General features: G+C 39.8%; 2 protein-coding genes across 2 annotated transcripts; both read right to left on the bottom strand.

Annotated features, from left to right (window-relative positions):
* Window positions 1-5,203: 5,203 nt before the first annotated feature.
* On the bottom strand, window positions 5,204-31,739 carry cat (catalase). Its single transcript, XM_010903071.3, has 11 exons — window positions 31,615-31,739; window positions 28,196-28,367; window positions 27,101-27,211; window positions 21,884-22,014; window positions 21,317-21,421; window positions 20,389-20,514; window positions 17,702-17,893; window positions 16,362-16,784; window positions 12,532-12,639; window positions 7,464-7,541; window positions 5,204-6,280 (listed from the first exon to the last, which is right to left on the bottom strand). The coding sequence occupies exons 1-11, from the start codon at window positions 31,678-31,680 to the stop codon at window positions 6,218-6,220; spliced, it is 1,575 nt and encodes a 524-aa protein (XP_010901373.2). The 5' UTR covers window positions 31,681-31,739; the 3' UTR covers window positions 5,204-6,217.
* A 154-nt stretch (window positions 31,740-31,893) lies between these two features.
* On the bottom strand, window positions 31,894-49,269 carry syt12 (synaptotagmin XII). The gene is made up of 8 exons (XM_010903072.3): window positions 48,820-49,269; window positions 41,754-41,814; window positions 38,566-38,759; window positions 37,646-38,056; window positions 35,630-35,845; window positions 35,110-35,230; window positions 34,580-34,713; window positions 31,894-33,599 (listed from the first exon to the last, which is right to left on the bottom strand). Exons 2-8 carry the CDS (start codon window positions 41,797-41,799, stop codon window positions 33,426-33,428), a joined length of 1,296 nt encoding a protein of 431 aa, XP_010901374.2. The 5' UTR covers window positions 41,800-41,814; window positions 48,820-49,269; the 3' UTR covers window positions 31,894-33,425.
* Between the last annotated feature and the right edge of the window lie 5,312 nt (window positions 49,270-54,581).

The following is a 54,581-nucleotide window of genomic DNA, read 5'->3' as shown; positions in this document are numbered from 1 at the left end:
TTTTGTTTTATGGTTGTACCCTTCTGATATAACCTATAGTTGAATATGAATTCCATACGAGTGTGTTTTGCCTGCTCACACGTGTTCTTTACAAATGGTACATACAGACCACTGCAAATGTATCAGTTTCTCTGGTTTTACTATTCATAGGTATGTGTTTGAGTAAAATGAAAATTGTTGTTTTATTCTACAAACCTGATTTCAAAAAAGTTGGGATGCTGTACAATTGTGAATAAAAACAGAATGAAATGATGTAGATGATGATGTTTCAAATTTCAACATTTTATTCAGAATACAGCATAGATGACATATCAAATGTTTAAACTGAGAAAATGTATCACTTTAAGGGAAAAATAAGTTGATTTTAAATTTAATGGCATCAAAACATCTCAAAAAAGTTGGGACAAGGCCATGTTTACCACTGTGTGGCATCCCCTCTTCTTTTTATAACAGACTGCAAACGTCTGGGGACTGAGGAGACAAGTTGTTCAAGTTTATGAATAGGAATGTTGTCCCATTCTTGTCTAATACAGGCTTCTAGTTGCTCAACTGTCATGAGAGCTACAATGTGTAGCTCTCATGAAATTCAAAATGAGCCAATATTTGGCATTACAAAGTGTCTCACTTTCAACATTCGATATGTTATCTATATTCTATTGTGAATTAAATATAAGTTTATGACATTTGTAAATTATTCCATTCCTTTTTTACTCACAATTTGTACAGTGTCCCGACTTTTTTGGAATTGGGTTTGTACAAACTACTGACATGACACCCAAATTCCAAGTAAAGATATTGTAATTTAGAGTATTTATTTGTAGAAAACAACAACTGGTCAAAATAACCAAATAATGCAATGGAAGAGTTCACAAATCAATATTTGCTGGAATAACCCTGATTTTTAATCACAGCTTTCATGAGTCTTGGCATGCCCTCCACCAATGTGTCACATTGCTCCTGGCACAAACATTTAAGTAGCTCGGCTTTGTTTGATAGCTTGTGATCATCCATCTTCCCCTTGATCAAATTCCAGAGGTTTTCAATGGGGTTCAGGTCTGGAGATTGGGCTGGCCATGACAGGGTCTTGATCTGGTGGTCCTCCATCCACACCTTGATTGTTCTGGCTGTGTGGCATGGAGCATTATCCTGCTGGAAAAAACAATTCTCAGAGTTGGGGAACATTGTCAGAGCAGAAGGAAGCAGGTGTTCTTCTAAGATAACCTGGTACTTGGCTTGACTCATGCGTCCTTCACAAAGACAAATCTGCCTGATTCCAGCCTTGCTGAAGCATCCCCAGATTATCACCGATCCTCCACCAAATTTCACAGTGGGTGCGAGACACTGTGGCTTGTAAGCCTCTCCAGGTCTCCGTCTAACCATTAGATGACCAGGTGTTTGGCAAGGCTGAACATTTGACTCGTCAGAGAAGATGACCTTACTCCATTCCTCCACGGTCCAATCCTTATGGTCTTTTGCAAACTTTCACATGGCTCTTCTTTGCTTCTCATTGATGAAGGGCTTTTTTTCTAGCATTGCACGACTTCAGCCCTGCCCCTAGGAGCCTGTTTAAAACCGTCCTCACCATTGTACTTCATCCCAGCTGCTGTTTGCCATTCTATTTTTAGGACAATTGTGTAGTGTTTCCACTGGGGCCAAACACTGGTGTTTCACCCAAAAGTCCAGATATTTTTCTGTTTCCACTGACACGGGCCAGTCGGCCACTAGGCCATGGCCGAGTAGGCTCTTACTTGGTGCCAAGCCCCGGACTTTAGGGCGGGGTTTGCGGATTGACACCTTAAGTGGTGTGAAAACGCAGCATGTTGTTCTATTTGAATGGCGATGTGTATCGTTTGCTTTAGGCATCTCATAATGGTATTCATCCGATCTAACAAACAGATCCCTGAAAACATAATGAAAATGAAGCAACAGTACAGAGAAGCAAAGGCTCAGAATGGAAAGAGTTGGATCGAATGTGGTACGGTACCATTGACTCAATAGAAAAACGGAGCGCTTAGACCGAGATGTAACCTGCAGAACCTATTCAATACAAAATGACCTCAGAATTCTTCCAAATCCTTCTATTAAAGGTAGATAGTTTTGACAAAATACTTATTAAACTAAATAATGAATACAGCTTACAGTTGCAGTGTTACAAGTGTAGGTGGAGAAGTATGGCCGGTCACTGGAATTTGAGGAATACATTTGTTTTATTACTCAAGTTCAAATGCCGTATTGTAAACAAACTGAGCATGGTGTTATTGTTACTACCAGAAAAATATTGCCTTTTATTTTTTGTAACCAGAAAACTAAACTGTTGATAGTTTACTCCTCCCTCCCCACCTGAGCCCCTCCTTCAGTCCTTGGTACCAAATGTATAGTGGAAACAGAAAAGTCTGGAGCAATATTTGCATAAAACACCGGTGTGACCCTGGTGCCGGGGTAAAGCACCAGTGGAAATGAGGCATTGATGTCATCCTTCGGTTGTTGAGTGACATTCAAATGAGTTGACGGTCATCTCGGTCAGTGGACAGTCGTTTTTGCCCTCTGCCAGTCCGTAGCTTTGTTGTCCCCAATGTCTGTAGCTTGACGTTGCTTATGAACCACATTTTCAGGATGGAAGCAACCTGACGCTGACTGTATCCCTCTGCCAGTAAAACTAGAATTGAATCCTTCTTTTCCTCACTCAAAGCTTTTCAACTCTTTTGTCATGTTGAATAGTAATTTTTTTATTCAAATAACCATTGACGTGCTAGTTGCACTGTTTTTCCCATCCAGCTGGTCCTATTGCAAGAGGATAGTGATGACCACAGATGTGTTTTTTATACTTTTCCTCGTTAAATTTGATTTGGTTCAGGTAATCACCTAATCTGTACTTCATTAAGTAAAAAGAGGTATGACTGAGTTGGAATTTAACAGACACTGGAATGAAATGGCTGCCATACATGTGGAAATGCTGATTAAAGAAGTGGTCTCTTAATTTTTTCCAGAGCTTTATATTACCAATTATCCAAGGGTATGCAAACTTTTGAGCATAACTGTACCTGAATTGAACTGGAGCCAGTCGAGTAGGTGGGTAAGAAAGTGCTAACCGTCCCATGAAGTGACACTGTAAATGGATTCTTTATACCCTAGTGAGTAATTCCCGAATGCCATGTTCCGCGACACAACGTTTAGTTTCTTTAATAAGGCGATTTGCATAGGCTTAATTCAGGTATTGAGTCTTGTACATTTTATGCTTTAATATTGTGCTTTAAATTCTTTTATTTTATCATCTCATCTTCATCTCATCTTCATCCGTTTATCCGGTATCGGGTTGCGGGGACATCAGCTCCAGCAGGGGACCCCAAACTTTCCTATCCGGAGCCACATTTGCCAGCTCTGACCAGGGGATCCTGAGGCGTTCCCAGACCAGTGTTGAAATATAATCTCTCCACCTAGTCCTGGGCCTACCCCAAAGGTCTCCTCGCAACTGGACATGCCTGGAACACCTCCCTAGGGAGACGTCCTGGGGGCATGCTTACCAGATGCCCGAACCACCTCAACTGGCTCCTTTCGATGCAAAGGAGCAGTGGCTCTACTCCAAGTTCCTCACAGATGGCTGAGCTTCTCAACCTATCCCTTAGGGAGAAGCCAGCCACCCTTCTGAGAAAACCCATTTCAGCCACTCTTACTCGCGATCTAGTTCTTTCGGTCATGACCCAGCCTTCATGACCATAGGTGAGAGTAGGAACAAAAATTGACCGGTATATCGAGAGCTTTGCCTTCCGGCTCAGCTCTCTTTTCGTCACAATGGTGCGGTAAAGCGATTGTCATCTGGTGGGGCTTACATCCACTGTACATACCATTGCAATGTACCGACAGACCCGAAGGGCTGCGACCTCTGCTGTGAAAGAGGCAAAACAGCGGGTGTGGGAGGAGTTTGGGGAAGCCATGGAGAAGGACTTTCGGTCGGCACCAAGGTGCTTCTGGAAAACCGTCCACCACCTCAGGAGGGGAAAACAGGGAACTATCCAAGCTGTGTACAGTAAGGATGGGACACTGTTGACCTCAACTGAGGAGGTAATTGGGCGATGGAAGAAACACTTTGAGGTACTCCTAAATCCCACTAACACACCCTCTATAGTGGAGGCTGAGCTGGAGGCTGATGGGAAGCATCGTCAATCTCCATGGCAGAAGTCACTGAGGTAGTCAAACAACTCCACAGTGGCAAAGCTCCGGGGATTGACGAGATCCATCCAGAAATGTTGAAAGCTTTGGGTGTGGAGGGGATGTCTTGGATGACACGCCTCTTCAACATTGCGTGGGAGTCGGGAAAAGTGCCAAAGGAGTGGCGGACCGGGGTGGTGGTTCCCCTGTTCAAAAAGGGGGACCAGAGGGTGTGTGCCAATTACAGGGGTATCACACTTCTCAGCCTCCCTAGGAAAGGTACCGGAAAGGAGGGTTCGGCAGATAGTCGAACCTCAGATTGAAGAGGAACAAATGCAGATTCCGTCCTGGTCGCGAAACAATTGACCAGCCCTTTACTCTTTCATTTTAAACCTTTATAATTCTTCTGATATTTGCTCTTTGTATTTATCAGAAAACTTATTTAAATTGTCTATCTTTACACATCACCATATTTAGAGCATATTACACACTATGTAATATATTGACATTGGTGCTTTTATTCTGAAGGTTTACTCATTACAATACTATTATAACGTCATCGTTAGTGCTGCTGGTAGAATATTAGTCAGATCATTACTGTCTTGTGAGATTCAGGAGAATGGATAGAGTAATTATATGCTAAAAAATCAAGGGTCACTATGTATTTTCAATTGTTGCTGGTATTTTACTCTGTACATACCATTGGCCACAATGTATCTCAATGGATATGAAATACATATTGGCCTATACAGTTGAATCTTTTGAACAAGAAATGGCTGCATACAATTATAGCTTTTATCGACAACTCTCAGTCAATCACCATTGTAGTTTACTGAATTTGATCAGGTGTTCTAAGCAATTTTCACAGCACTGTATCAACTGAATTGCATCAACTTACTGATGAAAAATATCCCATCTATGGCTTACACAAAAATGTGTGATAACCAATGGTTGATAAATAAAACTCCTGAGCTAGAGCTAAAGCCTGCATACTCTTGAGTTAAAATGGGCCTAAATTAAACCACACAGAAGGGCCTACATTATACCACACAGAATAAAATAATTACATTCCGATTTATTTTAATACATTGAAAAATATCAAAGATCAAGATCTCAAAACTGCATCAAGAAAGGTTTTCTCCACAGGAAACATTGGTGTTTTTGCTAACTCTATACTAACCCAATACAACTACAGTGATTCTGTAATTAACAGAAAAAGTATTTAGACAAATCAACACTAGTAAACAGAAAACACTTTGTATCTGAATATTTTATAAAGTGATTAAAAGTCAATACAATCCCTTTATTGTGCCATGGTGACAAAGTGTTAGGGATTTGTTTTTGACCCAAAATCCATTTGGCTGCGAGAACATTCTTTCTTGACTGAATCATAACACTGATAGTTTGATCTACATTTTTTAAATAAACAAGACATATGGTGAATGCCTAAGCAAAGAAAACATTTGTAACATTTTATCTGATCAATTCTGTACGTTATGAATTCATTATTACTTTTCACACATTGATTTAAAAGCAAAGGGTCGTTTTCATTTAGATTATATCTAAACACATTAACAAAGGCACAGACAAATGTAATAAATGTTCCCTGATCAAGGTGTCTTCGGGGCCCTTGTAGAAAAGAAACCAAGATATTTGAGTGTACAGAGATGCATTTGGCTGGAGCAAGGAGTTTAGGTATCCAGGCAAACTGAATAGATGTTCTAAAGTAGTTCTCAGTTAAAAAAAACATTGGTATTTTTGTTTAGTAGGACAAATTTCATGTGTTGTATATATTTTGTTGCTGGGCTAACTCTTACCTTTTTATGAAGCTAACCATCAGTATAATTATACTATTAACTAAATAAATGCATGGCTCTTTGAATAGCATTGGATTTAAGTACATTGATTTCTAGGTGAACATTTAAAAAATTTAACACCAACAACATGTTAATCATCTGTGCAATATGTAGCTTGAGAAACTATAAAAATAATGATGATTAATATGATTTTGTTACTCTGATTACAGCAGTGGCAAGTGCTACCACAGGAACCTCTGGAAGTAGTGAAGGCATCACATCTTGGAGGAGGCAGCAATGGCAGAGGCACCTCCACGGGTGTACACTCTCACAGCGTCCTGAAAGAGGGGGAGAAGGTAGGAGAGAAATGGGAGAGAAAGAGAGGTGATCAATCAATAAAATATCAATTCTAAAGCAATTTTTAAATAGACAGTTGTCAAAGAATGCTTATAAACCTACCCTTTTTAAAGTGGTGGTTGATAAAAATGTGCGATCCTCTGTTATTTCAGTATTTTGATAGGTACAAAATTGTTATCTAAATTTGCAAGCAATTTTGATAAATGTTGCTCCAAGTATTTCCCACATTTTCAATTTCTGGGATTTTCTAGTCGTGATCAAAATATGTACCCATATACCCTGATCGCCTTTCCTCGCCGATGGAAATGTTTTGCTCATTTAAATAAATTGGGTGGATTTTTTTTTAATGCTTGGAAAAGGACTGTTACTTTGAAGTTCCTAGATCACAATTACAAACGCAGCAGTAGAGATCACATTAGGTTGATTGCCATTTAGCATATTAGTACATTTCAGCTATAAAGGATTGATAATAAGCACTTTGATCTTTGAGTTTTCAAAGCAACATGAGGGAACTAACAGAGTTTCAAAGATGTCACATGATCAGTGCTCGAATTGCAGATGTATTGATCCAGAAACTGCAAGAAAATTCTATCTGTCAAGGTGAACATTCTAAAAATCATGACAGCAAATGCAGAACAAGGACAAATTTTAAAGGCAAAGATGAACAGTGGTCACGAATGGAACTAGACCAACAGTGATAGATGGACAATAAACAGAATAGTTTGGGATTAATGACCAAAAAAAAAACAAAGAATTGAATCGCCACCTCTGTGCCATGGTGGGAGATCTGTAGTGGTATTGGCAGGCATCTTGTGGAGGTTATTGGGTCCGATTATTGCTCTGCATGGTCATATAATGGCCAAGAAATACTAGGCCATTTTACAGAACCAGATGCACCCTATTGTGATTATTGTCTACAGTAGGTGGGTGATTAAGATGATAGTTAACATATCAAGTGAATATTAATAAGATCTGATGTTGAGTTTACAGACACTTTGATTAATGTGTGAAATCGTCTCGAAGGATCTGCGATAAACAAGTCCTTTAATTTATTTAAATATACTATGATATTTTCTCTCCAGATATATAATCAAAATGATTTGTATATGCACCTGCATCAACCTGACTCAGCTTTATCTCTGTTGAAAAACCAAATGGGCTTACCTTGTTGGGCTCAGCACTATTGAGTACTGCCTGCACCCTGTTCCCATAGTCTGGATGCACAGCCATCAAGTTCTGAACCTGGACAAACAGGAAGTTATAAAAGGGAGAGTGCATCAGAACTGGGTTGAAAACTATGGCAGGAAAATATATGCATTATTAGACATTACACTGTAAGATGATGATTATATGGCAGCCACAATATATGGTGTAGGAGAGATTGATTCGTACTAAAAAAAATTATATAAATTACATCTGGAGTATGTTCAATTATTTTGGGGGATCAGAATAACACAGATTCTATAATTGATTTTAGACTTTTTTAACATGATTCTTATTCATTCTTATTAAGATGATTACCCTTAATACCAAGATCACAGCTTTAGACAGGCCAGTTATTAGTCTGTGCCATGATACTGTACTACCTCTAAATGTTCAAAATAAAATAAAAAGTAGTATATAATATGAATATTAAAGAAATCTGAGACTGCATATCCATTAAATAAAGTAGATGCATTTATTTCCCACTTCTCAGTATAAGAACTGTAAAAGGGTAGAACAGGATTTGGTGTCATATAATTATAGCTCTCTACACACAGATTCAGGTCTTCTAAACATTGTGCCATGATAGCAGGGGCCCTGTTTGTCGTACATGTTCTCCTCTTTTACGGAACCAAGATTATAGATATAAACACCATATTGCACATTGCTTCTGGACAGTGGTTTGAATACCTCTACTGTAGACCCTCAGCAATTCCATGTATTAGATGTATTCCAGAAATAGCACACCTGCATAAACCTTTCAAGTAATTATCATGCCTTTTACTGCTTCATTCAGGTGAGCTGGTGCAGGGCTACAACAAAACTTTGAGTAAGGCTTGTGAAGAGAAGCAGGCTACCTATTCACCCACTTCTGCCCCATTACGCCCCTTTGGACCCTAGCATTATGAAACAGTTGTACTTTGCTGCCTTCCACATTTACAATTTAGTTATTTAGCAGACATTCTTATCCAGAGTGACTTACAGTAAGTACATACATTTTAAAACAGCACAGCTTAGCAGTAAGTGCCTTCTAATCAATGAATTAGTTATAGGCAAAGGCAACGTTATAGTCAAAGGTCCTGGAAAGAAGACTATAGAAATAATAAACATAAAACATAAAAAGTTAACAAAAAGACAACAGACAGATGTATTGAAAGTGGAACCAAGTACTCTATAAGAGGCAAGTTTTCAGATGTTTTCTGAAGATAAGTAGAGACCGCAATCCTAGCCTCCAAGGGAAGCTGGTTTCACCATTGAGGCACCAAGGCAGAGCAGAATTCTGACTGTGTGGATTGGGAACTGCATCGAAGGAGTGGCGGGGAAAGCTCAGGGAGGGAAGTGGGGTTAGACTATTAAGTTTAGGTAGGGAGGACAAGCCCCTCTTCAGGCTCCAGGGTAAGAAACATAAGCTTTAGGCGGATTTGAGTTTCAACTGGACGCCATTGTGGTGTGCGAAAAAGCAGGGTGAAATGGGAGAACTTGAGAAGGTTGAACATGAGGTGGGTTGGTGTATTGTCAATGAGTTACAGTGGTATAGAGAGAAGAGCAGAGGGCCATAACCAAGCCTTGGGGAACACCAGCATTAAGAGGCCAGGGGACAGATCAAAGAGGATGAGAGCAGAGGGAGAGAGTTAGCTTGGGCAATGCAAAGGGCTACACAGAGGAGAGCAGTCTCACTGGAGAGGCACAATTTGAATCCAGACTTGTTAAGGTGGAGGAGATCATTCTGAGAAAGGTAAGAGGAGAGTTGGGTGGAGACAGTGTGCACAAGTGTCCTGGAAAGAATAGGCAAGGGGAGATTCTCTGGCCATTTTGAAGTACGCTGGACACTCCTGATATAGCCTGGAGAAGTGAAGAGGGGATATAGTGAAGAGGGCATAATGTTGCTTGGCCAGCCATCACTAACTAGGAGCAGGGAAAAAGCAGTTAATGTGTGCCCAAGTTCTGTGTGTGAGGGACCAGTGGTTCCACAAGGCTGAGTGAACGATGTACGGATATTGTCAACCTAATTTTAAAAGCGTGAAGAGTAGAGTGGAAGGGTAGAGTGGAGACTCAAGACAGAAAGGAGAAGGATTTAGGAGATGGCCAAGACGGTAGTTTTGAGGACGAGAGGCCAGTTTGGGAGGAAAAAGCAGTCTTTTGCCAAGAAGAGCCTACGCAATCCAGCACAATAGCTGCTGCTAAGAGAGTGCCTTACCCAGAGCTGGCATCACAAAGCTGACAGACTTCATCTCAGCTTAACTGGAAGAACTGGGTCTGGTCCATGTTTTTATCTAAAGGTCTGTTTAGGCTTCAGGTTTTTTATTGCTGAATTTGTTTAGGATGTGTGAAAAATAATGTCTTCAAACTGTGTTCAATGAAAAAAGGAAAAATAAATGTATTATTACGAGGGGACAGAGGGCAATGACTGCCAATCCAATCCCAAAGAAAAAGAACTGGTTGCAGTCAAACAGGAAACGATAACACCAAATAAGGAAAAACATTACAGAAATATAAGGGAGAGACATGGGAGAATCAAATAGTCTACACAGGCTGTTGGTATAGACACAGTCACTGTCCATGTTGAATCAGTGAAAACACAATGGCAACCTTTTTAACCAAGATGAAGAAAATCACGTTTTATGCTCTCTGTATATGGAACCCATTGTTACCAAGGAAAACCATGAAGTTGTTTGCTTTGTTCTTGGTTGAAACTTGGTTTTGCTTGGTTGTTCTTGGTTCAGTTTTATCCCTATTTGTTACGCTTAGGAAAGCAATGGCTGTAACTTATTTCTTTCTCTTTTATTTATTGGTACGTCATGTTGGGAAGTACTATATTTCTACAGCTTTGGATTATGATAGCTAGTCATAAGCATACCTTCCTTACCCCAGTGCTATTGTGGTAGCTTACATGAGATAGCAACATGTTGTTTATGTTACGAAAACACCACCCTGCTTATTCACAACTAAAATCATGAGCATGGCAGTTTGTTAGAAAAGGGTCCTACAATCCATAGGCTTCAATGGTTTCCAACCACACTACCAGAGAATGGGCCCCTGCGGTTGTGGTACATCCCATGAACTAAAAAGGTCAGCTCAAGCATAACCCAAACTGAAACACACCCTCATAAATAATTGGTGGGAAACAATTGGTGAAGCTGCATGACAAGGAACCTAGTGTGGACCTAACCTGGTCAAGCATGCAAACGAGATTTGGAATGCTTTGTCTGCTTGCTCTGCTTCTTCTGGGGTTATACCATTGTCATTGTCGACAATCACAATGACAGTAATGATGACTGAGACTCAAGACGTTTGGCATGTCTCAAGAAACTAAAAGTTTGGTATATCTGTAAAACTCTCACTGAATTCTACAGGTGCACCATTAGGAGTATCCTCTCAGGCTGCATTACGGCCTGGTACGGCAGCTGCTCAACTGCAGATTGCAAGTCCCTCCAGGGAGTGGTGAAGTCTGCAGAGCACGTCATAGGCTGCCATCTCCTCTCCATCATGTATGGTAGGCATCTACCATACATGATGCCTTAGGAACATCATCAAAGACTACAGCCACACAGGCTATGGTCTGTTCACACTGCTGCCATCTGGTAGATGCTACCGGAGGATCGAGGCACGACCTTCCAGACTCACAAACAAAAGTTTTTTCCTTCAGGTCATAAGGCTCCTCGACCAGCAACACTGATTTATGATCATACTGATCACATGAACATTCCAAATGCTCTGATGTCTTTCCATGTACATTCAATGTATATTAGAATATTCTTTTGTACTGTATGTACCATTCATAGGCATATTACACTCATATCGTATCTATAATATTCAATACTTCTACCCATATTTTTCATATTCCCCATCCTACTCTTTTAAATGATTGTTTTGTTCCTCAAACCATTCCTGAATAATTTTTGCTTTGTGACAGGGCACAATCCTACAGAAAGAAGCCAGTGCCATCAGGGAATACCGTTGCAACAAAAGGATGCATGTGGTCTGCAACAATGCTCAGGTAGGTGGTACGTGTCAAAGTAACATCCACATGAATGACAGGACCCAAGGTTTCCCAGCAGAACATTGCCCAAAGCATCACACTGCCTCCACCGGCTTGCCTCCTTCCCATAGTGCATCCTGGTGCCATGTGTTCTCCGGGTACAAAATGCACACGCACCTGGCAATCCACGTGACTAGGCCACCTTCTTCCATTGCTCTGTGGTCCAGTTCTGATGCTCACATGACCATTCTATCGGATCACACGGGCCAGCCTTTGCTCCCCACGTACATCAGTGAGTCTTGGCCGCTCATGACCCTGTCGCCAGTTCACTGCTTTTCCGTCCTTTTGATGGGTAATGACCACTGCAGACCGGAAACACCCCACAAGGACTGCAGTTTCTAGCCATCACAATTTGGCCTCATCAAAGTCGCTCAGATCCTTACACTTTTTCCTGCTTCTAACACATCAACTTTGAGGACAGAATGTTCGCTTGCTGCCTAATACATCTCACCCACTGACAGGTGCCATGATAATGAGATTATCAGTGTTATTACCCTTCACCTGTCAGTGGTCATAATATTATGGCTGATTGGTGTATATTTTTGCTGTACTATAATATCTATAATATTCAATTCTTCTACCCATATTGTTCACATTCCCCATCCTACTCTTTTTAAAATTGCTGCTAGTTTACAGTGTTATATATTTTATTGCTATATTTTTGCTATATTATATATAAGATTTTTTGCTTAATTCTTACTACGTACTATGTGCCATGTCACAATAATTTTATTGTGCATGATGATGCAGTGTTATACGGTCATCATCATCATTCATCATCATTCATCATCATTATCTTCCGCTTATCCGGGGCCGGGTCGCGGGGGCAGCAGTCTAAGCAGGGATGCCCAGACTTCCCTCTCCCTAGACACTTCCTCCAGCTCTTCCAGGGGGACACTGAGGCGTTCCCAGGCCAGCCGGGAGACATAGTCCCTCCAGCGTGTCCTAGGTCTTCCCCGGGGGAGTTTTTTGAGTAGGAGGATAACTCACCCAACGTTTCTGGATGAAATCCTGAGCTTCCTTCAGGGCACCAGCCATGTTCTGACAGAGCCTCTGGCGTTCGTCTTCATTCAGCACCTCTGTATAGAAGGTACGCACCTGCAACACACAACACAAATGTGCCAATAGACTTTTTGAAAGGGTTGCAAGAGAAGAAAAGCTATTATTGAGAGCAACTAATGGAAGTGCTGGGAGTTCACTATATGGCGTTGGCACCAGGATTGGAACCTGGGGATATTGGTAGAAATGGAGCTGTATGACAAACCACACAGCAGTGGGTTTGGCCTCAAATTAAGTTTACATATGCATTAAAGAACCACCTATTTATTGGAAAATATGATGATGCCAAAAAATCAGGATGCCAATCATTTTGACAAAATTATAATTGGAGAAATGTGTAATTTTGGTTTATTTCCCTGTAATTAGCAACACACTATATTCCAAATATATTTGTGATCAAAAGTTTGCATACCCTTGGAGAATTGGTATTGTATGTACCATTTGTAAAGAAAGTATGAGTTGGCAGGCAAAAAACGTCTTTTATTTCTTACGGGATTCACATTCAACTGTAGGTCATAACAGAATGGTACAATCATTAAACAAAACATGAACTGACCCCTGTTCAAAAGTTTGCATACCCTTAGTTCTTAATACTGTGTATTGCCCCCTTTAGCATCAATGACAGCATGCAGTCTTTTGTATAGTTGTCCATGAGGCCCGTATTTCATGCAGGTCGTATAGCTACCAATTCATCTAGGCAAAATGCATCCAGGTCTTGCATGAATCACATGTTTGAGATCTCTCGATTGGCTTGATGATAGGTCAGGAGACTGTGATGGCCACTCCAGAACCTTCACCTTTTTCTGCTGTAAAGACTGGAGGGTAACTTGGCCTTGTGCTTAGGGTCATTGTCATGCTGGAAAGTCCAAGAGCGTCCCATGTGCAGCTTTTGAGCAGAAGAATGCAAATTGTCTGCCAGTATTTTCCGATAACATGCTGCATTCATCTTGCCATCAGTTTTCACAAGATTACCTGTGCCTTTAGAACTCACACCCCCCCAAAACATTAGTGAGCAACCACCATGCTTCACAGTGGGGACGGTATTTTGTTGACTATAGGCCTTGTTGACCCCTCTCCAAACATAGCGCTTATGGTTGTGACTATAAAGCTTTATTTTGGTCTCGTCACTCCAAATTACAGTGTGCAAAAAGCTGCGAGGCATGTCAAGGTGTTGTAAGGCATATTGTAACTGGCATGTGCGAAGTAAAGAATTATTTCTGGCAACACCATGCAGCTCATTTTTGTTCAAGTATCAATGTATTGTGCTCCTTGAAACAACCACACCGTCTTTTTCCAGAGCAACCTGTTTTTCTCCTGAGGTTACCTGTGGGTTTTTCTTTGCATCACCAACAATTGTTCTGGCAGTTTTGGCTGAAATCTTTCTTAGAATACCTGCACTGCAAAACATTTGCCAATGAAACAAGTCAATTTAACTATATTTGAGGAGATATTTCCTTGAAATAAGTGAAGTAATCTGTCAATGGAACAACAAAAGTTACACGATATTCAAAGCATATATTCTAAAAACAAGCAGTATAATCTAACTTGTTAAACAGAATATACCACATTTTAAGCATGGTAGGGTTTTTAACCTGAAAAAAAGATAAAAATACTTGATAAGCCATATACACTCACCTAAAGGATTATTAGGAACACCTGTTCAATTTCTCATTAATGCAATTATCTAATCAACCAATCACATGGCAGTTGCTTCAATGCATTTAGGGGTGTGTCCTGGTCAAGACAATCTCCTGAACTCCAAACTGAATGTCAGAATGGGAAAGAAAGGTAATTTAAGCAATTTTGAGCATGGCATGGTTGTTGGTGCCAGACGGGCCGGTCTGAGTATTTCACAATCTGTTCAGTTACTGGGATTTTCACGCACAACCATTTCTAGGGTTTACAAAGAATGGTGTGAAAAGGGAAAAACATCCAGTATGCGGCAGTCCTGTGGGCGAAAATGCCTTGTTGATGCTAGAAGTCAGAGGAGAATGGGCCGACTGATTCAAGCTGATAGAAGAGCAACTTTGACTGAAATAACCACTTGTTACAACCGAGGTATGCAGCAAAGCATTTGTGAAGCCACAACACGCACAACCTTGAGGCGGATGGGCTACAACAGCAGAAGACCCCACCTGGTACCACTCATCTACAAATAGGAAAAAGAGGCTACAATTTGCACGAGCTCACCAAAATTGGACAGTTGAAGACTGGAAAAATGTTGCCTGGTCTGATGAGTCTCGATTTCTGTTGAGACATTCAGATGGTAGAGTCAGAATTTGGTGTAAACAGAATGAGAACATGGATCCATCATGCCTTGTTACCACTGTGCAGGCTGGTGGTGCTGGTGTAATGGTGTGGGAGATGTTTTCTTGGCACACTTTAGGCCCCTTAGAGGCAATTGGGCATCGTTTAAATGCCACGGCCTACCTGAGCATTGTTTCTGACCATGTCCATCCCTTTATGACCACCATGTACCCATCCTCTGATGGCTACTTCCAGCAGGATAATGCACCATGTCACAAAGCTCGAATCATTTCAAATTGGTTTCTTGAACATGACAATGAGTTCACTGTACTGAAATGGCCCCCACAGTCACCAGATCTCAACCCAATAGAGCATCTTTGGGATGTGGTGGAACGGGAGCTTCGTGCCCTGGATGTGCATCCCACAAATCTCCATCAACTGCAAGATGCTATCCTATCAATATGGGCCAACATTTCTAAAGAATGCTTTCAGCACCTTGTTGAATCAATGCCATGTAGAATTAAGGCAGTTATGAAGGCGAAAGGGGGTCAAACACAGTATTAGTATGGTGTTCCTAATAATCCTGTAGGTGAGTGTATTTTTTGCAGTGTGACCTTGGCTTGGTATCAAGAGTTTCCCAAATTTTCCACTTCTTAATAAGTGATTGAACAGTACTGACTGGAAAGGCTTTGGATATCTTTTTATATCCTTTTCCATCTTTATAAAGTTCCGTTCCCTTGTTACGCAGGTCTTTTGGCAGTTATTTTCTGGTCCCCATGGCTCAGTATCTAGCCTGCTCAGTAAATCCATGTGAAAGCTAACAAACTCATTGACTATTTATACACAGACACTAATTACAATTTAAAAAGCCACAGGTGTGTGAAATTCACCTTTAATTGCCATTTCACCAGTGTGTGTAACCTTGTGTGACTGTAACAAGACCAAACATTCAAGGGTATGTTACCTTTTGATCAGGACCATTTGGAAGATTTCTGTTATCATTATGATTTACAAAAGAGCCAAACAACTATGTGAAAATAAATGGCTTCATATGATCACTATCCTTAAATAAAAGTTTGTTTTGCATGATCAGTCATATTTTCACAATCCGTGCCAAAATGTCACAATTTCTGCCAGGGTATGCAAACTTATTGTCTGAAAAGCACAACTGTAGCTGAAAATTACAATATACCTCTACCAGTGTTTAATTTTTTACTGCCTTTTGTTGCTCATATTTTTTAAAGCCGACAGTCATTTTGGAGGAGACAGCAGATTAATTAAAAGTATTTAAAATGTTTTCAGCAAAAAGTAGTCTTGCAAGTTCTTATTATTATTGAAGCCAAGCTTATAATTCTGGATCCGCAGCTTGCTTATGTCTGACTGAACCTGTCAAAATCTGTCACAGCTTGCTTTTAACTGCAAAACGTGACAATGGATGCTGTTGGACTTGTTGTCAGTGCACGTCTGAGTATTCCCCTACATATCTGCACATTCTTTCTACATAGGTACATTACCTGTGTGACATTATCGTCATCAGTGCTGTTATACCTGCCAACATCTGGGGACACTTTAAACCTAGTCTCCACATGTTGGGGCTGGGTCTCAGGTGCGCTGAAGCTGTTGGGGAAGTAGTTGGGAGCACCACCTTGGTTGTCAAACATGCACATGGGCCCATCGCGTTGGTAATTGGCCACACGGGTCCTAAAGGGGCAGTTAATGGGCAGCTGCAGGTAGTTGGCACCCAGTCGGTGGCGGTGCGTGTCTGGGTAGGAGAACAGACGCCCCTGCAGCATCTTGTCAGGGCTGGGCTCGATGCCAGGGGGCATGTTGCTTGGGTCAAATGCCAGCTGCTCAATCTCAGCAAAATAGTTGGTGGGGTTTCTGTTGAGCACCAACCTCCCCACAGGAATAAGGGGGTACTCTTTGTGAGACCACACCTAAGGAGATAAAAGTTGCTACTGCTTAGCACACACTGCTTGGAAGACAAACATTTTATAAAAAATGTAAACATGAATAACTTATTATCATCTAAAAAAATTACCTGTATAACTGCTATTGAGGTTGACAACCATACTATCTTTCATAGAATCTATGATGACACCATAGCAGATCTCAGACCCCTGACAGATTTTTTATTACTTATGTGGAGTAAGTGCCTCTGGTATTTAAAAGCTATTTAAAAAAAACACACTAAAAACAAGGTCAATTATAAATCCTAGGGCAGGAGGTAATTATACAGTTTTAAGGGTATGTCAGAAATAGTTTGTGAACCAAAAGTGACAGTAGCAAGGACTGTGTTTTGATGGAAAAATAGGTGGGTTGAAGCTCCATGGAACAAATGTTGTTCCTTCAAAGTGTGTTTAGAGGACTAAAAAGAACTCCAATTCTCATGTTAGTCTATCAGTATATTTGGTGAATAGCCTGCAGAAAGAAAATATAAAAATGTAGACAAGACCATATCTGTCTGAAGAGGCAATAAAACTAAAATAAATCTAGATTTTCCTATTATTAAAAACTGTCATTGGGGTTCATATCTTTTGGGTGATTAAGATTATCCTTACTTATCATGCAAACATTACTAAGATTGGATGTTGAGTTAACAGCTACATTACATTTCAGTGGTGCAGTATTCAGCATTATGGATTCAATCAAGGTCTTTGTCTGAGTGAAGGGTATTCCACTTTCAATGTAAATGTCCAAAGCCTGGTTGTTTTCTGTTCCACCTGATCAATTACTGCACACACCTGATGTCCCATATGTAATTCGATTCATGATTAGAGGCCAGGAATAAAACAGCAGATTAACTGTATTTAATGTCCAAAGTGTAAAGTACAGTATGAGGGCTTTATATTACCTTGGTCAGATCAAAGGGGTTCCATTGGAATTTCTCAGCCTGCTCAAAGGTCATGACCTGGATGTATACAGACCAGGAGGGAAACTTGTTGTTGGCGATGGCAGTGTACAGGTCTCGGATGGCGTAGTCCGGATCTGTGCAGGCCAGGCTCTTAGCATCCTCAGGTTTCAAATTCTTGATGCCCTGGTTGGTCTAACATTAGAGCAGAGGAAAGTTGCAATGAGTTTCTAAGAACTCCTGTCACTATTTTTTTAAATATTGATCTATGTCTAATGAAAACTGTAGATTATGTACAGTAGATATAAAAAGTCTACACAACCCTGTTAAAATGCCAGGTTCTTGTAAAAGAATGAGACAAAGATAAATCATGTCAGAAATGAAATCTTCAAGGGTGAAAAATGAAAAATAAAAACCTTACAATAACCTGGTTGCATAAGTGTGCACACTTATGCTGTGTTCAGAATTAAACAATCACATTCAAACTCATGTTAAATAGAAGGCCTTACACACCTGCAATCATTTAAAGTTAAACTGATTAATCACAAATAAAGTTCAGCTGTTCTAGTAGGATTTTCCTGACATTTCCTTAGTTGCATCTCAGAGCAAAAGCCATGGTCTGCAGAGAGCTTCCAAAGCATCAGAGGGATCTTATCGTTGAAAGATATCAGTCAGGAGAAGGGTCGAAATTAATTTCCAAAGCATTAGATATACCATGGAACACAGTAATGACAGTAATCATCAAGTGGAGAAAATATGGTACAACAGAGACATTACCAATAACTGGACGTCCCTCCAAAATTGATGAAAGGACGAGAAGAAAACTGGTCAGGGAGGCTTCCAAGAGGACTACAGCAACATTAAAGGAACTGCATGAATTTCTAGCAAGTACTGGCTGTGTGCTACATGTATCAACATTCTCCCGTATTCTTCATATGAATGGGCTTTGGGGAGGGTGGCAAGACGGAAGCCATTTCTTACAAAGAAAAACATCCAAACCTGGCTGAAGTTTGCAAAAACAAACATCAAGTCTCCAAAAATCACATGGGAAAATGTGTTATGGTCTAATGCAGAGGTGTCAAACCGGTTCCACGGAGGGCCGAGTGTCTGCAGGTTTTTACTCTCTCCTTGTACTTGATTGATTAATTAGGTCACTAATTGGTTAGTTTCTACCCTCACCTGGTTGTGTAGGTCTGAACTGGGAACCAATTTATGGGAGAAACCTGCAGACACTCGGCCCTCTGTGGAACTGGTTTGACACCCCTGGTCTAATGAAACCAAGGTTGAACTTTATGACCATAATTCCAAAAGGTATGTTTGGTGCAAAAACAACACTGCACATCACCCAAAGAACACCATACCCACAGTGAAGCATAGTGGTGGTAGCATCATGCTCTGGGGTTGTTTTTCTTCAGCTGGAACCGGGGCCTCTGGGTGGATGGAATTATGAACAGTTCCAAATACCAGCCAATTTTTGCACAAAACCTTCAGGCGTCTGTTAGAAAGCTGACGATGAAGAGGAAGTTCACCTTTCAGCACAACAATGATCCAAAGCGCACATCCAAATCCACAAAAGCATGGCTTCACTAGAAGAAGATTAACGTTTTGGAATGGCCCAGCCAGAGCCCAGACCTGAATTCAATTGAACATCTGTGGGTTGATCTGAAGAGGGCTGTGCACAGGAAATGTCCTCTCAATCTGACTGATTTGGAACGCTTTTGCAAAGAAGAGTCAAGATCAACCATGCTAATAGACTCCTACCCAAAAAGACTGAGTGCTGTAATGAAATCAAAAGGTGCTTGAATAAAGTATTAGTTTAAGGGTGTGCACACTTATGCAACCAGGTTATTGTGAGTTTTGTTTTTTTTTTTTTCCTCAAAGATTTCAGTTTGTTTTTCAACTGAATTGTTCACGTTATAGGTCCCATTAAAGGTGGAAAAAGTTATGACATGATTTATCTTCATCTAATTCTTTTACATCACAAGACTTTTTAACTCCACTGTATATTACCATTGTTCCCTGATGGATGGAACAAAGGAACGAGGTACAACACTTCAGGTTTGATACGTCACAAATATAATTATGACGTATGGTCAGAAGAAAAAGAATGGTGTGGCACCCATTGTGGCTTTGCTTAATCACAGCCAAATACTTTAACACTCCTGCTTGAACAGAAGGATCTCCACCCAGGGGGCTCAGTTACAATGACCACTCCATAGAGACTGACTGGTTTGATTCAATGAAATTCTGAAGGAAACCTATTGAAACCCGTGAGCACAGATGTGTCCCAGTTGATTTAAGATTAATTCTATAACTTTTGAGAGTAGCAAACCTTTTTTTATGTTTGTTATTTTGGGTTGAATGTGTAATATTTTGTTAATACGGTGTCTTGCAGAAGTATTCTGACCAATTCTGTAATTTTACTGAATTAGAAATGGTACACTGAAAACCTAATGTAATCATGTAGTAACCAAAAAAGTGTCATATTGTTGATTCCTCTAAGTAGCCACCCTTTGCCTTGATGAAAGCTTTGGACACACTTGGTATTCTCTATTAGAACTTTAACTTTCTCTATTTTAGCCCCATTACTGGCATCCTATACAAAAGTCGACTCCTTTATACATGTATTTGTAGTATATGTCATTACACCTGTATTATCCTGTTGACTAAAACATTTTTGGTTCTCTGACCTTGTGGTGGAACTTGCAGTAGACAGGTTGACCCTGGGCATTAACCAGTTTGAAGGTATGGGAGCCGTAGCCATTCATGTGACGGAAGCCATCAGGAATACCACGGTCACTGAACAGGAAAGACACCTTCACAGAGATGAGAGATGAAAACATCAATTCTTGTTGGGTTTTTTCTTTCGGGTTTCGGCATGGGTATCTGTAAAGGCACTTTGTGATAACTGCTGATGTAAAAAGGGCTTTATAAAATAAATTTGATTGATTAATTGAGATCAATCAACAGGAACAAAGTTGCTAATTTAACCATGCTAAAATTTACTGCAATCCCCCTCTTCTTACACTCTTTCTTTGGAACTAAAAGATAAGAAGTATGTAAGCACACCACCCCGGCCTTCAAAGCCTTAGTAGACCTGGGTTGCATGGCACATTGAACCATTTCTCTCATGCAGTCAATCATGGTGTGCTTGCATTGTGGTAATATTACCCCAGGACAAATTGAGGTGCGTAAATATCTGACCACAGTATGGAAACTGGGAAATTCTCCCTGTCGAGCCCCCACTGAAAAAAACACAAATGTATGTAATTCATGGACAAATGGTGGCCAAGCACATGCTTTCAAGTGGAAGTAAATTAACCTTTAATAAATTAACCATTAGGTTAGGCAGGTGGATGGTGTTCAGGTGTGACATTGGAATTTATATCGTTGGCCTGTCTTAGGTAATATGCTTGGTGAAGTGGACTTTATTTATGAATCTGGCATCATGCTCTGAACTCAGAAATATTTCTGCATACAGAATGTTTAAGGAATACTGAAATATTTTCTCATCGGCTCTACACGATTCATGTGGATTACCTATTTTGTGACCAAAGCAGTGGATATCGCTGAAAAGCAACAAATCTACAGGTATGTTGGAGATTAGAGCATCCATACCTGATGCAGACTCTCAGGGCGCAGGCTCCAGAAGTCCCACACCATGTCTGGATCCTTCAGGTGAGTCTGGGGGTTGCGCTTCTGAGAGTGAACGAAGGATGGGAACTGTGCAGAAAAAGGGATAACAGAGAAATGTGACAATAGTTTTGTTGTATTTGAAGATAACACAAAATAAATAATACCTATCCATTTACAGAATATAATGAATGAGGCATTGGAATAGAGTCCTGCTTTTCAGTATTTTTCAGTGCTTAATCATAGCAGCCAATAGTTTAACTTTAATAGTTTGTGGAATATTGACAGTGTCTAGCAGAGGGCAATAGAAATTAGTTCAGCACCATCCAAACAGGGGCAGGATTGTTAGTTAGTGCCAGCTTATAATACCTGCCACTAGGCAGCAAGAAGGCCCTGTCCCCACGGGGTCCCAAGCAATTGCTTTGTTTGTGTGTTGGAACACAACCCCCCTACGTCCAGGGTAGTAATAAATAGAATGTTTTACAGCACGCTTTGTCTCAGTATGCACGGTTCATGTGCCACAATCTTTGACTAACATGAGTCCAAACTCACCAGCATGGCGTCCCTGATAAAGAATATGGGTGTGTTGTTGCCAGTAAGGTCCCAGTTGCCCTCTTCAGTGTAGAACTTCACTGCAAAGCCACGTGGGTCTCTCACCGTGTCAGCTGAGCCTGATTCCCCAGCTACAGGAGACAGGGACAAAATATGACCATAAGAAACTCACACACACAATATGACATTGTTTACAGAATGAACAATATAGGAGTTTGTTTTGGGGTATTTAATAATTGTTATTATTTATTCCATGCTGGATTAATGATGTACAGTCACCGCAATAATGAGGTAAACGTAATGAGCTATGTTGAAAGCAAAAATATTTTGAAAACTATATGATTTTATAATAATACAATTTCTGAGAGAAACCTAGAAACGTTCAAAATGATTGGCACCCATAAGGATCCTTACAAATAAAGTAAAACTAAATCAAATCTGTATTAGTTATGTTCTTTCTAAACAACATATTCGTCTTAGAGATTTTACATGCTTTGCAGGTAGTTGATTTACAAATGTGATTAAATGGAGGTGTCCAGTTTTTGAGATAGTGGGCAAGTTTTAATTGGAGATGGCAGCAGTCATGCTATGGGGATGCCTCTCAGCAGCAAGGACTAGAAGACTTGTCAAGCGTGAGGTAAACCTGATCCAGGGCACACAGTACCACAGACTGGAGTGAAGTTTCATCTTTCAGTATGAAAACAACCCAAGCTCACCGCCAAGACGATGCTAGAGTGGCTTGGGGACAAGTCTGTGAATGTCCCCAAGTGAGTCAAATCCCGGATCTCAATCCAACTGAGAATATGTTCAAATATTTGTAAATTGCTGTTCACCAAAGATTTCCATTCAACTACACGGAGCTTGTGCAATTTCCCAAAGAATTGGAAATAATAGCTCTGTCCTGATGCAAACACTTACACAAATATACTTATGCCTGGAATTGCTGCCAAAGTTAACTTTACCAAATACTAACTAAAGGGGATAAAAAATATTTTCTGTTTTACATTTGTAATTAATTGAGAAAAATTTGCAGATTTTATTTTCCACTATGACATTATGGAAATGTTTGTGTTAGTCAGTCTATAAAATATTATTATTTCACTTAAAAATCCCCAAACTTTGAATAGTTGTGTACACCAACATTAAGAACAGTGCAGTTGCAGAAAATAACTTTGAACATACTGTGAAATCTGGTTGTGGATCTTTAATTTTTATAGGGCTGTTTTGTTCCATTAACATTATGATCTCGACTAAATTCTCAAAATAAATAAATAATAAATAAAAAAAAGGGTCAGTGTCATTATTTGTTCTCCTTGCAATGGGAGGTCACATGAATTACTAAAAGCAATTTTTTCCCCACTGTAAAACTTTGGTTGATTACAATGTATTGTATGACATTTCCTGTGGGTCTTTGCCCTATCTTATTTCATTATTTAATTTAATTTACACAGCCTTTTTTGGTAGATTTCTTCAAAAGCGCCAATCATTTTGAAGGTGATTGTCACGATTTGAGGAGGTTGCAGGACACAGGTACAGAGTACTCAAAAGCAAAAGTAATTTAATTCAGAAAGACTCACAAGCAGCACAGCCGTAGACATAATTATGACAATATAACAACAATGACCAACAACAAACACTGGGGCAGGAGGAACTTAAATAGGGCCTAAACAAGGGGTTAATGAGACATAGGTGAAAGCAATACGCTAACGAGACTGAAAATAGAAACAGGAAAACTAGAAGCAAAACACACAGAACATGTTGCCAGCCGTTACAGTGACTAAAGATACATTATACATTACAGACAGGGTGGTTGACCCCTGAATGTTGATTAGCTAAAAAATATGACTTTTTACTGTTGCAGTTGTGTTGGATATTTTTGGAGAGTAAGTATGAAGCATCTTTGTACACAGCGTCAGAGTGATTTTGGCCTATTATTTTCGGCAAATCTCCAGGTTGTTCAGGTCGATTGGATTACATTTATGGACCACAATTTTCAAGTTGTGCCACAGATTCTCAATGAATTGAGATCTGGAGCCATATTCACAAAACATTATGTCTTACCACAAGGAGTATTCCTAAACAGCGCTAGAAGTTTACAGCTAAGAGTTTCCTTTTAAAACCTATTAAACAAATCTGCTAAGACCAACTTTTAATAAGGAACAGGGAGAAGTCTTAAGCTAAAAGGAAGGGCGGGGTAGCTATGGATGATTTTGTGTTTCACGAACAAACTGACTTACTATGCCCACAGTGATTGGCTGAAAGGAAAGGGGTCTCTGTCAGTGAATTCATCATAGCAATAATGTAGAAGAATGTGTTGTGTTGCCATATTGAAATAAAGATATTAAAATTAAAATATATGCTAAGTGTCACTGATTAAACATGAAACCAATAAGGATATACTGACTAGTTAAGATATGTTCAGCTAATTGTCAGTTTCTTACATGTCTGGCAGCTTGTAAAGAAATGCGCATTATACTTTTGATGGTGCAATAATTTGTGCAATTATGTGTCTCACCACCAACTACACTGGGTGACCGAGCTATGGACATGACGTCGGCTTTGTTTCTTTGTAGTTGGCAAACATCATGAGGAAACCAAATTATTTGTCATACAATATTGGGTCTGGGGAAGGCATTTTTTGTATGATGTAATGTTCTACTGACCGATGACTGAGATTGACTGACAAAATGATCAGTTTCTCTGGTTTTACTATTCATAAGGTATGTGTTTGAGTAAAATGAACAGTTTTATTTTATTCGATAAACTACTGACATTACTCATTGACATTACAATAAAAATATTGTCATTTAGAATATTTATTTGTAGAAAATAACAACTGGTCAAAATAATCATATTGTTTTCAGACCTCATATAATGCAAAGAAAATAAATTCCTATACATTTTCCAACAACAAAATATTAATGTTTTAACTTAACGTTTTAAGGAAGAGTTCAGAAATCAGTATTTAGTGGAATAACCCTGATTTTTTATCACATCTTTCATGCGTCTTGGCATGCTCTCCACCAGTGTGTCACATTGCTGTTGGGTGACTTTACGCCACTCCTGGCACAAACATTCAAGTAGCTCAGCTTTGTTTGATGGCTTGTGACCATCCATCTTCCTCCTGAACAAATTCCAGAGGTTTTCAATGTGTTTCAGTTCTGGAGATGACAGGGTCTTGATCTTGTGGTCCTCCATCCACACCTTGATTGACCTGGCTGTGTGGCATGGAGCATTGACCTGCTGGAAAAACCAATTCTCAGAGTTGGGGAACATTGTCAGAGCAGAAGGAAGCAGGTATTCTTCCAAGAAATCCTTGTACTTGGCTTGATTCATACCACTGATTCTCCACAAAATGTCACAGTTGGTGCGAGACACTGTGGCTTGTAGGCCTCTTCAGGTCTCTGTCTAACCATTAACATCAGGTTTTGGGCAAAGCTGAAATTTTTACTCGTCAGAGAAGATTACCTTACTCCATTCTTCTACGGTCCAATCCTTATGGTCTTTTGCAAACTTCAGCCTGGCTCTTCTTTGCTTCTCATTGATGAAGGGCTTTTTACTAGCTTTGCACAACTTCACCCCGGCCCCTAGGAGTCTGTTTCAAACCGTCCTCGCCATGCACTTCACCCCAGCTGCTGTTTGCCATTCTTTTTTTATGTCACTTGATGTTATCCTACGGTTGTTGAGTGACATTTGAATAAGCTGAAGGTCATCTCGGTCAGTGGATAGTCGTTTTTCGCCCTCTGCCATTCTGTAGCTTTGTTGTCCCCAATGTCTGTTGCTTGACCTTGTTCTTATGAACCGCCGTCTTTGAAATTTTCAGGATGGAAGCAACCTGACGCTCACTGTATCCCTCTGCCAGTAAAACTAGAATTGAACCCTTCTTTTCCTCACTCAAAGCTTTTCTTTTCAACTCTTTTGTCATGCTGAATAGTTATTCTTTTTTTCCCACCCAGCTGGTCCTATTGCAAGAGGATAGTGATGACCACAACAGGGGTTTTTATACTTTTCCTCGTTAAGTTAGATTTGGTTCAGGTCATCACCTAAACAGTACCTCATTAAGTAGAAGGAGTTGTGCCTGTGTTGGAATCTAACAGACACTGGAATGGAATGGCAGCCATACATGTAGAGATGAGTGGTCTCTTAATTTTTTCCAGTGCTGGACATAGTTCATCTGCGCTGCATTGTTGCATTTTCCCTGTGGCCAAGTAGCGTAGTGTTGTCACAACCTTGATGTCTGATGTTACTAGATTGTTTCTGTTTGTTGGTGAAGTGAAAGCATCCCTGAGTAGCTCTACTATGATCATAACACCCTCGCGATAATGGCAATAACTTGTTAAAAGCTCAGTATCAATAAATGTGTCTAAAACTTCGACCTGATTACAAGGCAGATTGCTGGCGGCAGCCCTTTTAGGATTGTTTGGAGCTTGGTCTTGGTGACTTAGGAGTCCTCTTGAGTACTCCTAACTTTTAGGAGCTGATTTTAGCACTAAAACGCTTTGTGAAATACTCTTGGACCAAAAATTTTGGAGTCCTAAAGTTAGGACTGACACACCCATTTATATTTAAGAGTTACTCCTAAATCAGCAAGTTAGGAGCTACTTTTAGTCTTAAAATGTTTTGTGAATACAGCCCCAGGACTAACTGGGACACAGTGGGACATTCACATTTTTATTCTTGAGCAACTACAGTGTTGCTAAAGCCTTGAGATTGGGTTTATTGTTCTGCTGAAAGGTGAACTTCCTCCCAATTTTCAGTTTTGTAGGGAACTGAGGTTCACTGAAGATCAACACCCTCAATCATGTAGACATTGCTATTTCCTCATGGGGTGCTTATATAACCAATGTTTGGCTTGCTTGGCCAGGGGGAACAACTGTCCAGCCATCTGTTATGAGTCAGTCAGATCTGTTATAAAAGCATTAGTTGGACACATTTGGAATGTTTAGTTAATCAAAAGTCACAATTAACGGTCCAGGATTTTTCTGCAGACAATTATTTTGCTGTTGCATACTGCTTATGCCTGTCCTTGAGGAAACAAATGTAACTGTGCAGATATGTTTGTAGCAGTTTTATAGAGAAGTTAGAGTGAACTCAAATGCAATAAAAAAATAAAAATAAACATAATCCATGCACATTATATATTTCAAAATCCTGATGTGGTCCTTGAACTAAAAACCTGAATCACTGATCAGAGTTGAAGTGGGAGAGGAGTCTTACCCACAGTGGAGAACCGAATGGCGATTGGAGTGGTTTTTCCCACATGCTCAAACACCTTGGCCTTGCTGTAGCAAGAGATGTCATGTGTCACTTCAAAGTACCCAAACGCACCTGTGAAGAAAGAACCAGTACATAGGCCTTTACCAAAGCATTATAGCTTAACTATAGGACAGCTAGTAAAGCTATTTTAGGTTATGAGCATTCCATCCAACTGCCAGGGTAAGCAGTGAACTTATTATTAGAAAAAATTTGGTGAAATATTCATAACTTGTATATACTACTAGGCCAATTCAAAGAGATGAATTTTACAATCATATTTTTTGTATGATTTAAGAGCATGGTAAATGCTCTATCAATGGCTTTTCCTTTTTTGATTGCATATATTCATTAACCAGTTCATTAGGTACACCAAATGTTTAGGTCCAGCTTAGTCGGTATTTTATGCACAACAGTGTCTAAGATTTACCAAGAACGATGCAACAAATAAAAAATGTGTTCAGTCCTGTAGATTAAAACAGTTTCTAGATGGGAGAGTTGGTAGGCACATGGAAAAAATCTTGCAAGCTAAGAGGCAGTACACAAACAGGCAAAGAATGGTGCAGCAAAACAGCGGTGTACAGAACAGCGTCACGAAACACACAACATATTTGCAGTACTGCAAAATATGTACTAGTGCAACAAACAACCACACTGAGTTCCACCACTAACATATAAAAACAAGAAAAAGCAGCTGACCACCAACACTGGGCAGTTGAGGATTGGAAAAATGTATCCCTGTTCCTGTTATGTGGATGAGAGTGTCAGGATTTGATGTGATTTCATGGACTCTTTCAACCTGGTGTTAACACTATAGGATGATGGTGATGGTTGTGTAATTGTGTGGGGATTGTTATAGTATTGTGTTTGTCTGTCTGTATTTTGTGTCTTTTTTGTGTGAGTTTGTGTGATTGAGTGAGAAAATAGAAAAAGAAATCTGAAAAAACAGGGTGAGCAGGAATTATGCTAATAATGACAGTATTCACCATTGACTTGGTTGACATTAATGACTAACCTAATTAACTTTAAATTAATCAGTAGTTAATGCTGGACACTCACCGCCACCCTTGGCGTGAACCACCCTCTCTGGGATGCGCTCGCGGTCAAAGTGGGCCATCTCATCTATGAACGGGGTGTCTTGCACCAGGAGAGGCCCTCGGGGACCAGCTGTCATAACATTCAGCTTGTCCCCTACTGGATGACCAGCCCCAGTGGTCAGGTTGTCTGGTCTCTGAAGGAGAAAGCAATGACATAAATATAATTTACTCACTCAAGAATCATGGCTCCACACAAGATTCAAATTGAAATATACAGTATAAGTAGTCTATATAAGTTACATTTGCTAAGAATGTATTCTATGGGTAAAGGTCAGACATGATGCGATTTGCATTTTATACTTTAAATGATCATGAATTTGAATCATGCAGTTTCTAGATAGAATAGTTCAATATGCAATGTGCATACCATTATAAATTATATAAGAATCTGACAGTTAACATTTGTCATTTTACATTGTTTATCAGCAATCTTTCTGTCAGGTCCTGGCTGTGCCCCAGTGGCGTCGTTAGGCCTTGGCGTCCGGGGCTCCAGCCCTAGATCTTTTATGAATAGCCCCGGGTCTCAAATTGACCAAAAACATTAAAACATAACAAAATTGGCCCTGATCTATTCATCTATAATTGCAATTGCGCATTATGACATTGTAGACATGTAGGCCACTAGCGTGTTCATCGACATTTTCCACATGTACATTCAAAACCCTGTACTTTCTGTCCCAGGTGGGGCGCGGGGGGTGGGCTAAGCCCCGAATGTATTGTGATCCTAGCTACGCTTCTGCTGTGCCCCTAGCCATCTCTGCACTGGGCTAGGGCCCATAGTCAGGACCTGGCAGAGATAGATGCTTCAAGGCATCTTCACACATTTGTTTTTGTTCTCCCCAATTGGAGGCAGCTTTACATCATTGCCTCCAATTGGGGATCCTATTAAAGTTTGGCCTTTTGCCATACCTGGTGTGGATTATTGTTTATGCTCAGTGTCATTTGGTGGTTGCTGCTGCTGCTTCGCTTTGTTTCTTTTGAGTTCAACCACCACTCTGTGCCTGTGTCCTGTCACCACAACTGTGACACTTGCATAATATTGTCGTATGACTATCCTTCCTCAGCAGCAATGATTAGATAGCCATGAGTCCATAAGGCTAAAGAGCAGTTAGGCAATGAACTTCAGCTTGTGCCCATCTCTAAATCAAATAAACAAAGTCCACCCCTTCCAATTTTTGTAAAAAAACTGACTAGTCAATACTACTCAAACAAATGTAGGGAACACATAATCATCACAGTATTACACCAAATCAGTTAAACTTCAGGGATATCAATCTGTCCAGTTAGGAAACATAAGTGATTGTGAACAGTTCTCTTCACAGATGAGAGCAGGTTCACAGTGAGCATGTGACAGACGTGAAAGTGTCTGGAGACGCTGTGGTGAACGTTATGCTGCCTGCAATGTCATCCAGCATGACTAGTTGGGCAGTGGATCAGTGATGACATATCCTTGGATAGTTGCACAGACGTGCTAGCCAACTGTTGTTATGTCAATCAATCTATCAAATGTATTTATAAAGCCCTTTTTACATCAGCAGTTGTCAAAAACTGTCCGGGGTGGGGGGGGGGGTGGGGGGGGCAGCTGAGTAGCAGCTGGAATTGTTAGGTATCGTCTAGATCTGCAACACAACCAGGTGGACTTTAGACAACGACAGCAACTAGTCTGTCGAACCTTGTACTCAGGAGGTGTGTGAGTGCGTACAGGCATGTGGGGGCCATACACACTACTGAGTCACATTATGAGTTGCTGTGATGGAATTCAAGTTGGAACAGCCTGTGATTTCCATTATGAGTTGCTGTGATGGAATTCAAGTTGGAACAGCCTGTGATTTCCATTATGAGTTGCTGTGATGGAATTCAAGTTGGAACAGCCTGTGATTTCCATTATGAGTTGCTGTGATGGAATTCAAGTTGGAACAGCCTGTGATTTCCATTGTGAGTTGCTGTGATGGAATTCAAGTTGGAACAGCCTGTGATTTCCATTATGAGTTGCTGTGATGGAATTCAAGTTGGAACAGCCTGTGATTTCCATTATGAGTTGCTGTGATGGAATTCAAGTTGGAACAGCCTGTGATTTCCATTATGAGTTGCTGTGATGGAATTCACACAGTGTACAGTAAAGATTTTGATCTTTAATATATTTAGTTAATCGAGACCCAATGTGTCATTTAAGTGTTCCCTTCATTTTTTGGAACAGAGTATTAACATGTCAGCAGGGATGGTGGGTAGCCAAGTCAAGAGCGTTGGGCCAGTAAACGAAATGTCGCTGGTTCTAATCTCTAAGGTGAATAACCTTGTTTTGTTCCTGAACATGACAGTTGGTCTAATTGCTGCTGGGGTGTTTCTGTAAACAGGAATCTTTTCCTAGCATTCGGTGAAATAATGCTAAAGTTAGTAGCCTGAGCAAAATAAACCTGTGCCTATCCTAGACCTTGGTCCCATTAGTCCCCATCCTTTCATTTTGTCTTCATAAAGCTATAATAAACATGCAATCACACCAAACAACTGGTTCAAATGTATAAAAACAGTGGAATCATGTCAAATGTGTATAAGATCATGTTAAACATGTTAAAAATGTTATTACAATATTTTAAATTAAATACAATAATAAAGATTGCATAGCCATTATCAAAATTATTGCATTTTAACTGAAATATGTAACCTAATTTAGAAACGTATTTATCTAGTCCATATATGACATGATTCTAATGGTTGTATCCATTTACATCAGTTTCAATAGGGACTTATTTTTGAAGGCATACATGTTTGACAGTAATTATTTTGCTAGTGAGTCTGCACTTGCTAGCTACTGCTTTCAAAGAAATATTGCAATTGGAGTGCTTGTATGACTCCAACAAAAGAAGATGTATTTTACGTAGAAATACCGCAGTATAGTGTCCCATATCCATGTGAATCTTTTGGGATGCATCTTAGCATTAGCATAGAACATTTGCACAGTTATTTTGTACACACTTTTAAATATATCCGTAACACACATTTGCAAACATTATTTTTGTATTTAATTTCCTTTTTTCTTCATTATGGACAATAACTTAGTCCAAACCATTGACTGCAGCTTCAGTTCCTTTGGTACAGTTTCTGCACTGCGGCATTCTTTTAAAATTCCATCTGTAAGTGCTAAATTAGTAGCAGTACAGCAGTATTGGCTAACAGCCTAATTCCTGACCCCCTCACTCAACACAAATTGAAATAAATTATTTAGGAATTGGATACTACAGTAGATTACATTTGAAGCTACCTAATGTTAGAAAAATTGTCAGGATACCTCATGTGTACTGAGTAATAGGGGTGCAAATGTGGTCCTGGACAACATCTCACCTATTTCTCAACAAGTTGTTATGATAATAAAAAAGTACAAACCTTAGAATTTCGTCCCTCTTTCCATAACTTCATTTGATCGGTTGCTTGATCTCTATCATCAGCCATCTTGAAGGCAGTGTTGAACTACAAGCTTGTGGAGAAATGTAACTAGCTAGTTCTGAGTGCAAAAACAGTACACTCCTTTTTGTGACTCAAATTCATGACTACTTATGTCTGATTGGTTAGTCATTCACCATCTGACTTACTTTCTGACCAAAGCCATAACAAGAGAAAATTGCCAACTAAAACAAAAGTATTCCAAATCATAAGTCAATCAGGCAAGTTGTTGCATTTCTTTTATTTCAAACAATTTTCACACAATATATTGTCTGATGGTACATCTATAATAAGAGTGCATGCATGGCATTGATCACAAAATGCAGATGCAAACTGTAGGCTAAATGAAAATATTGCTTCAATAATGCATTTGGCACAGTAGGAAATATTGTATCACATTTTTGATTGTGGAACACAAAGAGGTGTCAGGGACTGTATAGCAGTGTTACCCAGATGCAGCATTTAACAAGCCTTTTTACTAGAAAACTAATTGAGGTTATTTAAGTGACAGTACTGTTATATTGTGCCGTATGAATAAATGTAAGTTAGTTCTGCAGTGTGAATGGGTCCAATGGAATAAAAATCACATTCGGCAGTTAACAACGGCGATTTGACCTGTTTATACAATGCAAGGGAAGGTCATAGTTCACATTCTGTTCTGTACAAATATTATTGCCAAACTGTTACACAAAGCAAATAAACATATTCGTTGCAGTCCCCTCAAAAGTCAACCAAGTAAAATACTTAGTTACATCCAAGTCAACAGTTCACATTGACACATGTTCAACATTTATAAAGCCCATGTTAGTATTTGATGCTCTTACTCCAAAAGAATCCAGAAGGTTGTGTCTAGCAAACACAAGATGAATGGGGTAAATCCAGACTCAGACATGGTTCGGAGTAAAACTGACCTCTACATATCCAGAAAGCATTGATACACATTCATATGGGCTACACAAGCATGACACAAGGGCTATATTGTCGGGAAAATGCATTGCATGACATACCCTTTAAGACATACATCGATCTACTGAATTAGTATTCACCTGATAAATGTTTTTGTGTTATTTAATTATTCACTTTTGGATGATTATGAATATGTAGTTGAAGAGTAAAACGACAAAATAAAGCAGTTGTACATTATTTACAACCCTTACACTGTTTAATCAGAATGACTCTGGAACTTGTATTGCATTTATTATGTTACAAATAGTACAATGCAACAAGTTATTGTACCTCTTTACCTTTTAGGTCAGGCTTGGGCACCCTGTTACAGTTGCTACAAATTACAATTGAAATCACCTGGATTTGAGAACCTGGATTTTAAAAAGCACAATAAGATATGATACATACCAAAAACCATACTAAAAGTTTATCACATACATTTTACAAATGATCACAAGCAAATCTGATAAAGCTTACCACGCCACCAATTAGTCCTTTTGTACCACGGGGTGGAGAGTAAGTCAGGCTTCAAAAGACAAATGACTAGTTTCCTGAAAAAAATTTGTTTTATCCCTTCCTTTTTACTCTCCATATTCGGAGGACAGTAAAATAGTACGACTGTAGGCACCATGCAAATAGGAGTGACCAGCAGAGTCGGAATCAACTCCAATCCAATTAGTTCAATTCAGGAAGTGCAAAATCCTCCTTAAAAATAAATAGCCTACTGGAATTTTATCTCCAGAACGGAGTGAACTGAAATGGAACTGAGTCCGACCCTGTTGACTGGAGGTGTGATACAGGAAATGGAACTAGGTCCTCCTCAGGGGATGCCACATGGACACAGGTTTCCGCAGTGTTGCCAACATCTGGTTCCAGTGGGTGATGCCCATGCCGCTTGCCTCTGGCCCAATAATCACGTGACCCACATTCTCGCCCCTGCCGTCATCTGTGCCTTCCGCTACTGTAATCCTTAGGGAGAGATCCTAAAGAGAGAGAACAGTATCAAGAGACTTCTATCTGTCACTACCATAATAGAGCATGATGTTTAAGAGTTAAAAATTGACTTCTGTTTCAAAGATGTTTTCAATTACGTAGCGCCACTCTAATGCTAGCTATTTTGGTGATGCATTTGTGGACACTACATCTCTATGTGTTCCATTAGTGGTACCCACCTCCTCAAGTACTGTCAACAGTACAGATTTTTATTATAGCCCCGGACAAACACTTAATTCCACTGGTCGTCTAATCATCAGGCCCTATTTGATTTACATTTAGTAAGTCCACCCAGGTCAGTAACCAAAATGTGTGCTGCTGGAGGTGCTCAAGGACAAGATTTGGGCACAACAGTACAGTAAAGGATGTTAGGCTGCTTGCTTTGTGAGGAGCACGTCCTACCAATTCGGGGTATACCTGGCCTAAACCTGAACACATGTAAATGTCTACTCTTAAGGGTATCTACCAGGAGTACGTTTCACACATCGTATAGTAAGAGCCACGCGTCCAGAATAGTACAGATCACTCCTCTTATTGCCATCACCTAAGTATGTGATATTTCATTACTATAAATGGTTGACCATTGTAACCAAATTCAGTAACTGATGAGCACCTTGTAGCATTGCAGATATTCAGCAGGGAAGCCTATGTGATCAATTATACTAATGATCGAGGGAAATGCACTCTTTACAGTACACATTTCTTCTTATAATTAGTGTGTTCTAAGTGTTCCCCAAAATACTGCCAGTGTAATGTTTAAAGCATCTGACTGGAAACGGAAAGGTTGTTAGCTGAGCTGTGTCCTTCTGTTCTTGAGCAAAAGAGCTACCCTAAGTTGCTACTGTAAGTCTCTCTGTATAAGAGTGTCTGCTAGGTGACTAAAATGTAGATATTTCAGACTGCTTATTGATAAGAAAAATCATTCCAGCTATTTTTCCACTACAATGGTAATATCAAGTTCCATTGTCACCTGTAAAACGATTGCAGGCACAGAGAAGATCATGGCTTCATTGAAGATGGGGTTGGTGTCATCTCTTTTCATGGAGGTTTTTTTCTTGCTAATCTTCTTGCCATCTTGCAAAAGGTACACTTTGACAAAGGGATCTATCAATACAGAAATTGTGATAGTTTTGTGATATTGTGATATATTTCAGAATATATTAATCTGTGTTCTAAGAGACAAAGGTAAAACAACTAATTTTAGCCAAAGGTAAAACTGTTCTTTATAATTAAAAGCATATTAGTGTAATGGAGGTAGATAAGATTACATTCAACTTTATTGTCATTGAACAGTATAAGTACAGTACAAAAAAATGCAGCAAAAATATTTATTGCAGTATGGTAAATATTTATCAATAGAACACTATCCTCCTTTTTGAGTCTTTTTGAATCTCACTTATGGTATGGCTGCATAAAATATATAATTTTTAATTCATAAGAGCTTATCAATGACGCCATAAACCAATAAATATACCAGATAAGGCTGTACAATAGTATCACCTGCAGTGGTTTTATCATTGGTCCACACGAGGTTCTTGGCTTTGGCTACCACCACCGTAAGACGCTCTGCGGTGGGCAAGTAGCTGAGAGATAAAAGTATCTCCCCAACTGCATCCACAGCCTGCAGACAACACAAAGAAGCTGTTGTTACACACTGCACAGAAATAATAATAAACAGTACAGTATGTCCCCATGGTTTAATTAGAGTATTATTGAAAAGAAGATGGAGCTGTTCATTAGCAAAAAGCCACATATTTATATGCTTCATGTTTCTTTTTCCCATTTTTGTCCCTGTCATCAGCAGCTTTAGAAAATACTGTATGTTGTATGCTTTATTAGACAGAGGAGGGATCATGGGAAAATGTAGGGGACAGTGTAAAATAGGCAGTGGGCAAGATTTCAACCCACGTTGGCACTAAGATGTGTTCTGCAGTGAGTGGCCCTGACCTAGACCACCAGCACCGAAGGCTGTAAGGCCCTAAAGGCAATGCTACAGTTAACACTAAGGTGCTGATTTTACCTTGTTAACATCCTGCAGGTAGAGCCAAGCATTAAAGGGTCTGATAGAAAGGTCCAGGTCAGAGAGTTTGAGTTCTGCTAGGCCGGCACTGATGTTCCTCTCCTCGGCGTCAATACCGAACGCAGCGAAGCGCAGGCTGTTCTCCTCCAGACGAGATGGATCCAGGGGTACGGAGAAACGTTCGTCAAATACAACTGTGAAGGCATTCCTCTGGGCCTAAATCAGAATCCAAACATCTTCGTGAGCTAGTTCATCTAGACCTTTCTTTCTTGTCAAACAACACAGTGAAAAATTATTAAATAGGCCTGCCAGTTTGTTTATGCACATTACCACCTAGCAAACAATTTAATTCATTAAATACACAAGGGCGGTTGTAAATTAATTTAAATGACATGCTATATAAATCAGCAAATGATAAATATTTTACAAACATTAATTCCTTTGAAATAAAATGCTCCTAACAAAGTAATGTTCAACTGCTCAAAAGACTGAAAGGAATTTGTTATTCAGTTTATTCCATTTGATCATGAAGTAGAGTATAGTTATAGACTCAGCAATTTGGCATTATTATACACGGCAGGCAAATTCCTGCTTACAGAAACAACAAAGAAAATGCAAATCTGCCAAAAATGTCTAAAATATTCAGCATTTCCCTGTTAAACTGTCAGTATAATATTGTAGAATTTTACCTGAGACTAAGCAGCCATGTTATAACATGCAACTGTATTTAGTCAAATAAAATTTTAGAGATTTATATCAAACTTTATGAAGCTTTATGAATTAAAATACACCTTAGACACACACAGAATCTGAAGTGCCACTCAAATGTATAGGAATAATAAACACATTCTCCGTGGTCTGTAATTTGTTCTTAACGTGTTCCTACGTAGAGAAACCCCTGGATCTCCAATATGTCTGAACATTTATAATTATGGCTTAGGGGATTATAATCACGACTCAGTGTGACTGTGACATGAAAAAGGATCTGTGGGAGAGCTAGAGAGGAGCCAGGCTTGATAGCTTGCTCCCATGTGTATAGTGCCGAGTGGGCCAGTGGATCTAGCTGATGTCAGCATTTCCCCCAGTCCCCTTGTAACACATCCTTGTAACATGTTGACATGTTGTAAGGGGAAATCATCTCAGCAGCCACACCAGTAGTCGTCATTATGCCCAGTGTGACTTCATAAATACAGCAATTTCTTCTCATCACTACGTTGCAGTACAGAGGTTGACATGCCATCACAAGACTTGGGTGATTGCTGTACATCAGCGACAAAACCCTAACACTGCCTGAGGTTCGGTCAGAGAGCGGTACAAAATGCCTCAACACTGTCCAGGATTTTAGTTGTGAGTGATGGTAGACAGGGCTGACTTGGATTGTTGTGCACTAACAAATCCTTGTGGCAGATTGGGTGCCTGCAAGCTTAAATCGTGGTTGTTGGCCAGAGATTGCGCACTTCTCTGGGCCCTTAAATTAGCAGTAAAAAGAAACAGACTGACGAGATGTGCTTCAGAGGATATGCCTCAAGCTTCTATGGTGGCTCCCCAACCACACACTCAGAACCAAATCCATCAGTGGTTAACTCCAATGACCTAGCTCTGCTGTACATTTGTTGAAGTAGAGCGCAATTGAAATATGGCAGTATAGCATGAATATATGCAGCAAGGTTGCAGTTACCATGTAATACCACTGCGTGACAGAATCTAGTCCTTCGTTGTGGCTCAAACCTACTTTAAGACGCCCCAGAGACCAGGCATTGCAATTTAACTGCATTTTCCCACCAGACAAGAAGAGGGATAGCCTGTTGAGCTAAAGGCTCAGGATTAACCCAAGGTGAATTCTCTCAGGCATGGGTGATGTTATCCACATTTTTCTTAACAAGAAAAGTAACCAAAACAGTGATATTTCTACAAGCACAATCCCAGAACTTCAAAAGAGTGATCCACCTTCAGTGAAATATGTAATATGTAATTCAGCAAAGCTGAAATTGAATATACATAAACTCCCATGCTTACCCTGGTGATGCCAACGTTGAGTTCCTCAGGAATCAAGGTAACCCGGATAAAGCAACCAGGGAAGTCCCCTTCCTCTTTTTCCAGTAGGTCCTTGCCCTGGTGCAGGGCGATATGGAGAACACCTGGACTGGGCCCCAGTCGGGCTTCGTATTCCAGGGTAACCTCCAGCTGACCCACAGTGAAGTCGTGCCCAAAGTTGTTGGCGATGGAGGATATGGAGCAGAGGGAGTCCACGGACATGGAGCGGTTAAGGGGTACCATCCCACCAGCAGGGTCCATCAGGTCCCTGTTCATCAGCTCTAGGTGGCCCAGATCCCTGAGCCCATCCGGGGTGTCCCCCAGTTGAAGGCTGGGCTTACGACTAAGGTTGATGGAGGCGGAGGCCCGCCGGTGGTTGTTGGCGACAACTCTCTGAGGTACAAACAAGTACACATATTATGGCTCCACTGACTCTGTCAGGAGGGGCTGATGGGAAAGCATGCCATTGTTAGCAAGTGTATGTAGGTAGCTAGATATATATCCCTATTCTTTAAAATAAAGATACAGTTGTTAGTGTACTATAATCAGGCCTAATTTGAGTAGTCACAAGGTAGACCAAAAGTTCCATCCCAGCTTACAGGATGAAACATCTGTTCTTACATTAAAAAAGCATTGTCCAAATTCGCACAATTTGTAATACTTATTTCTTAATGTGAAAATATTAATACAAAAACATGGTGATGAATGCAGGGGGCCTTTCATTAACTTTATCTAGGTGGCAAAACATTAAGGAAGCAAGCTAGCAATAACCTTTCTAAATGTGATTTTTCATGAATAAATAGCATATCTTTTGAGAGACAAATCTAGCAAAGAATTATTGGTATTTTCAACATTCTTTCCAATATATTGTGTCAACCAATGAACTTGAAATGAACTTGTACCTTTTGCCGCACTTCCGAAAAAGAGTTACCATATTTATCTTGCAAATAGCGGTAGTCAAAGTTTGGGAAGGGTGAAGGTGCAGGGAAGGTGCCAGACTTCCATAACTTCCAGAGGTTGACTCCTGCAACCGCCAACAGCAGGAGGAACCCAGCAACAAACACTCCTACCTCCCATGTAGGGGGGGCTCGGACCACTGGGGTGGGGGGGCGAAAATCGAAAAGCACTGTTTATTATTAGATGAATGCACAAAACACTGCCACATATCACCATTTTAACAGCTTCATATAACAACTTAAAATAATTCATTATGAACAATGAGTATCTATAGATTACAAAAAAGCATTCTCAGTAAGCACTTCCTTTATTGTTATTCTTCCACACAAAATCAGCATTAACAATTATTTGCCACTCACTCTCAGAGCATCAACATATTATAAATGCCCCCAAAATATTTTATTTAGCTTTTTCAAAGCTACATCCAGGCAAATTATGGCCACATCTTGGTCTTTCAAAGTGGAGATGTCCAAATCGTAAATACTGCGATAGGATTTGTTAGGGAGACATGCATGCACATACACACGCACACAGGTTTGGGTAGGTTGCTTTTTAAATGTAATCTGTTACAGTTACAAGTTACCTGTCAACATTTTAATCAGTAACATAACTTTTGGAATACTGAAACTCATTAACGTAATCTGATTACTTTGAATTACTTTTAGACTACTTTAATATTAAGAGGCATTAGAAGACAAATAGGAATAGCATAACCAACTGAACACCTTTTGCAGGATCAATCAATGTTACAGTTTACATAGCTGGCCAAAAACAGACTTAGCATTTTACCTTATAGATTGTGTACAGTGCCTTTGAACAGGGTTTCTAAACCATTGCTTTCTACTTCAGTATGATTACACGCTAAAGGTCTGTCAGATATTCATTCATTACAATTTATCCAATAACCTTTGATCTTCCAGAATCAGACTTTCTCTGAACATGGAACATAACTCCAAATCTAAGGATGTATTATCCTATTCTGTTAATTGGGTTTTATTCATGTTTTTATTGATTCAAAACATTGTTGAAAAAGAAATGGCAATTTCTTGAAAAGGGTATTGACATTACTGCATACATCTAAAAATCTTTGAAAAATCTAAAAATCAAGATATCTTTATTTCACGTGCACACTAAATTTGCAGTAGTGATGGGAAGTTTGACTCACTCTACTAATTCTGATCTTTCCATAAAAAGAACAAATTATTTGATTTACTTTGTTCATTTGATTCAACCCCCCCCCCCGACTTGATTTATTTTGTTCAATTGATTCAACACCCCCCCCCCCCACCACCACCACCTCCTGACTTGTTATACAAATGGGAATAGGACGAACCCGTAGTCCCACTGTTAATGCAACACCATATCATGGTTTCCAGCCATCAACCAATTAATGTTCATTATGTGTATTATTAGAAAATATAAAACACTTCTGACTACAGGCCAGGGGACATTAATTATTGGACAAAAAATGCAGAAGTGCAACTCAGTGTCCAGAGGCAAAATCAAGAGGCAAAATCAAGGTTCAATTTAGATTGAAAAAAATCATTAGAAAATAGTAATAAAAGTTCATTTGAAACGTAATGATATTCATCCAATCATTACAACTTATGACATTTACTAATGCTACTATTTTAATCTAATAGATGACAATACACCAAATACCTTTTTGGTATAGACATGCACATAACAATCACTTGACAGCTGAATAAAAGTCTACTCTAATATTTATTGTAGCTAATTTTTCTTACTTTGGAACATTAAGGATGATAATAAATGAGACTCTGAGATCAGAAAGATTGAAAGACTTATTTTCTCTCCATGGATCATCATTCATTTTGTTCCTCCTTCCTTCCATGATCGAGATTCGAAGATCAGTGGAACATCGTTCATTTTGTTCAAAGTTCCTTCCAGTGAACGAGATTCGAAGATCCGAAACAGCCATGGATCACTGATAATTTCATTCACAGTTCCTTCCAGTGAAAGAGATTCAAAGATCCGAAAGAACCATGGATCACAGTTCATTTCATTCATTGTTCTTTCTGGTGAACAAGATTTGAAGATCCGAAGATCCTACAGAGATGAATCACGATTCACCAAAAAGTTCGTTAAAAAATAACAAATCGTTCGCGAATGACCCATCACTAATTTGCAGTAGTTTGATGTTTTGGTCCACAACCACCATTGTCAAAACTTTGCAGAAACACCATTCACGCAAATGAAGATTTGCAATCATGAACACCCACACTCAAATACCTTTTCCCTTACAGAAATGACAGAAATAAACTGTGATTTACATCTGCTGCACTAGTTTAAATCCAATGTCCTCAGCAGCCAATGATAATCAATGATCACACATTTCTGAGATCCAGAGAAAGCATAATTATATTGCCTTGGCTTGCCTGTATGGAGTTGAGGTGGCTGCATCAAATGCAAATCATCATCCTTTGGTAGAGTGCTTCCCGACACACCTTTCCTCCTCAAATATCTAGATAATTCCATATTGGCCTAATGTTTTATCTTGAAGGCAGTGCCATGTTACAGCTATCTCACAAATAGTTGACTAATCTTCTAAACAAGTCCTATTGAAAGAAGATAAAACACCAGGTATCACCTATCATTGTTCTGAGAAAGATGCATCAATAGTTGATAACTAAATCACATTTTATATGGCACATTTTAAATATTATCGTAGGCATACTCTGTTTTCACCAGCCAAAACCGGAGAAAATTAAACTAGCACATCATCGGTCACTTACCTGGTTATGTGTGCCCACCTGATGCGCACATGATGATCACAACTGAGGCACGCAACTGATATTTGGGTTAAAATAACGATGTTTTTTAGATATTAAATAAAAAAATCAAACATGCAACGTGTCATAATTATTTTGCGTGCTTATTCTTTTAAAATTAAGTAATCCAAGAAGTAATCATAAACTTTTTCAAAAGTGTCTGTAATCTGATTACAATATTTTAGCTGGTAACGTAACAGATTACCGTTACTGTTTTTTGTAATCCGTTACTCCCCAACTCTGCACACACACGCACGCACACACACACTATGTGACTAAACAAAATGAAACATCAGCATGGACGGGGCATCGTGGGGACGCAAGGACACAGACAGACTCACCGCTGATATGGTAGTCCGATATATCCTTGCCCTGCGCTGAGGACATTGTGTAGCCGCCAGCCTAAAAACAAAAGACCACTATTTTGTTCTTTTTTTTAAAGGACAAGTGTATATTGGATAATGAATGGATAATGAATAACAACGTCTTTGGTCACATTTATCTTGCACCAGACGGTACGCATAAGCATTACAATGAGTTATGGTACAGTACAAGCAATCATAACAGCTCCTTATAATATCCTTTAACATGCATTAGAAGCTTTTATATGAAATGCTCGCTTATAAAAAATTACACTTTATAAATAATAATAAGACATAAGAAATTATGGTTGTTTTGCGGCAATAACTAAGGTTGTGAAATAGCTAAGTAAAAGTACTTTGAAGTACTTTAAATATTTGTTGGGGTTATCTGACTACTTCTGTACATTTCTTTGTACTTGATCTATTTTGAATGCTAAGCAGTACATTAGAAGGTCTGGTCATCTCTGGTAATCCCTACTGCCTCTGATCTGCTGGACTCTCAATACAGCAACTGGTTTGTGAATTATGTCTGAATGTGGGGACTGGGCCCATGTCTATTTGCAATTATTTAGCTAAGTTTCTATTTTAAAGGGACAGTGGGGAAAATATAAGTGAGAGATTTTGTTGAAAGAGCAGTGGGACGAACTGTAACCCATGCTGCTGCAGTACATTTGAACCAGAGGAAGTGGCTTAGACCACTGTGGGCAACTAATCTAAACACTTTTGAAGCAATCAGAGATTGGTGCTTATTAAATCACAAAAAACTACAATTCTGTTCCACTGAATGGTCTTGTACACTGTCAAACAGGTGAGTTTCTGAAATGAAATGCATTGTAAAAAGCTAAAATGGTGTCCAGAGAAACCAGACAAGTTTTGTCACTTCAAATTTGGTGACCGATATGAGACATGGGGCTTTAAGTAAGGCAAAGCAATATCTGAGAAGGTTTTTGCATTAACAATATATAGTATATATACACTGATGAGCCAAAACATTATGACCACCTGTCTAATATGCTGTTGATCTTCCACGTGACACCAAAACAGCGCCGACCCGCCAAGGTATGAACTCAACAAGACCTCTGAAGGAGTCCTATGGTATCTGGCACCAAGACATTAGCAGCAGATCCTTCAAGTCCTGTAAGTTGTGAGGTGGAGCCGCCATGGATCAGACTTGTTAGTCCAGCACATCCCTCAGATGGTCAACCGCATTGAGATCAGGGGAATTTGGAGGCCAGGGCAACACCTTGAACTCTTCATCTTGTTCCTCAAACCATTCCCGAACATTGTGTGCAGTATGGCAGGGTGCATTATCCAGCTGAAAGGGGCCACTGCCATTAGGAAATACCAATGACATGTACCCAGTCTGCAATGATGTTTAGGTAGGTGGCCGTGATGGCATCCATATAAATACCCGGACCCAGGGTTTTCCAACAGAACATTGCCCAGAGCATCACACTCCCTCCACCGTCTTGTTGTCTTCCCAAAGTGCATTCTGGCATCATCACTTTCCCCAGGTCAACGCTACACAATTACATGGCCATCCACGTGATGTAAATACAATGGGACTCATCAGACCAAACGACCTTCTTCCACTGCTCCAAGATCCAGTTTCGACCCACATGCATTGATGAGCCTTGGGCCCTCAAAACACTGATGCCAGTTTATAGTCTGTCCCTCCTCGGACCACTGTCGGTAGCTACTCAAAACTGCTGACCGGGAGCACTCCACAAGCCTTGCCATTTCAGAGATGCTTTGACCCAGTCGTCTTTTCGTAACAATTTGGCCCTTGTCAAAGTCGCTCAGGTCTTTACTCCTGCCCATTTCTCCTGCATCCAACATGTTGACTAAGAGAACTGATTGTTCATTTACCATCTAATCTACCCACACCTTGACATCTGCCCTTGTTAGATGATCAATGTTATTCACCTTACCTGTGAGTGGTCATAATGTTCTTGCTCATCAGTGTATTTCACAGATACACTTTATTAAAAAGTTCCTAATCACCCCTGATGTTTTTATGACTGGCTATGGTTATCTATGGCTCAAAATTATTTTACAATTATTTATGTCTCCTTAAAAAACTGTTTTACACCATACAGTAACCATAGAAACTCACAGTAACACAATACATAAAAGATCTAACAGTTAATTACTTCTCCATTCCAATAAATTAATTCATAAGGTAACTGTCAAGAAGCCTTTATTATAATGTTAAGCATGTCGTAAGCCTGTCATAAGTGTGTAAAGCGCACTCATAACAACTGACTTACTAAGCATCTGGACGCATGCAAATGCTGGTTTTGGTTAGCAAGCAGATGTGACACTGGTGGATCCAACATAACAGATAAGAGAAGTTTAAATAGTGAACAGAGCTATTTGAATAATCTTGAATACATTTTACATTTCCCCAGAAACAGCACAAATGGCAGCCTCAGCATGAGTCATTCACCCCAAATTCCCCCCTCCTTTCTTTCCTTTTTTGGAAGCTCCCTGAAACTGCACCTAAACGAAGGCTTAGAGTAAGCGGGAACATTACACTAATGACATAGAATGGGGGGTGAGGTAGGAGAAATCACTCAATTCTGCTGAGCGGTTTGTGAACGCAGGGCAGTCCAATTAAATTGGCCGGCGCAGTGCAGGCCTTGTGACAGCTGCTGAAATGCCATTAGCAGGGTCCTACTGTAGCAGAGAAAGAGAGAGAGTACCAGCTCTGCAAAGCCTGTCTGGCAGCAGTAGACTGCAGCCTGCCTTTCTCATTTCAGCTCTAGTCAGACCTCTATCACTGTCACATCCTTATCCCTCTTTTATCTCTCCCCCTCACAAAGTGACAAGGTTACCGAAGAGCTAGCCTGGCTAGCTCACAAACTGATTGGAAATAGGGTGGACTACAATAATTCATAGTTGCAGAAGCCTCCTTTCACATGGTGGGGGGTAAAGATTAGTCCATTCTATTTCTCTCTGAAATGACACATCCTCCTCATGAGCAGAGTAGTGGTTGTTAAGGGAGAGAACAGGAGAGTGGAACCAAGCAAAAAAAGTCAGCTTTGCAAAGCGAAAGATAAAAAAGCTGTGTGGGCTAAAACCTCATTGGTTCTTGGTAAAACCCTCTGTTTAAAGAATGACACAAGGAATGGGAGGCCTCCACACACTGTCATTTGGTGCAGAGCATAGGTGGGCATCTATTGAATTTCAATTGCCCATCATAGTGACCACATCAAGTTTACAATAACAACTATTGATTCTGCTGAAAGAGACTGAACATGGCAGTGATTAAGTCTGTATTTTTCTCCAAACCAAGAGGTCTCAAAGATTCTTAGAACGACAGCTTACCAGTTTAAAGCAATGCTGTCTTTGCTTGCTTAAAAAGGGTAAAATTACCATGAATACACTTTTTGCAGTGTCAAAATACATGGTACCAAGACATTTGGGATTAGATCAAGGCTCTTTATCTGATTAGTTCCTTACAACTTTTATTCAGTACCATTTTACTTGAACTGTATATGCATCTTGGTCATAAATATTACCTATGAGTCATAATAAACATTAATGACACAGTATGGCAGATCTCACATCATGATATGTGTAAGGTAGTTGTTTAGATCTGTTCAATTCCACTGACATTTATTTTACGGTTTATAACAATGGTTGACGGTTCATATAATTATCACTTCCATGTGTTAGCTACTTCAATGCAATGTCACGTAGCTGAAAGAAAGTGAGCTTGTTGTGGGGGCTTTGAAATTGTAGATTGCACATTGACTACAGGAAACAAGGGAGGCCAGGCTAGTGTGTGTGTGTCCTGTTGGCACTTCTGCTGTGTTAGCTTTCTGCTATCATAAAGATAATTATGATTGGCTCCTCTGTGTCTTGGGAGGGGAAAGCACACAGCGCATGGGCAAACACTCACTCTCATCCATGAAAACACATACAGCACACACAGTCAGCCCTTCTGTTAAAAAGCCATTCCTGGCGCTATCAAAGACATCCTGCTGTTAACAACAAACAATTTTCAGACAGAGCGCATTTCTGTTTGTGCTTTCATGTTTGTACCTGTCTAGTTGGGTGCACTAAAGGTGTGCTTAACTGAACATATGCAAAATCACAGGACCTGGTGCGCTACCCCATGAAAAATACTACTTCCCTTTATTGGTTGTCTATGCTAAAACACCAGTGATCAATATTAATGGATGCACTGCTGCCTTATGGGGAGGGCGAGAGAGAAAGAGAGACAGAGAGAGAAGGAGAGTGACAGAGGGAGATTGACAGAGAAAATGTCAGATGATAGGAGGGAGAACAAGGAAGAGAGAAGAGGAGAGAAATAGGTGATCAAGAATGAGAAGGCAGGATCCCAGCAAGTGTGTTTCCGTCAGCTTCTCTCTCTCACTCTCCTTTCTTGCCGGTCTTGGTAGAACTAATGAATCAACTTTGCTTTTAATCTTGCCCAATGAGTCATAATAAAAATTAACTACATCGCTGCCACAGTGCCTGCGAATCGGGAATAGCATATCCAAGCTTGCCTCTGCCACACCACATCCTTTTAGGTTGCCAGATATGGTTTCATTCGCTAGCACCTTTGACAGGTTTTTCCCCTTGATGGTTAAGTAAAAGCAACAGTGTGCTGCAGCGCCACCGGGAGTTAGCCGGCTCAGGGCTTTTGAAATGTCAGAGGATAGGAGTGGAGAATCTTGTAACTGTGGCCTCCCCCTCATAATGGATCACTGACACAATCAGTCAAGTCCCCTTCTTTCAATGATACTTTTGAGAACTGGAGGGGAAAACTACAGAAATTAAATCTATTATTATCATTATTATCATATCATGTCCATTTTTTGGTTTGATGTTCCTTAAACAGGGATTTGGCCATTTAAAAAATGACATGCTAATATGAATTATTTGCGTGAATCATATATAAGCATACATAAACACCCATAGCTAATGGGGTAACACATCCTAAAAATTCCCTATTCATAATACTTTGTAAGCTCATTCAAAATGCCTATACGATATGTATTGACTATACAAGGTGATAACAATATAAACATACATCACTACATTAAATCATCATTACCAGACAGTGTAACCCTTTCTAATTCCAGCAAATCCCTTTATTGCTGTGGAAGACAGCACACCCTCATTGTAAACTCATTGTAAATTGTGATTCTTAGTTCATAGAATTATATTGTTTATATTGTAGTCCCACCAGTGTGTGTATCAGACGGATATAGCTACGGCAGCAATGGACTGGCCACTGGTTGCAGGAAGAGTGTGCTGACCACCCTTTCCCCTATTCCATGTATCACAATGATGAGGTTACAAGTTATATGGAAGGACAATCTACCACCCTGCAAATAATGAGCCATTCTGTGTTTTACACACTGAGTTTAGGGTATCAAAGTCTGTCCCACATGTGTTAACGGTTGATGCTCATTTAGGGACTTGTGCATTGCTAGACATGAACGTATTAAGTTGGCTATGTCTAATGTTGTTTTGGGTAGGGCTGAGAGAGGTGTTTTTTTTCGGATGTGGTCTGCTCATTTGACCTCTACATGGAGCCTTAGCGGACAAGATAACAAAAATACAAGCCCCTCATGTCGCCCTAGGTATTGGTGCAGGCATGCAGTGCTGCTGTTCAGGACCAAGACCACATGCATAGGCTGACTGTGTGGACCAGTAGGTGCTATTTATATACTTGTGTGTTGATGCACATAACAACCTACTGGAATGTAAAATGTATTTGTGGATTCAAATAACACTTGGAAAATCTGAGTGTGTGATCCACTAGCTATTCTGTCTAGCTCCCACAGAGGAAAAGAGTGCTTGGAAGAGATCATCATTTGAGTGTGGGGGTGTTAAATTAATGGCTAAGCCAACAGGAGTAGCAGGCCTATTTTCAGAGGACCTAATAACCTGTAAAGGCCTCGTACCTTCTATCAAATGTTGTGCAAGTGGCCACATGAGAAGTAAATCAAAGATAAAGCCAGTGATGATGTTATTCTAAGTTATGTGCTTTTCTACACGGTTTGTGTAAGTCAGTTAGTGCAGGACTGCACATTTTTCTTCCTTTGAGAGTATTTTGAATTACCCTATTTCATTTTAAGATGTAATAACTTAAGCACGCAATGCTATTCACTAACTTGGACAATAATAATCTGAATGTTATTGGCTATGACTTAAATACTATATCCTTAGTATACTAAAAATACTATTTGAATGACACATTTACTGACCAGGGGGCAATTGACAAAAAAGTCCAAACAGTTGAATATATTTTCTTATTAATATAGAAACCTCCCAAATGTATAGTCTACCAATGCTTGACATTAAAAACCTCGTATGGGGGTGTTTCTGACGTCTGAATCAGAGCCCACTCACGGTGACTTACTAGAGCTTGATATAGGTGGATTGTTGACTACATGGAAATGGAAAGTGTATGTTTAATGAAGAATCTTAACTTTGGAGATGGGTCTGTCTCCGTAACTTTTTAGTACGTTGAAGCTGCGACCGAAACTGTTTCGAAACGAACAGCTCCCGTTACGTCACTCACAGTTTTTATCACGAAAGCTTTATTTGGACTGTTGGTTTTTACAACTAAATGAATAGGATAGTTTAGTCACCTATATAGGACATAATTTATAACATACAGCTGCTGACCAGTTGAATCTATTGGAGGTTGCACCAGGTACGCCATTCTATCTTGATACATCTTCATAAAGCTACTTTATGTACGTGGACCCTTCAGTCGGGCACTAGAACTGTCTGCAATGCAAATCAATGTTTCGGTCGAGTGTTGCTTAGAGAAAATCGTGAAATTGCATTAGATCCACTCGTGTGGGTAGCTTTAATCCATCAATTAAGGTAAACATGAGAAGGCGTATCCTAATTATATACAATAACGATAAATCCTATTGAAGACATCAAGACAATCCAAAAGGAGAACGAAAGATTACAAATAGGAGAGAAAGTCTCTTTCCATGCATGTGGCGCTTCAAATAAAAATCGAGGACATATTGATGTAAATTATGACAGACTATGGCGTTGCTCTTACCTAGAAGGAGTAATATTTTGGTGCAAGGGGGAAGGGGGAAAAACTCCACCGCTCTCCCTTCAGTTTAATCGCCACTCTCCATCCAGCGGCACAGGTGCCAGTCTTTCCGCGGGAAACGTGACAAAGATGCACCCCTCCCGGTTCAGCGCATCCGATCAGGCTCAACTGGGGATCTCGACTTGGTTGTAGAAATCATTCGACGTGGGGCCTTCCCATTTGAGGTGCACGTAATGAGAAGTCCTGATGAGACCGTCGCTAGAAGCATTTCTATGGGAGCACTATCCTAGACTGCAGATTGCAGAAGAAGTCCCACCCCTGCAATGCAACTTCCAGTACTTGACCGGAATACACTGGAGCGCTCAATACAAAATGCTATTACCGCGTTATTTTCTTATGCAACGGACATAATTTCGCAAGCTCACTGTAAGCCTACCGATTTCCATCACATATTAGCCTACTGGCTGCCGATACTGTGTGTGTGTGTGTGTGTGTGTGATAGAGATAGATGTGATAGAGATAGACTGGCAAATGAATTTAACAATGATAATTAGAGACACATTTAATGGCTTGCCATTTAAAAATATGAATATCGCAGAAGAGAACGCCCACATAACTTATAATTGATTGAGCTGTAGCAATTGTTTTAAAATAATGTGAGAGCGCTGTGAATCAAGAATAAAAATTAATTGAATTCGGTTTTGCCACTAATCAACACAAAACAATGTGAAAAACAACAAAATGTTGTGCAAGTGGCCACATGAGAAATCAAAGATAAAGCCAGTGATGATGTTATTCTAAGTTATGTGGTATTCTACACGGTTTGTGTAAGACAGTTAGTGCAGGACTGCACGTTTTTCTTCCTTTGAGTGTTTTTTGAATGATCCTTTTTCATTTTAAGATGTAATAACTTAAGCACGCAATGCTATTCACTAACTTGGACAATAATATTCTAAATGCTATTGGCTATGACCTAAATACTGTATCCTTAGTATACTAAAAGTACTATTAAAAATAATATCTGCTGATACTGTGTGTGTGTGTGTGTATGTGTGTGTGTGTGTGTGATAGAGATAGACCGGTAAATAGACTGGTAAATGAATTTAACAATGATAATTAGAGACACATTTAATGGCCGTACTTGCCATTTAAAAATATGAATATCGCAGAAGAGGACACCCACATAACTTATAATTGTTTGAGCTGTAGCAATTGCTTTAAAATCATGTGAGAGCGCTGTGAATCAATAATCAAAATTAATGTAATTTGGTTTAGCCACTAATCAACACAAAACAATTTAAATTAAAATATGTCTGCAATTCCCACAAAATATGTCTGCAATTCCCGCAAGCAGCATTGAGTGGGTTTCAGCATTAAGGTATTAGTAGCCAGATTGCATTTTTATCCAGTAAGACACACAGCCAACTCATGTCCATAGCTGTATAATATTACATGTATGCTTTTTCCATTTCGCAAGTATCCCCATGTGGCCAAATGGAAATATCTTTTATATAAACTAAACTCACAACCCTGATCATGTGTACCAAATGTAATCACACTTAACATATGTCATTTGATGTTATAGAAGTAGCGTCTGAAGCATTTTTGACAAAATCGGAATTGCTGAAAAAACATTACACCCAACTTAATGAGCCCCAATTGCAAATATGTTCCTTGGAAGGAGTTATACACCGCTTTTCAAGATTTTAATTTAAATGGGTTGAGCGTGGTGAGCTTGCAAAACCTCAATAGCGCCACCATGTGGTTGATAAAAAAATATTTGCGGTCATTATTATTGTATTATCTTTGTTAACATACACTCACCTAAAGGATTATTAGGAACACCTGTTCAATTTCTCATTAATGCAATTATCTAATCAACCAATCACATGGCAGTTGCTTCAATGCATTTAAGGGTGTGGTTCTGGTCAAGACAATCTCCTGAACTCCTAACTGAATGTCAGAATGGGAAAGAAAGGTGATTTAAGCAATTTTGAGTGTGGCATGGTTGTTGGTGCCAGACGGGCCAGTCTGAGTATTTCACATTCTGCTCAGTTACTGGGATTTTCACGCACAACCATTTCTAGAGTTTACAAAGAATGGTGTGAAAAGGGAAAAACATCCAGTATGCGGCAGTCCTGTGGGCGAAAATGCCTTGTTGATGCTAGAGGTCAGAGGAGAATGGGCCGACTGATTCAAGCTGATAGAAGTGCAACTTTGACTGAACTAACCACTTGTTACAACCGAGGTATGCAGCAAAGCATTTGTGAAGCCACAACACGCACAACATTGAGGCGGATGGGCTACAACAGCAGAAGACCCCACCGGGTACCACTCATCTCCACTACAAAGAGGAAAAAGAGGCTACAATTTGCACGAGCTCACCAAAATTGGACAGTTGAAGACTGGAAGAATGTTGCCTGGTCTGATGAGTCTCGATTTCTGTTGAGACATTCAGATGGTAGAGTCAGAATTTGGCATAAACAGAATGAGAACATAGATCCATCATGCCTTGTTACCACTGTGCAGGCTGGTGGTGGTGGTGTAATGGTTTATCGTTTACATGCCACGGCCTACCTGAGCATTGTTTCTGACCATGTCCATCCCTTTATGACCACCATGTACGCATCCTCTGATGGCTACTTCCAGCAGATAATGCACCATGTCACAAAGCACGAATAATTTCAAATTGGTTTCTTGAACATGACAATGAGTTCACTGTACTGAAAAGACCCCCACAGTCACCAGATCTCAACCAAATAGAGCATCTTTGGGATGTGGTGGAACGGGAGCTTCGTTCTCTGGATGTGCATCCCACAAATCTCCATCAACTGCAAGATGCTATCCTATCAATATGGGCCAACACTTCTAAAGAATGCTTTGAGCACCTTGTTGAATCAATGCCACGTAGAATTAAGGCAGTTCTGAAGGCGAAAGGGGGTCAAACACAGTATTAGTATGGTGTTCCTAATAATCCTTTAGGTGAGTGTATGTATGAAGTAGAATTATAATACCATTATTCTTGTAGGAGATGTTTCTATATATATGTCCAAAACCTTGCCCCTGCACATGTTCATCTGTCAATATGTTTCTTGTGAGGAGGTGAAAAACGTCAAATGGGCTGAGTATGATGAACTTACTATTGTGAAAAACCTCAATAGCCCCACCATGTGTTTGTTTAAAAAATCCTTATAAATATTTTTTTCGTATCATCCTTGTCAACATATGTACCAAGTAGAATTATTATACCATTATCCTGGTAGGAGATGTGCCCATCAATGTGTAAAACTATGACCTCGCACATGTTCATTTGTCAATAGCATCCATATTTTTTTACTTACTGGCCTGCCTGATATAACTTCTTAAGACCTTGGTCCCTAGATACCAAATATCAAAGTACATGAAGATCTGACATTTGGTGCCATAGGATTATCATTTTAACCGTTTTTCACAAAATCCAAAATGGCCAAAAATTCTATATGGCGGACTTCATGAGTCCCAATGAGAAAAAGGTTAATTGTGAGGAGATTTTCATTAGTCTAAGTCACATGGGGTGGGTGTGGTGGGGTTTCGAATTTGGCCACTTTGGAGGCTTGTTACAGCACCACCATGAGTCCAATTTGCATACCATTTCACTGGAAGTTGTGGCACTTGGGCCTGTATTTGCATGCAAAGATGGGCCTTTTTGGGCCATTTTATCTCACATGAATTTGCAAATAGACCCAAAAATCACCAAAAGAATAATAATAATGAATATAGCTGCAAGCAGCAATTAGGGAGTCCAAGCTATCAGAATGCCATACGAGGATAGGCCTTATAGACCTCTTAGTTTGCATAGGCCTGTTTGTGTTCAGGATTAATGAGCATTTAATGTGATTTTCTAGAATAGCATCCCCAAATGGCCAGTTGGCACCACACACTGCACATGTCCTTACCTTGTCATACCAATGATGCATACCAAATTTGGTGAGAATCAGACAAACGGTTGTGGAGATTTCACTTCCTGTGTAATTGAAGGACTCAGGAAGCTGTGTTTGAAATTTCTAATTTTGTTAATAGTTATTGATGGGCAGTATCCACAGATGCTATTTGTGAAGTTTCATGGAAATGGGACAAATGGCCTGGGACTACTTCTCAAAGGCAGGTTTTTCAGAAAATTCTAAATAATGGAAACAGTAGTCGGCGAGAAATGAAAACAGCCTTTTGCAAAGTGGTACAGCACCTGTTTCCACATCATATTATACCAGTATTATGTCTGTACCACAATTGGGACTTCCAGATTGATGTGACAGGTGGGCGGGACATCTGGTTTGTAGGGAGGGACTTCCTGTATGATGTGTGTTTGGGCGGGAATTCTAGTGTGGCATGTCCGGTGACTTTATAATTCATGATTACATTGATGTGTCCGTGTTTGATGTTTTACAACGACTGATGAGCAACCCAGACTACTGTTAGGCAATAAATAAGTGTTGTGTCAGCGGTAAGATGTTTGGTGTTCAACAAAAGGGGTCCACTGCCAAGTGGCACAACAGATGTAAACTTCCATGTTTTACAATGTGCGTGTAGCATGGTGTTTTTCCACAAGCACAGAAATGTGGGGGACATGCTTTTGTGAGATATAAAGAAGGGGTTGGGACTTACGATTTGGAAAGCTTCAGCCCATTTTTTCATTTTAACAAGAAAAGGGCCTTAAGATCAGATCTGCCCTGTAGTAATGGTCCCTTAATAACCAGTCTTACAAACTATAGTATATGCAGGTTGAAAATCATCCCATGTTCATTACAGTTTGTAGACCAAAACAGCACTACAGCAAACAAACATCGCATGAACAATGCTATTATTTTGAAGGTACAGTCATGGTCTGGGCCAACCACACATTACGCATAGGTGGATTGTGTCGCGGTTGGGGTTTAAAATATTGTTAAAAACAAGGATTTTGGTACAAGTGTATGTATGAACAATGGTGAGTTTTGTAATAAAAATGGTTGTTTTAAGTCAGCATTAATTTTTAAGTTGCATTATATGGCAAAACGTTACAAAGTTACCCTTGAAGGTAGCGTATACATTTGAATGAACAACGGTGAATCGTTGACAGATCAGGATATGTTATTTCAGGTAATTAAAACATTCATAAAGGCGTCTTTTGAAATTGTACAACCGGGATCAACGCAAGATTGTTTTCCACACATTGGTAGAAATGTTCAATAATAGTTGGTTAAAAAAATACTGTAGTATTTGCGATTACCGTTTGTGTTAGTTTGAGTTAGTATGGGCGTATGCTGTCACTTCCGGGTAAGATGTGCTCCATTCTCATCATGACTAACTTGTGAAATCAGATTTTTGGTTGCTGTATGACGGTCTTGTGTTTGTTTAATGTTGAACAGATTAATGGCGATATGGTGACAATTGCCAGCGTTTATATGTAAGCGAATGAGTTTATCGTTAATATTTAAAATTATATGACGTGATGTTGTCATGGTGCGGTGAGCAGCAGCGCCACCGTGCCATATTTCCACAAGTTCCCATATTCTCACGAACACATCCCGGACTGTCACATGTTTCCCATCTTCCACACCAGGTCCCAATCTAGCTCGTTTGTATGTGTATATATGTTTCCCCTCTGCTCCCCACATTGTGGATCATTGTTGCTGTCGCTGTCATTGTTGCTGTTTGTTAGTTAATCGGTGAGTGTTGTTTAATGTACTGTTTGAATGTTTATTGCTAAGACGCATGTTGCGCACTTTTATTTCATTCAGTCATTAGTA

This window comes from Esox lucius, chromosome 19 (assembly GCF_011004845.1).
Source record: "Esox lucius isolate fEsoLuc1 chromosome 19, fEsoLuc1.pri, whole genome shotgun sequence".
Taxonomy (NCBI): domain Eukaryota; kingdom Metazoa; phylum Chordata; class Actinopteri; order Esociformes; family Esocidae; genus Esox; species Esox lucius.
The sequence above is the reverse complement of the archived record's forward strand: the minus strand, read 5'-3'. Positions and strand labels throughout refer to the sequence as shown.

Coding starts and splice junctions, on each gene's coding strand:
- cat (XM_010903071.3), bottom strand. CDS start 31,680: ATGGCTGATGATAGAGATCAAGCAACCGATCAAATGAAGTTATGGAAA. Junction 28,368..31,614: donor AAGAGGGACGAAATTCTAAG/GTTTGTACTTTT, acceptor TTTCTCCTTCAG/AGACCAGACAACCTGACCAC. Junction 7,542..12,531: donor ATTTCATCCAGAAACGTTGG/GTGAGTTATCCT, acceptor CTGTTTGTCCAG/GTTCAGAACTTGATGGCTGT.
- syt12 (XM_010903072.3), bottom strand. CDS start 41,799: ATGTCCTCAGCGCAGGGCAAGGATATATCGGACTACCATATCAGCG. Junction 38,057..38,565: donor TTTCGGAAGTGCGGCAAAAG/GTACAAGTTCAT, acceptor TTTGTACCTCAG/AGAGTTGTCGCCAACAACCA. Junction 34,714..35,109: donor CAATGATAAAACCACTGCAG/GTGATACTATTG, acceptor CTGTATTGATAG/ATCCCTTTGTCAAAGTGTAC.